This window comes from Etheostoma spectabile, chromosome 8 (genome assembly GCF_008692095.1).
Source record: "Etheostoma spectabile isolate EspeVRDwgs_2016 chromosome 8, UIUC_Espe_1.0, whole genome shotgun sequence".
NCBI lineage: Eukaryota > Metazoa > Chordata > Actinopteri > Perciformes > Percidae > Etheostoma > Etheostoma spectabile.
The window spans coordinates 29,490,504-29,562,592 of record NC_045740.1 but is presented as its reverse complement, the minus strand read 5'-3'; the positions used below and the strand labels follow the sequence as shown (position 1 = coordinate 29,562,592).

The 72,089-nt window shown below is 41.6% G+C and overlaps 1 protein-coding gene and 2 long non-coding RNA genes across 7 annotated transcripts in view; 1 reads left to right on the top strand and 2 right to left on the bottom strand.

Annotated features, from left to right (window-relative positions):
- LOC116694324 (uncharacterized) overlaps positions 1-11,778 on the bottom strand; it is a 21,291-nt gene extending 9,513 nt beyond the window's left edge. Inside the window, exons 1-2 of the long non-coding RNA XR_004333108.1 lie at positions 11,768-11,778; positions 11,717-11,721 (exon numbers count right to left, since the gene is read on the bottom strand). This is a non-coding gene — a long non-coding RNA (uncharacterized LOC116694324). The remainder of the gene's footprint in view (positions 1-11,716; positions 11,722-11,767) is intronic.
- Positions 11,779-48,384: 36,606 nt separating this feature from the next.
- Positions 48,385-63,956, bottom strand: LOC116694319 (CMP-N-acetylneuraminate-beta-galactosamide-alpha-2,3-sialyltransferase 1). Of its 5 annotated transcripts, XM_032524004.1 has the most exons (9): positions 63,267-63,442; positions 62,252-62,392; positions 60,090-60,356; positions 55,063-55,259; positions 54,693-54,872; positions 50,242-50,287; positions 50,039-50,158; positions 49,738-49,946; positions 48,385-49,650 (listed from the first exon to the last, which is right to left on the bottom strand). In XM_032524004.1, the coding sequence occupies exons 3-8, from the start codon at positions 60,315-60,317 to the stop codon at positions 49,779-49,781; spliced, it is 939 nt and encodes a 312-aa protein (XP_032379895.1). In that variant the 5' UTR covers positions 60,318-60,356; positions 62,252-62,392; positions 63,267-63,442; the 3' UTR covers positions 48,385-49,650; positions 49,738-49,778. The 5 variants fall into 5 exon arrangements, with proteins under 5 accessions (XP_032379895.1, XP_032379894.1, XP_032379892.1 ...); XM_032524001.1 differs by lacking the exons at positions 62,252-62,392; positions 63,267-63,442 and adding exons at positions 63,638-63,668; positions 63,811-63,956 and having other exon boundaries at positions 48,386-49,946; XM_032524000.1 differs by having other exon boundaries at positions 48,386-49,946; positions 63,267-63,441.
- LOC116694322 (uncharacterized) lies at positions 50,638-55,518 on the top strand. Its single transcript, XR_004333107.1, has 3 exons — positions 50,638-50,649; positions 51,336-51,340; positions 55,403-55,518. It is a non-coding gene; the product is annotated as an uncharacterized LOC116694322 (long non-coding RNA).
- Positions 63,957-72,089: the final 8,133 nt, after the last annotated feature.

Here is a 72,089-nt window from a genome sequence, read left to right as displayed (position 1 = left end):
CTGAGGCAAGCTTACAATTTTGCAATACTTGCAACGTTACTTGAACTTACTGTATTTTAACATCTACATTTGTCATCACAACTATGAGTCTGGATATTGAGGATGTCTGTGTTTCATCATTCCACCACCTGACCAACCTCCCTACCTGGATGTAAGTCAATGGAGGCCAAAAAGGTAAAAGCAAGTATGCGTCTTGATAAACTGCCAATAATAGCATAGGAATTAGCGTGTCATACATACGCTATTTCATGGATCAGTCTGCCAAAGCTGTACCTTCAAGGTAAATGTACTAAATTGGAAATCTGAGCCAACAAGTGACAGACCTGCACTAAAGCTCAGACTCCGGGGCCCGTGTAAGCCTTTTAACTGGCAAACGCCTTTGTCAAACTTTTAATTACCTGCCCGACTCTCTAGCCTGCCTGACTCAGGAACCTCGTCTGCAGCCCGGATACCTGTCTTCAACTGGCATGCATGGAACAGAACCCTCTATACAGCTTCCCTCCCTAACCAACGTCACTTCACTAACCAGGGTGTTTTATTTGCCTTACGTGTTACTGGAACCAAGGTAAAGTGTAGTGAGTAGTTTTTGCCCCCCCCATAAGGAAAATCCCTTTAGTAACGACAGTTTATATGACACATGCCTTCCGTGACCGTGCGCCTTCTAGTCTTAACCTCCAGTGTTGCAAGCATGTCTCTGTGTCACTGTGGTGAAAATCAAACTAGTTGAGTGAATGATATGAGTCAAGCATGTGACAATGTTATGTTAGACTGAATTCTGAAGACCTACCCAAGTTTCCTCTTTAAATGTGTTAAAAGACGGTTGTTTTTCTTATCTAACGTTTAACCAGCCGATTAATTAGCTAAAAAGACCCATATTGTTGTTTGTGGGTGTAGTGGCGGGTGGAGTTAGATGTTGTGGTGGCTGTATCTGGGATTCCTGAGCTGCCAACACTGCTGATCTGGAAGACCGCAAATATTACTTTGAGTTGCATTAATAAAAAGTCAAGTCTGTTATTGGAAGTCCTGAAATTTGGGACCCGAGTCTGACTCGAGTCAAGTCATGTGACTCCTCCCCCACCTCGGCTAATAAGTAGGGCTGTCAAATGATTAAAATTTTTAATCAAATTAATCAGAATTTTATCAGGATTAATCACTATTTGCAATTACACTGATCCTAACCACTTTTTTCTGAAATGCATACCAAAAGATAAATAACAAGACACAGATACATAATTTTCATGTTATGTTGTTTATAACCCAGCCAAATTAATGGTGGTTTAAATCAAGCTGAAACATACACACCATAATATTTGTCTTTGTAAGTCCCATCGCTCCTCTTTGGCATTCCTCTTAACCAGGATGAACAATTTACAGTATCAATTGAACAGAAAGCAATAAATGTAGTCAAATCATAACAGTGGCTACCACATTTTTGCACAATTTGAGTCATCTGTTGCGTTTTTATGTGGGGGAAAAAAACATTTCAATAAAACTTTTGAATCAAACCAAAGAACAATCTTTACCTTTTCCTCCATCTTTAATCCAGTGTGCTCAAAAATCCAGTTGCTAACTACTATAACAGTTTCAATGAACGGTCTTTTTGTTTGAACATCACCTTTCAAATCTACTGAGCTTCATCATCTTTCAGCCAGTTGCTGAGGCAAACTAACTTGTTCACATTTTCTGAAAGTAAAGCTGACCTTTTCTTGTTCACAATGTGACCTGCAACTGAGAAAAGTCGTTCACAGGGAACAGTGGTTCCAGGAGTGGCTAGATGTTTGTGAGCTAGTGAGGCCAGCTTCTCATGGGCTCCTGAATGAGATGCCCACCACCTCAACGGGCAGTCCTCTAATTTAATGGTGGGCTCTGCTCTGTACCTCTGTATGGCAGGTTGGACCTCTTCATCTTCTGATTCTGAATCTGAGTCCATTTGCAGAAGGCTGATTTTCTTCCTGGGTGGGTTGCTTCTTTCCCAGGCTGACTTGTTGTGCTTGAAGTTCCGCAGCATTTGCTGGGCTGTGCTTAAAATGACCGACAACTTTGCGAGCCTTGGCCGAAGCTTTTACAAAGCCGCTGTCAGCAAGACTCACTGTGACACTTCTCTGCACCATGTGAGCGACACAGTTATGTGTTCATAGCGTGTAAGTCGAATTGCGGCAAACCATGTTGCGTGCACTGTCAGTCCCAATGGTTGTCGTCTTGCCCTGATGTCCCACTCACGTGCAACAGGAAGGAACGGTTCTTTAAAAGCCTCCGCAAGATGCGCTCCTCAATTTTAATATGTCAGCGCAAAAGACTTCAGTTCCCGTGTCATGATGAAAGTACCGTTACTCCGAGGTAATTGTTGTTGTTCACTGATGTCCAATGGTCTCCTGTAGGGCGATATGATTTACTTGAGCCAAACCTTTTCCTTTTTTCTTTTTCGTTTTCGTAGAGCTCGTGGATTTTCGTCATAACTGTGCTCTTGACGGTGGCTTAGGATGAGTCTTGAGACGCCACTTGCAAAACATCAAGGAAACCGAGTTTCTACAATGCCAATGGGTCTACAAACCTTTGCAATCATTTTGCTATGTGGTTGGTCAAATTATCTGAGGTGATTTTGTTAATGGCCTGCGAACATCAGCGTGGTCTGGCGCAAACCACTTGCTGAACTGACGGCCCAGCCAACGCATGTTTGGCGTTGACATGGTACCTCAAGCTTGAACAGTTCCGGTGAAATTGAAACTCCTTGTTACAAATCTTGCAAATAACCTTGTACTTGTTAACGTACCATCATCATTCTTTATATTTGATCCAATAGGGCCCACTTTGCTCACCTTGCTCCATCTCGCCTCTAGCTCCCAACCACTTTCTGACCTGAAGAATTTGTCACACTGCGCATGCGTGAAATGCGTTAAAAAAATTGACGTAATTAAAACAAACAATAATTAACGTCGTTTAACGCGCTATTTTTGACAGCCCTACTAAGATGTGAAGTTCTTTGTCAAAGAATATATGAAGATTATAAAGGATGAGTTGGCTAGGGTTAGGGTTAAATTTGAATGTATTGCACATTATGACTATTGGGTTGACATGCCTTTTGACATTACACAAGCTTACTCATTTTACTTATAACTTGCTAACTAAATGATCATATTATTATGAACATGAAATAATCAGTGTCAACATGTTTTAAACATAAGCATAATTATGGAGCTATAACGGTGACAGTAACCTGAGGTATTGAAAATAAAATTTGGCATTGAATCTACAAGTATTGGCACTGAATAATGTTCAACTGAAGAAAAAAAAATCTCAAAATCAGATTATTTCATTTTATTTTGATATTTTTATGCATCATGATATGTTTTTCAATTCCAATCTTTACAAAGTTTCTTGATTTCTGTTTTTTTTTCCAATTAAAGTTTTTTTACGCTGTCAGGATTTTTACAATGTTACTGTTTTCAGTTTCAACTTTCTGTCACTGTTTTGGCGTGGGGGGGCGTGGCTTGAGGGGAGGGACAAAGAGGGCGCGATTTACTGATAATTTGCATACTCGTGAGAGTGAAAGTGCGCGCCACTTCATCTGGAAAAACGGCCTTGAGTCCGTCATCCTCGCAGATGCCTGGAATAACTGTATGGCCCTATATGTGCGATGGCTTCGACAAATTCATCTGCAGCTGCCAAATCTCAAGTAAGTCTCTATACTTCTGCAGTTAGTTTGTTGTTTTTTTTCCAATATAAGCATGCAGGTTTAATGTTAACTTTTAATGGACGTGGTGCTGTGTTGGCAGATGTTATTAGCGTGAACACAAGCTAGCGTTAACGATGGCTAATAGCGCATGTCAGCTAACATTGGCTAAATTGTGGATAATAGTAACGTTAGCTAATTTCTCCCGCCTAGAGTAATCTCAATATGTCCTCTATAATCTAGTATTTCTTCATATTCTGTCTTCTAGGAGTTTGAGGCCAGTGTAATTGCTGCTGCACAAGGCCTCATAACCGTGCTAACGCAAAATATTCAGCAGCATCGGCCCCCAGTACAGCTCAAACACGAACATTAGCTACATCAAGCCAAAGGAGGTCTTGCTGAACTGGATAGAAATGGCAGACTCGCGGCTCCAACAGATAACGGGAATCAAATTTGCCTTTCTAATATTGTGGAACTTTTTATGATTATCAGACATTAGCTTGCTAGCTAGTCGTAAAACGTTAGCACGGTTCCATACATGGCTGTTAGGGGTGTCGTTCCTAACCGACGCTTTTTAACTATTATTAATCAATGTAAATATTAATATTAAACTTAGAACAGATGAGTTTGCCCCCATGACTTTATTCCAAAGGTACCAGTATTTCTGTTGACAGATTTTCTGGTTGACTAACACTGGCACTCTGGCAAATACACATTCACTAACAGGCATAACGCTACACTGACATTTCTTAAACAAACAGCCTTAGAACACAACAGTTAACATTATAAACATGTATCTCAATCCAGTACATTTTTAACTGATAGTGTTAATCGGGTTAGTTGGACATCCCGTATTGCCATACATCAATGTATTTTTTTGTAAACAAAAATAATAATTCTGGATGAAGGCATTACTATTACTTACATGTCTCATCCAATTTCAGTGTGTATATTCTGTATAATTACAGGCGCCTTCGATCGGGAGGCAGTTCATGGAAAGAATGTTAAGAAGGCTTCAGGAAGTTCTGCAACGTCAGCCAGTGGATTTGGACTATTTACATTTTGTTTTAAGCCATGAAATGGGACTTGTGCACTCTTTTGCTAATGTAGTGGAACTGCCACAAGATGTTGTTCGTGCCTGGTCTGATGTTTTGAGAATTCTTCGCTTGCAAGAGGAGCAGCAAAGACCTTTAGCTTCTTCCTATGTAGAGGTTGTGGCGGGTAGTAGGGGACAGCCAAAATTTGTTGTATCGAAAGAACATCTGCAAAACCTCATTGATATGCAGCTGTCCATCCCTTGCATAGCTAAGTTACTGGGTGTCTGCAAAAGGACTGTGTTTCGGCGGATGCAAGAAGAGGGACCATCAGTTAAGGGATCATACAGCAACCTGACAAATGAGGAGCTGGACACCCTTGTGCGTTCAGTTAAATTGAGGATGCCTCATGTTGGCTACAGGATGATGAAGGGCGAACTGCAAGCTATGGGACACCGTGTAAGATGGGAGCAGGTTTCAGCGTCCATGCACAGGGTGGATTCTGCAGGGATCTTTGAGAGATTCACAGGCTTGGGCTGTGTCGCTAGAAGAATATATTCCGTCAAGGGTCCCCACTCACTGGTTCACGTGGACACAAATCACAAACTTATCAGGTACAGTACAGCTCTCTGTAGAATATGGGTGAGCCATATAAATAAATAAGTCTTTTTCTGGCTTGTTCTGTCTGAGCTTACAAATAATTTGTAACTATGACTATCTGAAGAACATTGTCACAAATACTAAGGCAGTGAAGTTTTTTTTTTGTGTGTGCACAATCCTAGTTCACAATTTTGAAATATATGAACTAATGATGAAATTATGTTTATATCACATACCCCATAGTTGAGCATCTATTTATATTGTCACTAATTGTGTAAAATTTAAACTTCATGATCACAATTATTTTACATCAATTTTCCTGTATATTGTTGCATTTGTATGAAAGGTGCTTGTTACATCTTCTGACTATGATGCCTATACATTCAAAAGCCATTGTTTGAGTAACACTTCTCCTGTCACTGAATTATTGTAGGTTTTATTTATTTTAAAGCTGCTGTTCATGTCCAGCAGAAGTTATCACTTCACCACTCTTTTTCTGTGCTATTCTAGTCACATGGTCATCTTGAATAATATTAACATCAGTTATCTTTGAATAGTCTGGCAAGTACCTGGTATGAAAATAAAAAAACTCTTCTCTTTTTTTTCAGATATGGCATTGTCATCTTCGCCAGGATCGATGGTTATTCACGAAAGGTAAACACTGGATGGAAAAAACTCATTGTAACTGGACCTACCATATTCCATAATGTATATTTACTGAAGTATTTTGTTTCTATGCTGTAGATCATGTACCTGGGTGCTTCTAATAACAACAAGGCATCAACTGCACTTGGCTTCTTCATGAGCTCTGTTGAAAAGTTTGGCTTTCCATTAAGGTAATAGGATGGCAAGAGACTCCAGTATTGTCCTTTTTCATCCAGATGCATTTGCTAAAAACATTAAGCTTTGTCTGTGTTTCTTATGTTATAATTTAGAGTTAGAGGAGACCAAGGGGTAGAAAACGTTGGCATCGCTCACTGCATGTTCACTGTTCGTGGCTGTGGCAGAGCAAGCTACATATCTGGAAAAAGTGTGCATAATCAAAGGTAAATAACACAACAAGGGTTACTTTTGTTTGTTGGTATAAGGTTCGGTACCCCAAATTACAAGTCACAATCACAGTACAGTATTTTCCCAATTTTCCTGTTTATTTAGATATCTTACCACTTATACTCATACTATGTATGTGAATGTGATCAGCTTTTCAGAATTGTTTTTAAAAAAAAATGTCAACAGCAGCATCTTGTCTAGAAACTATTCAGATACAATGGGATAATCAGCACTTGCTGTAAACTGTTGGTGGCAGAAGTTTTAGAGGTTGCAATTTCAAAACCATCAAAATGTCCATCCATCTTCATCCGCTTATCCGGTATCGGGTCGCGGGGGCAGCAGCTCCAGTAGGGGACCCCAAACTTCCCTTTCCCGAGCCACATCAACTAGCTCCGACGGGGATCCGAGGCGTTCCCAGGCAGGTTGGAGATATAATCTCTCCACCTAGTTGGGTTTCCCGAGGTCTCCTCCCAGTTGGACGTGCTGGAATACCTCCCTAGGGAGGCGCCCAGGAGGCATCCTTACCAGATCCAACCACCTCAACTGGCTCTTTCAACGCGAAGGAGCAGCGGCTTACTCCGAGCTCCTCTCGGATGACTGAGCTTCTCCCCTATCCTAAGGGAGACGCCCGCCACCCTCCTGAGGAAACCTTTCGGCGCTTGTACCCTTGATCTCGTTCTTTCGGTCATGACCCAGCCCTTCATGACCATAGGTGAGGGTAGGAACGAAAATTGCCCGGTAGATCGAGAGCTTTGCCTTCTGGCTCAGCCTTTTCGTCACAACGGTGCGATAAACGGAAGTAATACCGCACCAGCTGCTCCGATCTTCGACCCAATCTCACGCTCCATAGTCCCCTCGGTATTAAACTCCTTCACTGAGGTAAGGTCAAATGTCTGATTTGTGTATTATGCCTAATAAAAAATATATATATACAGATTCTTTAAAATGGTGCACTGAATTTTTGTATTTTTGTAGGGTGGAGCGCGTGTGGCGTGATGTGTGGATGGCGATAAACTGTGTAATTACAAACTACTCACAGTTGAAGAGGATTGCCTGCTGATCCCTCCAACAGTCTGCATTTATTTTGTGCCCACTACGTATTTGTGCCACTTCCAGAGGGACCTTGACACTTTCAAGAGGGTGGGACAACCATGCCATGCGAACGGAACAAAACCTGACTCCAATCAACTTTGGACAAGGACTCTCCAGAACCCTGTGCCTGCTCCACAGAACTTAGAAGTACAGCCAAAAAAATGTTAACTTCAACCTTTTTTTTTTTTGGCTTCATTTTATTGAAGAAAGCAACCTAATCATTTGAGTTTAATTGATTTGTGAAGCATCTGCAGTCTCATGAAATAACTTGTCAATTACAGCATATACAAGATCTTTTCTTGGACTGGAACCATGACGGAGTGACAGAAGAGTCTGCCAGTGGAGTAATTCTACCACCAATCCAGTGCCCTTTGGGGTCACAGGCAATGGCAGATCTGGGAACCGTCATTAACCCTATGATTACCTCCCAGGACAATGGCAGAGATCTTTACAAGGCTGCACTTGACTATGTGATTCGTCATGCATAAGCATGGCAGAATAACAAAAACTAAGGTACAGAAAAGTGTGACTGATCCTGACTCTCTCCAGCATGATGCAGCAACTTTTCTTCATCACATTGGATGTCATGCATCATCTCTTAATACTAATTAATGTGGTGTTTCCATTACTTTCTGAAAAACAGTAAGAATGCAGTTTTACTATTGTAAAGGTAGAGTTTTTCACTTTATTTTTTATAGCTGTGTACGTAACCTCATCTGACCTGGACATGTTATCTTTGCTCTTTCACCTGTTTCTCTCTCTCTCTCTAATTGTGTCATTTGTATTTGGTGTTTGTATACAAAAAAGGTTTTCTCTATATAATTACCATACATGTTCATGTGCACTACTGCTGTGTAGACTGTGTTAGTTTTGCACGAATAACAAATAAATGTAGCAAAGTAAGAACTTGACTTTTGACCATGGTGTTAGTGGCCTATGCACATTAACTTATGTAGTTAATATTCATAAAGAAAGAGACCCCAAATCAAATTGGAGGTCTATTTGACAACTGTCAATATCAACCACATTTGTTATCAAGTCAATATTGAGGACAATTTAAATTAAATATATTTGTAAAGAACTCCAAATTCCACAGAAAATGTATTTCACTTGAATAACATGAAAGTAGTACTACATCTGTGGATGACAGAAAATTTGAAAGCTCTTCAGTAACTTTGATCTGAGGAACAGAAACAGCATCACATTTGCAGTTTTATCCTTAAAGTTCTTTACTTCTTTTTTAGTCTTTTCTGTTAACAATGGTCCTAAAATACACATTTTTCAATTTTTCCAGGACAAAAAAAAACATGCTACTGCGGAATCAGCACTAATTTCCCATGCAAATGTGTTTACATTCAATATTCATACAAAATGGTGAATTGTTCACTGAACTTTTTTTTTCTTCAAACATCATGCCATTAAAGGCATCTCTTAAAATGCCTTACAAACAATACTGCCTGACTTTGGCTGGTAAAACATGGGTAGTCATGAAAACATGGCCTCTAAACTCGGCCGAAACCTCTACTCATTCTGATTGCTACTGTCATATCTCTGAACTCGCTGTATGTATTCATATGTGCAACAGGAAGAGTTATTGTATTTGTGCAGGCACTCACAAGTGGGTAGCAAATGTGGTGACCAGGCATTTGTTCTTTACAGTGGTGTTCAAATCTTACATTTATTCTAAAATCTACCCTTTCTGAGGGAAGAAGAGGTTTGTGCCTTTGTCCAGTTAACCACTGCATCACTGTTAGGACCGACAAGCTTGAGTTTTGCTGTTCCAGACATTCTTCATTCAGACCTTGTTGTGCTTCTCGGGTCAAAGGCTCACAAACACCCTGGTCATCATCCTGACCTGCATGATTGGGAAAAACAACAAAACCATTTTTACACCGAATTAACAAATACAAAACGCGGCCCAATTCAGCCTGCAGTTACTGCATTTTTTTATGTACACTTAATGAAAGTAGAAGAAAACTTTAAACAGTTATTTTTAAAGTTAACTGTCTGCATGACAAATTGTGCTGAAAACTGGCTGTAAGAAAAAATAAATCAAACCTGTGATTTCGAGGTCTTGCAGAAAGTCCTGGAAAAGTTTATGATGGCATTTTCTCTTAGATGCCGTGGACTTCCCCTCTCACTCAGCTCAGGCACTAGAATGCTCATTATGTAATCAGCATCTGCCTAAAGATATTTTAAAAATAAAAACTGAAGTCAACACTTTACATATATACTTTATATCTTCCAAAATTATGTACAACCAAAATAACAGCTAGTCATGAAAAGATGATGGTACAACAATCAAAAAGCGATTCAGCTATACAACATGTCCAATCCTGTCAATAAAAGCCGTGAGCCAAATTGAATGAGGAAATGTCCAGCATATTTACTCTGTTATCATCCTCTGGGACAAGGTTTGAGCAGAGATATGGGTACCTCCAATCAACTCCCACAAGGTTGTAGACCTGCATGCCTTTTCTGTATTTGGAAGGCTGGTAGGAGTCAGACGCATTGTAGCATGTAGAACAATGGCTCTATAGTGACAGGAAACATTTGTCTTGATTAGTGGAGGAGCAAAACAACCAACAAAAACTTCCACTAACGGTGTAGATGTTAGTTTTAATACATTTGTAGGTTTTTTTTGCCTTTAATCATTATCAACCACTCTTTCATACCAAAGTATTTTGACATCAGCTTCTGTATATACACCATAGGGGGTCAAGAAACTCAGATCTAAACTATGCCTTAGTCAAGGCTCGGCAGTAGAATTGACCTAATGTTGGTTTTATTTTGTATAATTAAATAAAATTCTCTGCTATATGTATTCTTTACATACATAATTTACACACCTTATAATACTGTCCTTCTGTCCAACTTTACAAGGCCTGTGTACACCAGCTCACACTTTCTTCTGTCAACTCTGTCAGATCAGTTGCCGCCTCCACCTAAAATTAACAACCCTAATTCTTTACAGGATAGCATGGAATATTGTACGTCAAGGAAAGCATTCTGTCTTTTTTCTTTCACTGTTTTCTAAAGCTACTTACAACAGGTATACTCACCCTTTCTATGAGTGAAGAATACCTGATCGTCCACATCATCTTTGGTCAACTGCAAGTGTCAAAGTCTCCTGTTGCATGAAACTGGGAAACACCACTTTAAGAAGCATGGTGACGGGCCACCCTGAGCGAGACTGTACTGAGAACACTTCTCCTGCAGTTTGCAATGTCATCAACAAAAATGCAACCATTGTACATGATCTTTTCACACTTACATGTATAAACTCTAGAAACGAGGACTAGTAAAAAACAATGCAAACCGTAGCAAACCATTTCTATGTCACTTATGGAGTAAGAGGACTTTTTCCCTTCTTGCCATTGCCTCGAACAGTCGCCTCTCAATGCCTTCATCATTTCGTATATAACAATGAACCAACAGAATTACGGAACTAACTAAATGTAGAATGAACATGTACTTCTGAAGAGTCAGTACATTACCTGTCAAAATTCTTTGCTTAATGCACCAGTGTCATTCCTGCTTCTCCAATGAAGTTACATTGAGCTTGTTGAAAGGGGAGCCCTTCGTTTGTCTTTGCCACTGAATGAAAGCCTCTTTGGACAAGGTCATCTCGGGTGATGCAGATCTTAAATCTTTGCTTGCATCAATTCGATTTGCAAGCAACTGGAGGATATCATCTTCACTATAAGAAAAGCAAAACAAGTTTGTAATGTTGAAGAAAAACCGATGAATGGTAAAGCAGAAGACCAAAATCACCTAGAATATCAGCCATAGGCACGCTTCCCTCGCATAGCACACCATTAGTGTGACAGAAGTCGGAATTATAGTCAGGAGTATCCTGTGGACTGAGAATAGCACTATTAAAACACTACATTTTCCAGAAAATTATATTGATAATTATGCTTTAAACCAAACACATCGCATATGTCTACTTTAGCATTTAGAATTTCTATCTGTCCAGAGCTACTCTGGACAGGAAAATTACAACCCAAAAAATGTTATGAAAGATCAAAACATTTGTGAAATAAAATGAACATGTTAATATGTGCACATTTAACATGAACAGAACACAACCCTTTCACCACACAAGCTGGCATGCAGAGCATGTATCTGATGGAAGCAACCACAATCATAAGGTCATTCCTTTCTATCCTGTGAACAGTTGTAAAATTTCAATTTAAAAACAAATATCTTGATCTAAGTGTAGAATATATACAGATTCAGTTAATCATTATCACTCTGGTCTCTGGACTTTTTCTTAGGGTGCTCAAGTGATGAATTTGTGACAGAAAGAAACCTGGACCTCACTTTGCCAGTCCTAAGCTAGCCAGTTGTATCCATAAACAGATGTAGGGACAATATCAATATAAAGATAATATTGTGATAAACATAGATTGGGGGTGGCAGTAGCTCGTCCATAGGGAGTTGGGTTGGGAACCGGAGGGGTACCCACTGGTTCAAATCCCCGTATGGACCCCAAAAGTTGGAGTGTGGATTGGTGGCTGGAGAGATGCCACTTCACCTCCTGGGCCTGCCAGGTGCCCTTGAGCAAGGCACCGTACCCCCCCGACCGCTCAGGGCGCTGGTTCAGCTGGCAGCCCACTCACTCTGACATCTCTCCATGTATAGTGCATGTATAGGTCCTGAGCATGTGTGTGTATTTCAGGCCTGTGTGTGAGTACTAACAAAAAAAGTGTGTACACAGAGTGCAGTACAGTAATTTCCCCATTGGGGACTAATAAACAAATTATCTTATCTTATCTTATCTTAAAAAGGACCAATATTGGGACATTGTATAATTACTAAGGTCAAATGGTCTCTTCCCCAGCATTGCTTTGAACTCTAACATGTTGAAGGTTTTTTGAGATTGAAATAGGGTGTTCAATCCAAACTCTCTACAAAAAGAAAATCAAAGCAATTAAAAAAGATGTAGTGAACTAACACAGTGCAGATTTAATTCGGATTTTGCAAGAACAAATTTGGCCAATTAAGGAATAGCAGAGTAGTAGTTTTTAGTCTTCAGTATGGAGATGAAATTCTGTGTACAAGTGTAAAACAACTCTTGCATATGCATTTACCTCATCATCTGTTGCAGACTGAGACCCTATTCAACCCTCATGTGCATGCTAGAATATGCAGAGGCATGCTTTCTTTGCACACTTGACATGCAGTATTCGGCATTTTTTTGAAATTCAGGTGCATCATATGCAATGGCGTGAGATCAGGTCCTGCTGTAGTGGAACAACATACAAAACGGTCTTCCCAGCACCCGAAACAGTGCGAATTAGTCTTCCTGTATAACCATCTACATCAGGAGGAACTGCAGCCGTTTCCTTCTACCATGGCCACTGCATACAGCCAGTGAGAGAAGAGTTTCAATGTTGGTGAACTTTTGGAACGCTGCACTTTACAAGAAACAAGTACTGTATGTGTAATACACCTGAAGCCTTGTAGACGACACCCTTCCACCCCTCCATCTTGGGATATTCTTCAATGAGAAGTTTGTTTATCTAAGAAAACAACCACATAAAAGGGAAAGCTAAAACCGTATTATACAATTCCAAAAATACAGTAATATAGTTAAGTGTTTTTAAAATAACTTGACATTGATAACAGTATACATTGTACTGTAAAGTCTATATAAAATGCATTGAAAATAAATAAAAAGTGGTTACACTACCATGCGTGGCTCATATCGTCTGTCAAGGTGAGGGACCTCTTCCCCAACCCTGCTTGGCTTAAACTCCAACTCTTCCGCAGCAGAAGGAGTGCTGGTACAGCCTTTTGTAACCAATATGCAATACATGCTGAATGGCTTAACGTTAACGTTACAGACTTGTAGGCTTCCCTGGAGTGGTTTGTAACGGAGAGAAGCGGTTTTTGCCTTTCCATTTGGAAAAGAACCAGGAAAGACACTGCATGTGAGAGATATTAACATTATGAAATACAACTCACCATTGAATAAGTCCAAATCACTATATTGTCAATATAGTTCAAAACCTAGTCATCTCTTCTGAAGTTTTTGTTTGGTTTGCGGATTCTGCTGTCTTGTGACTGCACTGAATTCTGCTGTACTGGGGGCCGATGCTGCTGAATATTTTGGTTAGCACGGTTAGAGGCCTTGTGCAGCAGCAATTACACTGGCCTCAACTCCTAGAAGACAGAATATGAAGAATACTAGATATAGAGGACATATTGAGATAAGAAATTAGCTAACGTTACTATTATCCACAATTTAGCCAATGTTAGCTGACATGCGCTATTAGCCATCGTTAACGCTAGCTTGTGTTCACGCTAATAACATCTGCCAACACAGCACCTTACTTGACTTACTTGAGATTTGGCAGCTGCAGATGAATTTGTCGAAGCCATCGCACATATAGGGCCATACAGTTATTCCAGGCATCTGCGAGGATGACGGACTCAAGGCCGTTTTTCCAGATGAAGTGGCGCGCCCTAGGTGCGAACTTTCACTCTCACGAGTATGCAAATTATCAGTAAATCGCGCCCTCTTTGTCCCTCCCCTCAAGCCACGCCCCCCCACGCCAAAACAGTGACAGAAAGTTGAAACTGAAAACAGTAACATTGTAAAAATCCTGACAGCGTAAAAAAACTTTAATTGGAAAAAAAAACAGAAATCAAGAAACTTTGTAAAGATTGGAATTGAAAAACATATCATGATGCATAAAAATATCAAAATAAAATGAAATAATCTGATTTTGAGATTTTCTTTTCTTCAGTTGAACATTATTCAGTGCCAATACTTGTAGATTCAATGCCAAATTTTATTTTCAATACCTCAGGTTACTGTCACCGGTATAGCTCCATACATAATAAGCATCTTGGTCACTTTATAACAGATGATTTGAACGAAGACAGAGACATATACACGCAACGCAGTGAGCTGTTAGCCCGGTCCCACCACACTCTCGTACATTTCATGAGAGTCTGGCCTCTCTCCAAGTGTTGACTTCTTTGAAGGCGGGTACTCAACCCCTCTGGATCTGCCATAACCAATCGCTAACGTCAGCTTAGCATCGCTAGCGTTCACCTTGGCCAACACCTTCACCATTAACTGAGCAAGCTGGAAAATCTAACTTTTCCCAATCCCTGTGCGGAGGAGGGTCACGACATCCTGACCACCAACAAAACTCAGCAAAGATTCTTCTTGCTCAAATCAACAGCCATCACCATGGTGACAACACCTGCTGGTTCTGATGATCCCACCCAGTCCACGTGGTCTGGAGTCCAGCCCTGACCGCTGCAGGACTTGTGCTGGGGTGGGAATTCTGGTAATTTGAGGAGATCACATTATGGACCTCTCATAGATTTCCATGACATCATCATAAGGTAAATCCTCCAGCAAAAGAAAGCAGTGTTCTTCTAATATTGTCTTGGGCCACAATGATTTGAGTCAGTGGGGCAGACATCAAATTTATTTCATCAATGTCAGAAACTAAAAGACAAAATTCAAGCAGTCCTCTGATGGACTTCTGCCAAAGACAGTGACATGTGAAATATATCCCTCTGCACTATTTAGAATGAATGCTGGTCAAATGAAAGGCTTTGAAGCAGATGTTGGGACCAGAACAACTCATGGTGTCATGTATCCAGAGAGTTCTTCTTCCTGCTTCTGGCGAGAGCAGACGTGTTTTTCCTCCTCTCCCCTCTTATCTTAGCTTGGCTCCTTCCCAGTCTGTCTACCCTGTCTTGTGGAATCTTTTTCTCTTTTCTCTTTGTCCCCTGTCTGCTGTTTTTCTGAGACATTCGAAATGGAATTGATTAACTGGTCATTTAGCGCTACTGACAAGATTTTTTCTTCTAAACATGCTTCTCCGGGTGAGCCGAATTGTCCCAGCGGGACGTTCCCTGCAGGCTACGCTCGCGATTCCTATTCACGGGATTGGCAGGTGGTCTGCCTGGACGTTCTCACTGTGGAGGACGTTGAAGATATTTGGATAATTGTAATTCTGTTGGTGGGGCTCCTGATCATCGGCCTTGGGGTCTCACTGACCTATTGGAAAATTGGTAAGACAGCCGCCAGCAAATTCACCCACAAGCTGTCTGGGGAACTTAAAGAGTGCCTACATGGAGTGATTGAGGGGATGAAGGTTTTACATCTAAGGGCTAACCAGTCCAGTGAACTGTCTCGCAACATCTCAGACCGGACCACGGAAGCGCAGAAGGGGATTAATAACATCAGGGCCCAGTTGGTGGAGTTGCTTCGTGTGACCACCAGTCTGGCAGAAAAGGTGGATGGACTGCAAAAATCACTACATCTCATACACACACCATACACTCCCTCCCCCATCCCGCCCCACATCCATATGTCTGCCTCGTTTCTGTGTTTCTCGCACCCTCTAAATGCCACCTCAAAAAATTCCTTCATGTGTCCACATGAACTGTGTGTTGTCTTGCATTATGATATGTTGTTATGTCTTGTACTCTATCTTGCTATAATGCTGATTCTAATTCTGTTTCTGATACATCTGAAGTGAAGTGTGCGCATGCGCTGAAAAGTGCGAGCTGCCTGTTGCAGTGCTCCGTCTCTGTCTTCTTACAACTGGTGCTACTGTGACACAGAGTTTCCCTTCGGGGATCAATAAAGTATTTCTGATTCTGATTCTGGTTTAGGTGACCCGACCCCCCCCCCAATCTTGTGCTGGCTCCATTTAACTCGGTTGATTTTGATTGGCTCACAGGGGCCCTCACTACAGGATTTATAGCAATGTGAGGAACATTTTTATGGACTACTGTATGTGATCACTTATCCCTTGCAGTGTTTACTTTGTTAATAAAAAAACTATGGCTATATATATGTCTGTTAACATTTAACCATTGATAAAACGTGTGACGATATCAACATGCAATATCGCTGACAAAGAAAAAGACTAGGCTAAAATGTAGTTAAAAATAAATAAAGGTGTTACTGTTTTAGCAACTTCAACCTCTGTCTCTGTATCTCTCTCTGAGTCACACACCCTCAGGTAAGGCTGGCAAATTAAATATTATATAATATATGCACCCATAATTCTGTTGACAACCCAAGTACCACACCGAGAAAATTGAGTCGATCAGTTGTGCAGAAGTCAGGAAGGCGCAGTTTCTGCAACAGAGAGAGGAGAAGAAGAAATATGGAGAGAAGCCCAAACATGTACACACATCAATGTTACAAACAGCGATCAGTAGATTGGGGCGTGCAAACAGCACAATACTGCAGTATTACTCCACAGGACACGGTGACCAAGACATGTGCTCCTTTCATGAAGATAATTATAGCTCCTGTGAAATAAGACTTCCCTATATGACACTGTTACACCTATTCCAGGAAATCCCATGAGTACATTTTGGCTCGGTGTGATTGTGAGGGAGGCGCCGCGAGGCCGAACAAGACGTAGGTTTCTGTCACAAATAAAAGGCCTCAGGCAAACTAAATCAATGTTGTTGGTTTAGTCAAACCGTAACCATTTCCCATACTCAAGACCGCTCCAGTAGAAGAGAGGTACCACACCCCAGCACCTGTCAGCTGTAATACACCCTGAGGGTGGAGAAGAGAAGACACATGAATGGGGAGAGAATCCCAGCAACATGTCCAAACATTAGTGTTGAACGTCAGATGAGTAGATGGTGGAGTACATTCAGCATCAGGAAAAAGCGTTTCCCCCGCCCCATTATGACACCTCTGTGTAAAAATAGATTTGGGTACATTCTTTCTTAATATGCAAAATTAATTTGTGCTTTTTAACACCCCCACCCTCACCGAGGGGAAACCCTCATCCAACACTTGGCCATTGTCAGGTGTTAATGGACGAGGATGAGGCGCGACCCATGCGCCGTGCAGGAATGTGAGATAAAAACGTTATCTCACATCCCATCCACCGTTCAGGTCGCTACGTCAGGCTGCGGCCGACAGCGATGTTACACATCGCAGATCAAATTGTTGATAAAACTCCTTATATGGTTTTGGGGACAATGACATGGCTGATAACTGGCTTGTCTTGTTGTTCAACATACTGCTAAATTATTTCTACTGATTGCCAACTGTACACCATGTTATTTATTGGGATCTTGGTAGCATAGCGTTAGCTTTCTGGCTTGTAGCTGAGGGGACTTTAAATATCTCCCGTTGCTAAGGGAGGCAAGTCGTATCTAAGGTCCTTCCTATTTCCTGGAGGGGTGAACGTTTGCATTGCATGAGAAACTTACAGGATGGGAATTGTAATTAAAATATTAACTTATGTTTTGAAAATATGTTATTTGGCAAGTGACCATGGTTTAATCGGGTTAATGCCCTTTGATGTGTCGCACACACACGCAACACACCCCACCCTACAAAGTAATGTGAGTTGAACATTACGTAGGGGTTAATAGCCGACGTGGTGTCAGGAACTGATGGACTTCGTTGGTCGGTTCACGCCTCTCTGTCGTCAATTAATACCTGACAATGGCCCCCATGTCGGGAATTAACCCTTCATTAATGTATAACTCACATTACTTTGTGGGGTGGGGTGAGTGTGTTGGGTGTGTGTGCAACACATCCTTATACCTAAATGACGGATACATTCATTGCGGATGACTGCTAACGTCACATGTGAGTCTCTCGATGGAGATTTCATTAAAGACTTCTGAGTAAGACCTCAGTCTCCCGGGCTTCTTCATGGATCCAGAGTCAAGACTCAAAAAGAAAGCAATAATGATATTCGGTGTGCTAGAATAGAAGAAATCTTTATTGTCCATCAAGGTGGAATTTTTTCCTTTGGCTCACCGGGCCTACAAGACAGATCATCATTGTAAATAAAGTATACAAACATGAAAAGAAAATAGCAGGATACAATTTGGCTTTCTTCCTCATTCTGTCAGTGTATTATATTACAATAGATAATACTTTATTCATTCCACAGTGGGGAAATTCCCTTATTACAGCAGCAGCAGTTTCTACAGTAAACAGGCAAACAGACATGAGCAAAAAGTATATTTGGGTCAGATATTTTGGGGTTTTCACACACTTTTTCTAGCCATTGACAATATACTGTTAAGCTCCTTTTTTGTTTGGCCAAACCAAGTAGAAAGGTGGAAACACTTTCAATGTTTGTGGTGTCTAGTAGCTCAGTAATCTGAGGAGACTGAGTCGATGTGAGCATTTTTAAATAAAGTCTGTGTTACCTGAAAAACTCAGATGGTTGTCCAGAACCGTACCTAGGTACTTAAAAGTTCCCACACTTTCTAAACCACTGAAAACAATTAGATTGGAGTATTAAGAATCAAGGGGAGGAGGGGTTTCCTCAAGGCAAAAAAATAAAAACAAGAAAGAGATTAAACACAAAGTTGCAAAAAAGGTGACAGTCTTGTAGCTTGCAGTCAGAGTCTTGTAGATTAAATGAATACGTTCTTCTGCAGGTTTGATGGGGGGGATGAGGGTGAGTGCTATGACATCTCTAAGAATCTCCCCGCAGGTTCACCAATATTTATTACAGAAGATGCTGCTCACCAAACTAAAGCCGAAGAAGGCCACCGGACCAGATGGCCTGAAAGCCCTCTCACTTAAAGAGTGTGCCCCACAAGTAAAAGGTGTTTTTTTTAAGCTTTTTAACTCCCTCCTAGATGCAGGTCTAGCCACGACGCCTGGTGCATGTAAGGCTGAAGATTTCCAACCCATAGCTATCATCTCCAAATTGTGTTCCACAATGGAGAGAGTTCTGGAAGATCTTCGGACCTCTCCCGTGACCCGCGTGTTAGACCCGCTTAGGGTCTGAGGTGACAGAGGGTCTGATGATGCTGTGCTGGTCCTTCTAGACTCCATTTCAAAACAGCTTGCACTTTCTGAAGGGCTAGAGTGCTATTCGTAGACTTTAGTGTAGCTTTTAATTTAATTGAAGCTCCACATTCTCCTGCAAAGACTAGCCAATATTAACATAGATAAGGGTCTGATTCTCGGGATCAGGGACTTTCTCTCCTGTCCCCCTCAGAGGGGATGTGTAAACGGCATTTCTCAGGAGTGCACACCATCAGTACAGGCTTCCCACACGGCAGCGTTCTTTACCCCTTTGCTTTTCTCAATCATCATTATTAAATTGATAAAACATGCTGACGACATGGCCTTAGTAGGCCTCTCACAAAAAACTGCCCCCCATGGCGAGGCCTCCTATCTAGCACACATAAAGGCCCTTGAAGCATGGTGCAATGATAGCAAGCTAGATATCAATGTGGCAAAAATATACAAGTTACACTTTTGCAGATAAGAAACACCACCAGAGCCAGTTTTACTTAACGGCCTAGCTGATGAAACTGTGGGAACTTTTAAGTATCTTGGTATGGTTCTTGACAACCCTCTGAGTTTTCCAGATAACAGACTTTATTTAAGAAATGCTTACACGTCGACTCAGTCTCCTCAGAAAACTGAGCTGTCTGGGCGTCAGTGCTGCAGACTACTGCTTGTTTTGGCCATTTAAACTGCAAAATCAGGAAGAAGCTTAACAGGATATGGCCAATGGCTAGAAAAATTGTGTGAAAACCCAAATATACCTTTTGCTCCTGTCTGTTGTTTGCCTGTTTTTGCTTTTTTACTGTAGAAACTGCTGCTGCTGTAATAAGGGAATTGCCCCACTGTGGAATGAATGAAGTATTATGTAATGTACTTTAATACACTGACAGAATAAGGAAGAAAACTGGGAACATCACTGCAGATAGTAGTAGTTACAGTCTGGGAGGCGCTTCAGAGTGCCTCTGGGAAAAAGTTAAAAATCGTTAAATCTTTTATTACAAATGCCATCAAATCAAATGACAATCAAACTAAGCTGCTGTTTTCATCCTGCTATTTTCATTTCATGTGTGTATACTTTATTTAAAATGATGATCCGTCTTGTAGGCCTGGTGAGCCAAAGAAAAGTTTCCACCCTGATGGACAATAAAGATTTATTCTATACTAGCACACTTAATATCATTATTGCTTTCTTTTCTGTGTTGTTTTCTTTGTCTTTGCAACTTGATTTCATTGTAAATGAGGGATGGCCCTCAACAATCTCTCAAGTATAAATAATTGTTGAATGAATGGATAAATGAAAATGTTCTTGTGATGGGACTAGCTCGACTCTGGATCCATGAAGAAGCCCGGGAGACTGTGATGTCTTACTCAGAAGCATTTAATGAAATCTCCATCGAGAGACTCACACATGTGACGTTAGCAGTCATCCGCAATGAATGTATCCGTCATTTAGGTATAAGGATGTGTTGCACGCACACCCAACACACTCACCCCACAAAGTAATGTGAGTTAAACATAAATCAGAATCAGTTTTATTTGACAGGTATGAGGACACATACCAGGAATGTTTCTTTGAAACATTGTTGCTCACAATGTGCCTACACATACAAAACAACCAAAACAATATTTACACACTAATATATACACACTAATAATACATACTCTAAACAGAAAACAATATAGAGTCATAAGTGCAATGAAGAGTGCAATAAAAATTATTTAAATGTGGAGCATAGTGAAAGGGATACTGGGATAAATAGTATTATGTTATTATATTACATTATGAACAGTTATGAAATAGGAAATGAGAATGATAAATAAATAAATAAAAAGTGAGATATGAGAATGGGAATGATGAATAAATACTAAGTGGAATACTAAGTGGAACCGGTGCTGTAGAGACAGTGTTACTGGGTTATGGACCAGAATTGAACTTGACACTGTGGGTCAGAAGTCAGCTTTTCATCAGAGGGATGGTTTGTGGGAAGAAACTGTTCCTGAGTCTGTTGGTTTTGGGGTAGAGTGCTCTGTAGCGCCCCCCAGAGGGGAGAAGCGGGAACAGGTTGTGTCCGGGGTGAGATGGGTCTGCAGTGATGGCTCCTGACTCTGGAAGAGTAGAAGTCATGGACGGAGGGCAGGTTGGCACCGATGATCTTTCCTGCAGTCCTAACTGTTCGTTGAAGTCTGCTCCTGTCCTTTTTGGTGGCAGACCCAAACCAGACAGGGATGGACGTGCAGAGGACAGACTGTGTAGAAGTGGACCAGCAGCTCCTTAGGCAGGTTGAGCTTCCTGAGCTGGAGCAGGAAGTACAGCCTCTGCTGGGCCTTCTTGATGATGGTGTCAGTGTCCTGGGATATAGTGGATCCCAGAAACCTGAAGGATTCCACAGCAGACCCAGGGCTGTTGAGAATGGTTATGGGGGGGAGAGTGGGGGGGGGGGGGCTCCTGCTGAAGTCCACGATCATCTCCACAGTTTTGAGCGTGTTAAGCTCAACGTTGTTCTTACTGCACCAGAGAGCCAGCTGACCCACCTCCCGTCTGTAGGCCGACTCATCACCGTCCAGGATGAGGCCGATGACGGTTGTGTCCTCAGCGGACTTCAGGAGTTCAACAGATGGGTCTCCTCATTGCACTCATTGATGTACAAAAACTTTTTATATCAGAACTATGACAAAACAACGCTGAAAAAAAGTGACAAATGTTGGGGGAAAAAATCAACTGAAATATAATTAAAAAACGTCCAAAAAGTGACAAATGTTGGGGGGGGGGAGGAATACAAAAACACAGGGAAAAAAAATCAACTAAAATATTTTTTCAAATGCTGAAAAAGTGTAAAAAAAATAAAAGAAATAGAAAAATTGACAAAAAACATAAAAAACATTGGAAAAAGTGACACAAAATTTGAATAAAATTGACAAAAACGTCAAGAAAAGTGCAGAAAAAGAACAACAAAACGTTGAAATTTCAACCCAGAAATACAGAGTTGCATGGTCGACGGGAAAACAACACAAGGGTTAAATTTGTGCGATACTGTCGTTAACGACCCCCCCCCCCCCCCCCCCAATTGCTGATACTCTGATATGAGTATCAGTTAAATACCAATATTAGCAAAGCCGTATTCAGCTTCTCTGCTGCAGCCCGTCTGGAAAGATGAGTCCCGTTGTAATACATTAGTATAAAAATGTGCCGACCATGAGTAAAAAAACAAGATAAACGTGTCTGTGTACACGAATCAACAGATTAAATCACGGGAACATTAATGAGCTGACATGAGACTGGGATGCAACCTGAAACATTACAGCTCTACAGATCACTGAAACAACAACCTGATCTTTGGCCGCCGGCTGTGTGTGTTTGTTAAAAATATGACATGCTGATATTGGCACAGTTAGTGTTGTTGGTGCTGTTTCGTAATCGTCTCATCTTCTTATGGTAGTAAAGGGCTCTGGTGTAAATCTACTACGAAGTCAACCGTGCGTGCAGGTGTGAGACAGTAGAAAGGACGAGTTCTTTGAAGCGTCTCCAGAGTTTAGCGTGGCAAAGCCTTCGTGAAATAGAACTTTCTCCAGAGATTGACGTTCCCATTCTTCATAGAATCATTTCACTGACAAAAACACACAATCATGTGATGTTGGGTGTGAGTTCCTGCTATTGTCAACCGATCATAAGCAGCAAAAATCAAAGCAAACAGAGACATGGTGAGTAGGATTTTGAATGCATTCAACAGTAAATGTATCTCACACCAAGTTAAGATGTCAAAGAGGGAGAAAAAAATCTCCCATTCTTTAGTTTTATACTAGTGTTCTTTTCCTAAAGTCTGGATTTCGGTCTCTTTCAGTGTGCTGTGTCTTGTCTTCCAACGTCCTGAATGCTTCCTGTTCTGCAGACACTGAAACACAGCGAGCAGGCCCCTGGTCTTCTTTGTTGGGGTTTAATATTGTTCCTGTGTGTGTGTGTGTGTGTGAGAGAGTGTCCTATATGGCGAGTGGATAGTGCCACAGATACCCCACGAAGGAGACGGTCATGTGACTACGTTTGGATCGACTACACCAAACGTTACACGGCGACGCCAGACCAAATATTTCATAATAAATATCAATTCCATGTATCGAGTGAATTCAACTCAATCAATATCCAGTAAGCCTATGTTATAGCCTATAGGTTGAAATGTATTTCAATTCATTCAGTACATGTTCCATTATACACGTTGCTCTAAAGTACTGACAGTATTAAAATAATATGATAAATTAAATTCAAGTACCTCATCATCATATGTGACCTGCATTGGAACTCTAACATTGAACATTGGCTCCATCTACTGGATCATTTACACTAATTGCCTTACTGTTTATTAATCTTCATTGATCTGTTTACATGTAACTTTATGTGCGTATGTGTATATGTATGCATGTATACTCTTTATTATACAGTAGAGTGGTTAAATTGGCTTCTGTAGGGAGGGGGGGCCTTATTTATGGTGAATGGTCATCATTCAAAATGGCTTCATGTGTTTTTACACCAAATTGTGTTCTTTTTCTATTAATATGTAGAGTTGATTAGTTATTCAAACATAGAGAAATACTTTACATTTCACTTATTTTATTATTTTTTACCTTTTGGGTAATGTTGACAGGCAGGTGACGGATTTTACACTCGGAAAATGGATTAAATTGAACATGATTGAAACTATTAGTTGGCAAATATGTAAACATCTTTTCAAACAAGTTATGTAGTTATAATATATATATATATATATATATATATATATATATATTATAATTATGTTTATTTAAGAGAATCATGGACAATCTCTGATGCGGGCGGTCTGGGGATGTTCAATGCTAAAGTTTTTAGCATTAAACACTTCATTTCCTGCATTTTGGTGAATATGTATGCACCTATTTCAATTTTTTTCTGAAACAATATGCCTGAAATATAAAAAACAATTTAAATAGTAATGGAATACATTGCAATAAGGCTCTCAGGCATTCTGTATTGCTTTGTATTTATTCTCATTTCTATATAATATGTGAGTCAGCCCACATGGAGCTCAGGCATCATTTATTCTTCCTCCTATTTTGCATCTTTTGTTGGGGATGTAACCTCCTGAAGTGTGCATGACAATTATTCACCTCAATGATTCATTATTCTTTCATTAATAAACCCCTGGACTGTAATATTTTAGAGGTTTGAGCAAGATTTCTGCTCATGTCCAAAAATGTGTGCACATTCACAATATAACTCCTATCATCTGTCTTTTTGTGTTACGTTCATTTTCCGATGATACTTACCTGCTATAACTTAACTGATGTTTTTAATGCAGGAGTTTTACTGGTAAGAGTTTTTTTATGTGAAAATAGTAAATAGTATTTACCATAAGTCTGGTAATGTGAGATGCGTTATTGATATTTACATATTGATGGCGGTAGCAATTTTAATGAACAAAAGAGACTCTTCCAGGTGATGAGATGTGTTCACCAGAGCTCCTGTGTTAAAAGCAGAAGAGAAATATAAAAATAAAAATGCATGTGTATCTGGGCTTTTGAGGTGTTTACTCTAGGTTAAGATGTGTAAGAACAGCATCATCAACAACCACATGTTGTGTTCTTCTATGCTAACTACAGAGGATCCAGTGAACCCTCATAACCCCCAATCCCTTCATCCCATCCAGTGATGTCAGGGCCCCAGGTCTAAAATCTCCAATGCCCCCAGGGGGGCTTGTACTTAGCCACTTTGTTTCCACAGCCTGTAGGAACATTTTTCTCCAAGGAACACGTAAATATGAGATAGAAACAGAATTCTTTCCATATTTCTTTTTTCAAATGGTGACCATAGATATGAGGGTTGGGTCTCTGGAGTATGTGCCGAACAACCTGCTCATGGAGTCAAAGCTGTGGAATGGTGGAGATGTGAAATCACATTTGGTCAACCTGATCTTTTGAATTATTAATATCAAATCTCAGAAAAGTTTTAAAATGACCAACTAGCTCCTTGTCTGATTTAAAGCCTATTTCTGTAACTGATAATTACCTTATAATGACCTTTTCCTGCATACCTGTCATGACTTACTTTTAAACTTCATTTATTCCTACAACGTAAAACACTTATATCTCCACTAGGGAGATGGATTAAGGGTGAACATTCAGATCATTAAACCAGAACAGGTCAATGGGGGAACCCGGAGATGGAATCCGTTATTTGTGCCGACGGCTGGGTCAAGATTCAGCACCGCACAGCGCGAAGCCGTGCTCTCATCATCCCGCAGATGGTCCGTGCGGCAAGGCGCTTTTTATGCAAGTGTTTTTACATGCCGTGGGAGATGCAGAGACATTAAATAAAGGCACTATTTGCCAAACTGTGAGAAGTGTGTGTTTGGCACTGAAGTCTTTGACACACATCTTTATCACCTTCCCTGGCCACAGACGAATGCGTTACATCAAAGAGGATTTCCACAAGATTGCAGGTAACATGAATTATAGATTACAAAAAGTGTTACCTTACCATCACCAAATACTCAAGACTATTTAGTGTTACAGCTTTCCCTAATGTCATTGGTGCGCTGGACTGCACACAGATCCGCATTAAAAACGCCCCTCAGGGGTCCATGAGGGTGATTATGTCAACAGAAAATCCTTCCACAGTATCAATGTTCAGGTAAAAATGATTTAGTTAACTAGCCGAATGTATCATGTGCATGAAATGTGTACTGAATAGGCAACATCACATTGTTTCAATTGATCTGTGACGCTTCCTGCACCTTTACCAACGTGGAGGCCTAGTGGCCTGGGTCTGTCCATGACTCCTGAATTCTTAGGTCCAGTACCATTTCCCAGCAACAATCCCAAGGTAGGCCACGCACATTTCACTGCACAATTGCGTCAAAGGTTTACTAATAATTACACTTTGTATTCTCAGGTGAATTCTCTGGCGTTCTCCTGGGAGACAAGGGTTAGGCCTATGAGACGTACCCCCCCCCCCCCCCCCCCCTTGCTGACCCTCAGACAGCAGCACAGCATGGATACAATCTCGCCCATACATGAACAAGAGCCCGAATTGAAATGGCATTTGGCCATTCTTGAGGCACGCTGTCAATGTCTCTGTCACCCCAGACAGGGCCTGTGACATCCCTGTCCTCTGCACTGTCCTTCATAATATTACCTGTCTGAGGAAGGAAAGGGGTCCTGCACTGGCACCGGAGATTGAGTGGGACAATGCCGCCATATTCCCAGACGACATCAATGGCAGCCTGGTCAGAGACCAATACATTCATTATTTCAGATGACGGATTTCATTGTCTTTCTCTAATAAAAAGGATACTTTGTGTTACTCCTTAATTAGGCCTAATCCTTTTATTATAATAGCTTATTTTGGTTTCATAACCTTTCACATGTTGTCTCACCTCACTGAACCAATAACCTTGCCTACATAGTGTAGCGTACGTTCATCACACGGGCAACTCCACAATGCTGTGGAGGCTTTTATTTTAGTGCTGTCACTTCTCTGCTTGGAGCTGGGGAGAGGGAAAAAAAAAACAATCAATACTTTTTTTTACAGATATGTTTAAAGTGTGGATTGAAGTCACTTAGTCCTTTTAGTTCTTTTTTTATATCCAGATCCAGTTTCCTCAGTTTTTTATTTCTATACCAAGGTCCAGATCCTTGAGACTCCTTTTACTGACTCTGCATTGGTCAGCTCAATCTGCTTTTTCAGATGTGTGTACAGATATCTCACCGGTTGTGAATTCTGCAAACCATCCATTGATTAGCACAGCAGGGATTGTGCATAATTTAGATTTCCTTTAGTCCATACCTCCGTTGCCAGGCTGGCTGTCGGGCTGTACTGCGTCTGGATCCTATTAAAAATATATATTTGGAGGCCATATAACTGACTTTTGTATTAATTGTTGTGTGGTTTGTGTTGCATTTTCTCATGTGATGTCTTCCTGCGGCATACAAATTGGCCTTCAAGAACAAATAATACACTGAACTGACTTATCATCCATTATGGGCTAAACAGCCATTTCCATAACATTTACATGATGCCTCAGGCCTTCTGGAATCCAGTGACACAGTCTCCTCATCGTCAGCTGCAGAAGCCCCTTCCCCCGGCCGTATTGGATAGAATTTTTGTTAACATGATGTGTCGAGCCATGCGCTTTTAGTAAATAATACTCACTGGATCTTTGTCTGGCGGTAGGAGGGTAAATGTGTCCCCGGACACCGCAAGGCAAAACAAGGTCAGACAGTCCATACATGCCCGTCTAAATGGATGATTGTGTTTGATGTGCAGTACTGGAAAATGTCAGCTGTCCCACTGAGAATCCCTTCCATCACAGGCCTTCCTTGGTTTAAAACAAGGGCCAGTTCCTCTGCTGGGGTGAAGTCTGAAGCACCCCCCCCCCCCTCCCTCCCTCCCTCCCCCGTGCCAGATAAATGAGCTTTTTTTCCAATAGCTAAAATCAGTTTAGATAAAATATGTGAGGAGGTATCTTGTAAGTAATTTCCAAATACCATTTGCAAACTGTTAAGTAACTTACCATTCTGCAAAATGTTTTTATATATTTTATCTTGACTTGTTGCCAGGATCTTTTTTTGTGCAGTCATGTTTGTTCTGTATGAGTATTAATTGTAGAAAGATACTGAAAATTAGATACGGTTTATAGAGATTTCTGAAAACATATTCTTGCATTAAAGACATTAATTCCCTCTGTTCACTTTTAAGGCAAAGTAGGCTAAATAATTTTTTATTTTAAGCAGGCTTTACATAGTAGGCTACTCAAAGACAATTGGGGGGGGGGGGGGGGGGGCAAGGAGATGATAACTGCAGAGGAGAAAATGAACATTACACACAGAACACTCAAGCGTTAAGAAGCTTGTCTTTGAAGAGCCGGGGTTGAAATACTGTTCTTGATTGAAAATGGAAGGCAGGTGTGAGCGGTGGGAGCAGGTGATTGTGGGATGAGATTCAGGTGTGTGCGGTAAGCTGGCAACAGCAAGAGGGAGAGTAACAAAAACCATTAGGGACAAACAGGGCAGGGGCCTAGTGCACAAAGTAAAGACATCCAAGATAAGTGAAAAAGCGCAGCTTGACTTAGTGTGATCCGCTCATTGCGGCTTAATTGGTTACACATTTGTCGAACCAGGATGAACAAGTGAAGCTATGTCCAGCCAGGTGGAGATAACCAGGATGAACAGGTGGAGCTATGTCCAGCCAGTTGTAGATAACCAGGATGAGAAGGTGGAGCTATGTCCAGCCAGGTGGAGATAACCAGGATGAACAGGTGGAGCTATGTCCAGCCAGGTGGAGATAACCAGGATGAACAGGTGGAGCTACATCCAGCCAGGTGGAGATAGCCAGGATGAACAGGTGAAGCTATGTCCAGCCAGGTGGAGATAACCAGGATGAACAGGTGGAGCTATGTCCAGCCAGGTGGAGATAACCAGGATGAACAGGTGGAGCTATGTCCAGCCAGGTGGAGATAACATATGTCCAGGTGGAGATAACCAGGATGAACAGGTGGAGCTATGTCCAGCCAGGTGGAGATAGCCAGGATGAACAGGTGAAGCTATGTCCAGCCAGGTGGAGATAACCAGGATGAACAGGTGGAGCTATGTCCAGCCAGGTGGAGATAACCAGGATGAGAAGGTGAAGCTACGTCCAACCAGGATGAACATAGATGATACAGAATGCCTGAGAGCCTTATTGCAATGTGTCCCATTATGTTTTATGTTGTTTTTTATATTTCAGGCATATTGTTTCAGAAAAAAATTTGAAGTAGGTGCTTACAAATTCACCAAAATGCGGGAAATGAAGGGTTTAATGCTAAAAACAATTCTGGGGGTGGTTAGCATTAAACATCCCCGAGTGTAAAATCCGTCACCTGCCTGTCAACATTACCCTAAAAGGTAAAAATAATAATAAAGTAAGTGAAATGTAAAGTATTTCTCTATGTTTGAATAACTAATCAACTCTACACATTAATAGAAAAAGAAGCCAATTTGGTGTAAAAACACATGAAGCCATTTGAATGATGACCATTCACCATAAATAAGGCCCCCCTCCCTACAGAAGCCATTTAACCACTCTACTATATCATAAGAGATGCATACATATACACATACGCAGAAAGTTACATGTAAACAGATCAATGAAGATTAATTAAAAACAGTAACAATAGACACAGTAAGGTACATGTAAACATGATCAATAAAGTTAACAATCCAACCATAGATGGAATCACCCCTGATCACAGGTACTAGAGCCAATTTCACAGTGACAACATAGAGAACTGAATATTATCAATGATTAGTTATATACTGTCAGTACTTAGAGCACAGTGGAATACATGAACTGAATGAATGAAATACGTTCAACCTAGGCTATACCATAGCGCTTAAAAACTATAATATGAGTAAGGGAATTAAAGCACTCGATAATGATTGATATTTATTATGAAATGTTGGTCGGCGAACGCCGTGTAACTTTGGTGTAGTCGATCCAAACGTCACATGACGACATTACTGTATTGAGCTCAGGCTCCGCTCACACACACACACACACACACACAATAAACAGTAACACAAACACAACATCAGTACAAATGACCACAATGCAGACAATGCACACACACATATGACACACTTGAATTTAATTTATCATATTATTTTAATACTGTCATACTTTAGAGCAACGTGTATAATGGAACATGTACTGAATGAATTGAAATACATTTCAACCTATAGGCTATAACATAGGCTTACTGGATATTGATTGAGTTGAATTCACTCGATACATGGAATTGATATTTATTATGAAATGTTTGGTCTGGCGTCGCCGTGTAACGTTTTGTGTAGTCGATCACACACCACACACACCGCTCACACACACCACACACACACACACACACCACAACACACACACACACACACACACACACACACACACACAGGACACAAATTAAACCCCAACAAAGAAGACCAGGGCCTGCTCGCTGTGTTTCAGTGTCTGCAGAACAGGAAGCATTCAGGACGTTGAAGACAAGACACACACACTGAAAGAGACCGAAATCCAGACTTTAGGAAAAGAACACTAGTATAAAACTAAAGAATGGAGATTTTTTTCTCCCTCTTTGACATCTTAACTTGGTGTGAGATACATTTACTGTTGAATGCATTCAAAATCCTACTCACCAATCTCTGTTTGCTTTGATTTTTGCTGCTTATGATCGGTTGACAATGGCAGGAACTCACACCCAACATCACATGATTGTGTGTTTTTGTCAGTGAAATGATTCTATGAAGAATGGGAACGTCAATCTCTGGAGAAAGTTCTATTTCACGAAGGCTTTGCCACGCTAAACTCTGGAGACGCTTCAAAGAACTCGTCCTTTCTACTGTCTCACACCTGCACGCACGGTTGACTTCGTAGTAGATTTACACCAGAGCCCTTTACTACCATAAGAAGATGAGACGATTACGAAACAGCACCAACAACACTAACTGTGCCAATATCAGCATGTCATATTTTTAACAAACACACACAGCCGGCGGCCAAAGATCAGGTTGTTGTTTCAGTGATCTGTAGAGCTGTAATGTTTCAGGTTGCATCCCAGTCTCATGGCAGCTCATTAATGTTCCCGTGATTTAATCTGTTGATTCGTGTACACAGACACGTTTATCTTGTTTTTTTACTCATGGTCGGCACATTTTTTATACTAATGTATTACAACGGGACTCATCTTTCCAGACGGGCTGCAGCAGAGAAGCTGAATACGGCTTTGCTAATATTGGTATTTTTAGCCCCGTAACGTTGGGCATTCATATCAGAGAATCAGACAATCTTTAACGACAGTATCGCACATATTTAACCCTTGGGTTATCTTCCCATCGACCATGCAACTCTGTGTTTTTCTGGGTTGAAATTCTTCTACACTTTGTCACGTCACTTTTTTGACGTTCAATTATGTTTTAGTCAATTTCGAAACAATTTGTTCACTTTTCATGTTTTTGTCAGCATTAAAAAAAAAGATGTCACTTTTTGACGTTTTTTTAATTATACGTATGTGGGTTGATTTTTGACGTTTTTGTCAATTTTATTCAAGTTTTCTGTCACTTTTTCCAATGTTTTTGATGAGTTTTGTTTTTTGTCATTTGTTTCAGATTTTTTTAGTCACTTTTTCAGCATTACATTTTTTTTAATTTTTTCCCCAACATTTAATAATAATAATAATCTTTATTTGTAGAGCACTTTTCAGAAACAAGTTACAAAGTGCTTTAACAAGTTTAAAGACAAGAGACAATAATAAAATACAAAAATACAAAAGCATAAAAACATTGAAAGACTGAAATACAGTTAAATATAAAATTTGTAAAAAACAACGAAAATAAAAAGGGATAAAAGTAGGTTTTAAGAAGCGACTTAAAGGAGTTCACTGACTCAGCTGACCTGAGGTCCTCGGGCAGGCTGGTCCAGAGCCTCGGGGCCCTGACAACAAATGCTCTGTCCCCTTTAGTTTTCATTCGAGGCTCTGGAACAGACAGCAGACCTCTGCCCGAGGATCTCAAGGTGCGTGCTGGTGTATATGGCATTTGCCACTTTTGACGTTTTTATTATTTATTTTTAATTATATTTTAGTTTTTAATTTTTTTCCCAACATTTTCTTTTGTCATAGTTCTGATACAAAAAGTTTTTGTAAACGGGTCAACTTGACACTGAACCCCGAGTTGCCCCTGGTGCTGCGCATCGCAGTGTGAATGTGTGCGAGTGTGTATCTGATGAGCAGGTGGCACCTTGTGCGGCAGCCTCGGCCACAGTGTATGAATGTGTGTGAATGGTGAATGTTTCCTGTAGATGTAAAAGAACTTTGAGTAGTTAAGACTGGAAAAGCGCTATATACAGTGGTGTGAAAAAGTGTTTGCCCCCTTCCTCATTTCCTGTTCCTTTGCATGTTTGTCACACTTAAGTGTTTCGGAACATCAAACCAATTTAAACAATAGTCAAGGACAACACAAGTAAACACAAAATGCAATTTGTAAATGAAGGTGTTTATTATTAAAGGTGAAAAAAAATCCAAACCATCATGGCCCTATGTGAAAAAGTGATTGCCCCCTAAACCTAATAACTGGTTGGGCCACCCTTAGCAGCAACAACTGCAACCAAGCGTTTGCGATAATGTGCAATGAGGCTTTTACAGCGTCCTGGAGGAATTTTGGCCCACTCATCTTTGCAGAATTGTCCTAATTCAGTTACATTAGAGGGTTTTCGAGCATGAACGGCCTTTTTAAGGTCATACCACAACATCTCAATAGGATTCAGGTCAGGACTTTGGCTAGGCCACTCCAAAGTCTTCATTCTGTTTTTCTTCAGCCATTCGGTGGTGGACTTGCTGGTGTGTTTAGGGTCATTGTCCTGCTGCAGAACCCAAGTTCGTTTCAGCTTGAGTACACGAACAGATGGTCGGACATTCTTCTTCAGGATCTCTTGGTAGACAGCAGAATTCATAGTTCCTTTTATCACGGCAAGTCTTCCAGGTCCTGAAGCAGCAAAACAGCCCCGGACCATCACACTACCACCACCATATTTTACTGTTGGTATAATGTTCTTTTTATGAAATGCAGTGTTCCTTCTACGCCAGATATACTTGGACACACACCTCCCAAAGAGTTCCACTTTTGTCTCATCGGTCCACAGAATGTTGTCCCAAAAGTCTTGGGGATCATCAAGATGTGTTGTGGAGAAATTGAGACGAGCTTTGATGTTCTTTTTGCTCAGCAGTGGTTTTCTCCTTGGAACTCTGCCATGCAGGCCATTTTTGCCCAGTCTTTTCCTGATGGTGGAGGCATGAACGCTGACCTTAACTGAGGCAAGTGAGGCCTGCAGTTCTTTGGACGTTGTTGTGGGGTCTTTTGTGACCTCTTGGATGAGTCGTCGCTGCGCTCTTGGGGTAATTTTGGGCGGCCGGCCACTCCTGGGAAGGTTCACCACTGTTCCATGTCTTCGCCATTTGTGGATAATGGCTCTCACTGTGGTTTGCTGGATTCCCAAAGCTTTGGAAATGGCTTTATAACCCTTTCCAGACTGATAGATCTCAATTACTTTCTTTCTCATTGTTCCTGAATTTCTTTGGGTCTCGGCATGATGTGTAGCTTTTAAGGATCTTCTGGTGGACCTTACTGTGTCAAGCAGCTCCTATTTAAGTGATGCCTTGATTGTGAACAGGTGTGGCAATAATCAGCCTGGGTGTGGCTAGAGAATTGAACTCAGGTGTGGACAACCACAGTTATAGTATGTTTTAACAAGGGGGGCAATCAATTTTTCACACAGGGCCATTATGGTTTGGATTTTTTTTTCACCTTTAATAATAAACACCTTAATTTACAAATTGCATTTTGTGTTTACTTGTGTTGTCCTTGACTATTGTTTAAATTGGTTTGATGTTCCGAAACACTTAAGTGTGACAAACATGCAAAGGAACAGGAAATGAGGAAGGGGGCAAACACTTTTTCACACCACTGTAAGTACAGCACATTTACATTTACATTTAATCTAAAAAGTTCACACATCAGAATCCAGGGCGGCCTCTAGCCCCCAAAAACAAAAACCCTCTGGAGGCCGTGCAGGTCAACAAGGAGACCTGAGCTTGGCGTGAACCGTCCAACGAAGTCCATACAGTACCAGACAGTGGACACCTTGTCAGTCATTAACCCTTACTTAATGTATAACTCACATTACTTTTGTTGGGTGGGGTGAGTGTGTTGGGTGTGTGTGCGCAAAACATCCTTATACCTAAATGACAGATACATTCATTGCGGATGACTGCTGAAGTCACATGTGTGAGTCTCTCGATGAGGGCTGCCCCTCAACGATGATCTCTCAAATATAAATAATTGTTGAATGAATGGATGAATTAAAATGATGCTATGTTTTTGTGATTAAAAAACTCGGGAGCAGCTCGACTCTGGATCCAGGAAGAAGCCCGGGAGACTGTGATGTCTTACTCAGAAGCCTTTAATGAAATCTCCATCGAGAGACTCACATGTGTCGTTAGCAGTCATCCGCAATGAATGTATCCGTCATTTAGGTATAAGGATGTGTTGCACGCACACCCAACACACTCACCCCACCCCACAAAGTAATGTGAGTTATACATTAATGAAGGGTTAATGCCCGACATGGGGGCCATTGTCAGGTATTAATTGACGACAGAGAGGCGTGAACCGACCAACGAAGTCCATCAGTTCCTGACACCACGTCTGCCATTAACCCCTACGTAATGTTTAACTAACATTACTTTGTAGGGTGGGGTGTGTTGGGTGTGTATGAAACACATCAAAGGGCATTAACCCGATTATACCATGGTCACTTGCCAAATAACATATTTTCAAAACATAAGTTTATATTTGAATTACAATTTTTTGTCACAGCTTCCCTGGTCACGGCTGATGGTTTGACTAATACCGGGAACAATCATTCCCATCCTATAAGTTTCTTATGCAATGCAAACGTTCACCCCTCCAGGAAATAGGAAGGACCTTAGATACGACTTGCCTCCCTTAGCAACGGGAGATATTTAAAGTCCCCTCAGCTACAAGCCAGAAAGCTAACGCTATGCTACCAAGATCCCAATAAATAACATGGTGTACAGTTGGCAATCAGTAGAAATAATTTAGCAGTATGTTGAACAACAAGACAAGCCAGTTATCAGCCATGTCATTGTCCCCAATACCAAATAAGGAGTTTTATCAACAATTTGATCTGCGATGTGTAACATCACTGTCGGCCGCAGCCTGACGTAGCGACCTGAACGGTGGATGGGATGTGAGATAACGTTATTATCTCACATTCCTGCACGGCGCATGGGTCGCGCCTCATCCTCGTCCATTAACACCTGACAATGGCCAAGTGTTGGATGAGGACACTTTTTCCTTTTGCTGAATGTACTCCACCATCTACTCATCTGACGTTCAACACTAATGTTTGGACATGTTGCTGGGATTCTCTCCCCATTCATGTGTCTTCTCTTCTCCACCCTCAGGGTGTATTACAGCTGACAGGTGCTGGGGTGTGGTACCTCTCTTCTACTGGAGCGGTCTTGAGTATGGGAAATGGTTACGGTTTGACTAAACCAACAACATTGATTTAGTTTGCCTGAGGCCTTTTATTTGTGACAGAAACCGACGTCTTGTTCGGCCTCGCGGCGCCTCCCTCACAATCACACCGAGCCAAAATGTACTCATGGGATTTCCTGGAATAGGTGTAACAGTGTCATATGGGGAAGTCTTATTTCACAGGAGCTATAATTATCTTCATGAAAGGAGCACATGTCTTGGTCACCGTGTCCTGTGGAGTAATACTGCAGTATTGTGCTGTTTGCACGCCCCAATCTACTGATCGCTGTTTGTGACATTGATGTGTGTACATGTTTGGGCTTCTCTCCATATTTCTTCTTCTTCTTCTTCTTCTTCTCCTCTCTCTGTTGCAGAAACTTGTTCTGCGCCGTCCTGACTTCTGCATAACGGATCAACTCAATTTTCTTGGTGGGGTACTTGGGTTGTCAACAGAATTATGGGTGCATATATTATATCATATTTAATTTGCCAGCATTACCTGAGGGTGTGTGACTCTAACACAGAGAGAGAGAGAGAGAGATTGAATTTGCCAAAAAGGTAACACCCTTATTTATTTTTAACTACATTTTAGTCTAGTCTTTTCTTTGTCAGCGATATTGCATGTTGATATCGTCACACGTTTATCAATGGTTAAATGTTAACAGACATATATATATATATAGCCATAGTTTTTTGTTTACAAAGTAAACACTGCAAGGGACATATGATCACATACAGTAGTCCATAAAAATATTCCTCACATTGCTATAAATCCTGTAGTGAGGGCCCCTGTGAGCCAATCAAAATCAACCGAGTTAAATGGAGCCAGCACAAGATGGGGGGTTGGGGGGGTCACTTAAATCCACAGAACTCTCTGGATACATGACACCATGAGTGGTTCTGGTCCCAACATCTGCTTCAAAGCCTTTCATTTGACCAGCGTTCATTCTAAATAGTGCAGAGGGATATATTTCACATGTCACTGTCTTTGGCAGAAATCCATCAGGGGACTGCTTAAATTTTGTCTTTCAGTTTCTGACATTGATGAAATAAATTTGATGTCTGCCCCACTGACTCAAATCATTGTGACCCAAGACAATATTAGAAGAACACTGCTTTCTTTTGCTGGAGGCTTTACCTTATGATGATGTCATCGATATCTATGAGAGGTCCATAATGTGATCTCCTCAAATTAACAGAATTCCCACCCCAGCACAAGTCCTGCAGCGGTCAGGGCTGGACTCTAGACCATGTGGACTTGGTGGGATCATCAGAACCAGCCTGGCCACTGTCTGAAGGTACTTTTCACCCGGGAAGCAGATTGCTTGTCAGGCAGATCAACACATTGGCAGGCGTTGATTTGAGCAAGAAGAATCTTTGCTGAGTTTTGTTGGTGGTCAGGATGTCGTGACCCTCCTCCGCACAGGGATTGGGAAAAGTTTGATTTTCCAGCTTGCTCAGTTAATAGTGAAGGTGTTGGCCAAGGTGAACGCTAGCGATGCTAAGCTGACGTTAGCGATTGGTTATGGCAGATCCAGAGTGGTGGAGTACCCGCCTTCAAAGAAGTCAACACTTGGAGAGAGGCCAGACTCTCATGAAATGTACGAGAGTGTGGTGGGACCGGGCTAACAGCTCACTGCGTTGCGTGTATATGTCTCTGTCTTCGTTCAAATCATCTGTTATAAAGTGACCAAGACATATGATTTCCTTGATTATATGAAAAGATTATCACTCAATTGCAAAACTGGGAAAATTAACTTCTTCTCCTCTTTGCTTCTTACAACCATGACATTGCTTTTTTTAATATTACATTTAATATCATAGTCCTGTCTTTTCCCGTCACTGTGTCAAGTTATTGTTTTGGTTTAGATTTTCTGTTTGGTTTTTCCATATCCTGTGTTATTTCAAAGGGGCTTTGTTCTCCTTTGTGTAGTCTTGTTTTGTTTTACTTCCTGTTGTATATTTTCCCACCTTAGTGAGTCCTGGATTCTGAGTTCCTGTTTTCCCTGGAGTTTGACCCGGTTTTTGTAGGTTCTCTTTTGCCTGCTGTTTTTTGGACACTGTTGCCTGTGTGTTTATTAGCTTGCAAATAAAAACAATTGCATTTTACGTACCTGAGTTGTGTATCTGTGGGTCCATTTTCCTGTGTGCGTGACAAATCCTTGACATACTGTGAGCAAACCCTTAATAACTGCTGGAGCCTAACACTGTAGGGACTTAGAAGGACCAGGTCATCAGCATACATTAAATGATTTACAGTGTCTTCCACTCATTCTCCTTCCTTGAGTGGATCATCCCTATAAACATTAAAGCTGTAGTGTGTACTTTCTGCCGCCCCCCCCGCGATGAATTCTAAGTTAAACTGTTTGTGCGTCCACATGATACAAGCCTCATAGCCAAGGAGGACACAGAGGATAAAAAACATGGACTCTTAAGAGAATAATATTCATATCCTTTTTTAGTGCCATAAGGGGACATCACAATTTACACTCTGTTGTTATTACACACACACACACATGTGGAGAGATGTCAGAGTGAGTCATAGGTAATATAGTCATTATCTTCACTTGAGTTTCTGCATAGGGAAGTCACCGGACGCCACGATCTCCTGAATATAGCCATAATGACAAATACAGAGAGTTATGTGGAGTTCATAGTCTTTATTAACTCTGTAGCCACTCATTTGGCAATGTCTTGAACGTTCATCAATATTCTAAAAGTTACGCACTAAAGCTTTAAACAACACAGGAAAAAGAATTACCCCCTGGCCAAGTCCATTGTTTACATGATAAGGGTTGACAGTGCATTGCCCCATTTCACCTGCATAGTTTGATTGGAATACCAAAAAAAAAAACAGATATTCTAATTGTATACCTTGGGACACCATAATCTCATAAATCAATTTTTATGACGAATGCCTTGGATGCATCAATAAAACACATAATGACAGTGGAATTTTGGCTTCTATATCGTAAGAAAATATTTGTTTGCATCACGTGGGAAAGAATGCTTTCATGGGCTATCAATGCTATTTAGCTTACCAGCCGTATCCTTTATGGCCGGTACTAATACTACAGACTCAATAAAATCAGGTAGGACACCACAAACTAAAAGACCAGAGCCCCTAACTGGCATGGTCTGCAGGTATCTAGGTATTAGCCCTGACCATGTCCTCTGAGAGGTCAACATTAGCAACTTATAACCATACATCTTGATATTATTTTTAAAAGGTGAAATGTATTAATATTTTTTATTTGACCTACATAATCAGAGTGTAAATCTGTTTCTATTCCAGTTATCTCTGAGAGGTCTTTTGTGTAAAAAGGTTACAAAAATCTCCCCAGCATCTCTCAAAAAACAAAATGGCTTCTTCTTGAGGTTGGGATCTTTTCTGTATGTGTGTATGATGACATCTCTTTGAACCACATGGATAACCCAGGGCTCCTCACTTTTCCAGCATATGGCTATACATTTATTAGCCGCAATCAGTGTTGGGGAAGTTTCTCTTTAAAAAGTAGTGTTTTCTTGTTTCTTCTAAAAGGATTTCCTCCGTGAGACTGGACTGGACTCTCTCAGCTTGGGGGCCTTTGAGTCTCCATACTGTCTGGATTTCCCTCTGCTTGCCTCGAGCTTCCTTTCCATCTCAAAGCTGTGTCTGTAAAAATCACCTTTTTCCGGCTGCTAAAATGGATGACGCTTTCAAACAGTGGGACAGTGCATGTAAAGATTTTAATTCCAAAAAGTTAACAACTTGGACAGTAAATTCAACATTACTACTGTAAGTGCATTGTTTTCCGAACATTTTCAGGTTCGTCATTTCAGTTGAACATGTCCCCTCATTTCCTCAATTGCCTGAGCACTCTGATCTGAGGATACACTACAGACCCCTCTAATCTTAGGAGGCCAAATCTCTAAAATATACAATTCAATTACATCACTGTACAGTCTTTCCATGAAGCCTATCAAAGAAAAAAAAGGAAGAAGAATTAAGGACAAATATATTGAATGCTGTACGGTTGAATGGGACCTTTACTTCTGCATGTTTCAATTTGATTCAATTTAACGTTCTTCACCATATGCACTATAGTAAAGTTAGGCTGGCCAAAATCTACTCTGACGTGGAGGACATCTGTGACTGAGCAGATCTACTTCCCATTTTGCTCACGTTCCAGGTTGAGAGAGTTCTGGACATCAATATTTAAGGTCTTAAATGAAGCCCTTGATTTAAATGTACAAACAAGCCCTGCAATGGCTGTGTAATGTAATCCCCAATAATCAGGAAAGTGCTGTTGCAACATTAATAACACGACAGAGAATACGTATGGAATGGAAATCACCACCGAAAGCCTCCACGTGGCTTTCTGATATTATGTTTCTAAAAATAGAAAAATATCAAATGCTCTCAGAGAATTTTAGAAATATTGGGACCTTTTACTGGCTTACTTTGAAAGACTTACTACACTTCCCTCTTAATAACTGCTAGGAATGGTAAAGCACAATTACACTATATGCAATCATGAGTAATAAAAGAAAATGTTCTGCCATCCTTATGCTTATTATGTTTAAAACATGTTGACACTGATTATATCATGTTCATAATAATATGATCATTTATTTAGCAAGTTATGAGTAAAATGAGTAAACTTGTGTATTGTCAAACCCTATGGTCATAATGTACGGTACATTCAAGTTTAACCCTAACCCTAACCACCTCATCCTTTATAATCTTCATTTATTCTTTGACAAAGAACTTCACATCTTATCAGCCGAGGGGGGGGGGGGGGGGGGGGGGAGGAGTCACATGACTTGATTCGAGTCAGACTCGGGTCTCAAATTTCAGGACTTCCAATGACAGACTTGACTTTTTATTAATGCAACTCAAAGTAATATTTTCGGTCTTTAAGAACAGCAGTGTCGGCAGCTCAGGAATCCCAGATACAGCCACCACAACATCTAACTCCACCCGCCACTACACCCACAGACAACAATGTGTGTCTTTTTAGCTAATTAATCGGCTGGTTAAACGTTAGATAAGAAAAACAACTGTCTTTGATTTAAATGAGGGAAATGGGGTAGGTCTTCAGAATTGAGTCTGACTTGACTTGTCACATGCTCGACTCATATCATTCACTCAACCTGCTTGATTTTCACCACAGTGACACAGAGACATGCTTGCGATGAAGTTTAAGTCTAGAAGGTGCACGGTCACGGAAGGCATGTGTCATGTGCACAGGCCAACAGTTTAGCTGTCATTACTAAAGGGAGTTCCTTATGGGGGGGCAAAAAGTACTCACTATAGCTTTAACATGGTTTCAGTAACACGTAAGGACAAATAAAGCACCCTGGTTAGGTGAAGTGACGTTGGTTAGGGAGGGAAGCTGTATAGAGGGTGTTCTTTTCCATGCATGCCAGTTGAAGACAGGTATCCGGGCTGTAGGACGAGGTTCCTGAGTCAGGCAGGGCTAGAGAGTCAGGACAGGTAATTAAAAGTTTGACAAAGGCGTTTGACAGTTAAAAGGCTTTACACCGGGCCCCGGAGTCTGAGCTTTAGTGCAGGTCTGTCACTTGTTTGGCTCAGATTTCCAATTTAGTGCGTTTAACCTTGAAGGTACAGCTTTGGCAGACTGATCTCATGAAATAGCGTATGTATGACACGCTAATTTGTTGCCATTATTGGCATGTTATCAAGACGCATACTTGCTTTTAACCTTTTTGGCCTCCATTGACTTACAATCCAGGTAGGGAGGTTGGTCAGGGTGGTGGAATGATGAAACACAGGACATCGCTCAATATCCATGACTCATGAGTTGTCGATGACAAATGTATGTTAAAGTACAGTAAAGTCAAGTAGACAGTTGGAAGTATTGCAAACATGTCAAGCTTGCCTCAGCTCGCCTAGTGAGTGACTCAGAATAACCCAAATCCTCAAAAGAAATTAAGTTTGCAGCCCTAATCTGAATTATCTACACTTCTGTTTGCTTCATCTAACTGTCCTCTACAGTATCCTATCCAGGGGGTATGAAGTACAGCCTTTGACCTCCACTCTCATACCAGATACATAACCGGCACCACTATGCTACCGCCTGACTTTTGCACATTACATTGACTGTCAACTGTATGCATAATTGCACTTTCTTAACTCAAATTCTGCTGCTCTTATTTTCCTCATTGTACATATCTTCTTATTTTTACTTTTTATACTGTTTACTTGAATGTTATGTTTGTCTGTGGACCAAATTGGTTAAAATGTCTTGTTGTCACCGTGGGATAGAGGGAAACGCAATTTCGATTTCTTTGTATGTTTTGACATGTGAAGAAATTGACAATAAAGCTGACTTTGACTTTGACTTTGAGATATGCTACAATCTCTATATAGCTCAGAGAGCATGCTTATCGATTTGAAGTTTTCACATTACAGTAAATGACAATAGCAAGTTGGAGAAAGTTACATTGGGTGGTTCAAACAAATATATAATGCTGTATCACTTAATGAGCTAAAAACTTGGGAATTAAATGTGTCAAATCAGCCGGAACTAGCTGCTAGCTGGCTGCTACCTGAAGAAAACGGCAGCCGCTAACATTAGACCCAGCGTTTGGGTCTGAGCTCCATGGTCTGGTATCAGCAAACTATTGCTGGGTCTCGCTGCAGCCATTTCTAGCAAGCAGCCCATTGTGACCCAGTCCACGGCGGCAGGGATTGCACTGGATCTGGTCTGGCCTGACTCGCTTTCCTCCATGCTAAGCAGTCTCAGGGACCGCGGCAATGCACTACTAGCTAGTTCTCCATGAGACAAGTTGGATCTGCATAGCTCATGTTTTATTTCCTCTGGCAGATAGTGATCTAGTGATATGTGGCCCATAACCACTGTACTACTTCAGTCTTTAGGACATCAGCTCTCAGGTTTCCATTACCACTAAAACATTTGTTGCTACAACAACATAAACCTTTGAACCTGCGCACATTGCTGGAGAACACATCCAACAGGACTTCATGCCTGCAGGGCAGGTAAACACACACATTGTAATTTGGGCTGTCAATTGATTAAAATAGGTAATCACTATTTGTCCATAGTTATTTCATACTCTGCAATCAACCGCACATTTTTCATCTGTTAAAAATTTAACATAAAAGGGATTAAACATCTTAGAAAATGTGTTGAAGTCTAACATTACTTTATTATTCCTGCATGGGGGAATATAATGTTTTCACTTTGTTGTTGTTGAATACACATTAAACACAAGAGTGAAATACACACACATGCACTAATGGAGACAAGTCAGAGTGAGGGAGCTGCAGTTGTGGGTCCGATGCCTTGCTCAAGAGCACTTTGGCAGTGCACTGGCTCCTCTTCAGCTACTGGTTTATCACCCCCCCCCCCCCCCCACATCACAAGTAATAGCCATTCAACACCACTTAAGGCTGCTGGGCCGGTAGATTTACTAAAGCCTGCAGACAAGGCCAAGAGGAGGATGCATACGTCTAGTTGTCTTTCAGACCGCTTGAATTACCAAAGATTCAGTCAGGAACACTCCTGTCTGAGATGAAACCATTAATTGCAAGACATGGAAGTACGGTTATGCTTGGCGCTGATGGATCCGGTCTTGATAAAATAAAAATCATGTTTGCAGCTGTCGCCGTGGTCCTGGTACCCTCCTGGCTCTCCCCTGCTACGTCCTGCAGTGCCCTGCTATGCCATGAACTACTAATACTACAATTTCTAGTCACTGTTCCATTGTTTTTTATTGCCACTATTCATTACACCCCCAACCGGCACAGTCAGACACCCACCTACCAAGAGCCTGGGTCCGTACCAGGTTTCTTCCTAAAAGGAGTTTTTCCCTCGCCACTGTCACACTAAAGGCTTGCTCTTGGGTGAATTACTAGAATTGCTGGATCTTTGTAAAATATAATGGGTCAAGACCTACTCTATCGGTAAAGTGTCTAGCAATTTTATCAAGCCAATATTTGCGTTTTTACATATGGTGGGTATTAGCACAAAAAAAAAAAAAAAAATCCATATTGGTTGATCCCTACTTGAGATAACTTAAGAATTGATATTATAAATAAAATTAAATTGATGATGGGATGATAATCCCTGGACCAGCCAAGCAGCATACTAAACTGAGACAGAGCACCATGCGAAAAACCCTATTTGGCATAAAAGAGTGAGCCAAAAGAAAGACATTAAATACTTATTTAAACTTTAAGTCATGTTAAGACGCCAAACTAGGAAGGTGGAGGCTGGGGGGGGGGGGGGGGGGGGGGGGTGGAGGCAAAGTGTTGCCAGAAGCAGCTTTAAGTGAAGTAGCATCTGTGTACCAGGGATCAGTGTGGAAAGAGTTCAAAATGACACTGCCTCCCCAGCTTTAACCAAACAAGACTTCTACCATATTTGATATGTATGAATAATTCATATATAAAGCCAATATATAAGCCTACAAACAAAGACCGACATAAGCTGCACTCTTGTCCTATTTCTTTCTGCAACAGAATTGTTTTTTTATTTAATTTATTATTTTCAAACATAATACAGATTTGTCCAAAGGGCCATTGCAGCAACAGGTAAAGTAATCCTTATAAAAGTAAAGAAAGAACACAAAAAAATACCCCCAAACCCACAACCGCTCTACAAGCTGCCCGTTCCTTCTCTCCACCCCTTCTCTTCAAGCCATTTTAACCCAGCTGCACCCAATTGGAACCTACCACCTGTACCGGTGGGCCGGGGGTGAGCCAAACTGAAGAAAAACCAAGACAATTGAATGTGGAAAATACCATAGCATGTAGATAACTGTGATTGCTGACATTCCTAGTTATATATATATATATATATATATATATATATATATATATATATATATATATATATATATATATATATATATATCCACAAGCACCAACACAATATAAAAATCAATTGGTGGAGAAACAGTTCTACTTATTGCTCGACACTTTAGGATTGCCCAGCCCTTCCCTACAGAAAGGACCTAATGAGGCAAACCTGCATGCACTCTCATCAATTAAGCTAGGGAGCAGCTGATCGTTTGGCAATGGCTTGACTGTAACGGACGTTCATTAATATCAAAAAGTTACTCACTAAAGCTTTAAAAAAGAAAAAAAAGAAGGAGAATCAACATAACAAAAGATAAGTCAGTCCAACAGGAGGGTCTACGGCTTTTTCTGTTTTAATATCTTTGGCTTTTTGTAAGTGGGTATAGAGAAATCCTTGACCTTTCCTAGTGGGTATACACCCTATACCTGCATATCAAGTCGACTACACCACTGGATAAATTTAAATCCTCTTTTACAACACAAAAGATTGCATTATCTCTGAAAATGATGCAAAAATCGTCCAGGGCCCTTGATTGGTCTGGCCCCGTTAGCAGCTGAGTACCCTGCTTGCCGTTAGTTATGCGTCTGAATCACTCAATTCTCATTGGCTACCTGCCAGTGTGAAATCTTATACTATGGTTACCTGGTCCTCAGGTCTCTGCAGGGTAAATCCAGACAGCTAGCTAGACTATCTGTCCAATCTGAGGACTATGGTTACCTGGTCCTCAGATCTATGCAGGGTAAATCCAGACAGCTAGCTAGACTATCTGTCCAATCTGAGGACTATGGTTACCCGGTCCTCAGGTCTCTGCAGGGTAAATCCAGACAGCTAGCTAGACTATCTGTCCAATCTGAGGACTATGGTTACCTGGTCCTCAGATCTCTGCTGGGTAAATCCAGACACCTAGCTAGACTATCTGTCCAATCTGAGGACTATGGTTACCTGGTCCTCAGATCTCTGCAGGGTAAATCCAGACAGCTAGCTAGACTATCTGTCCAATCTGAGTTTTCTGTTGACGACTAAAACTACTTCTGAACGTACACATGTTCCACCAAACAAGTTCCTTCCCGAGGCTTTTTTGCAGAGGTCCCGTTGTTCCGTTTGGTGCTTAGCGCTGCCAAAGACAAGTGGGAATGTTTAAAGAAATACACAACAGTAGGTTTTTCTCCCGCCTATCCGAATGCTGTGTGGACTCACCAGACCCTCCTCTGGAACGCCACAGTGGATCATTGATATTGTAGAGATGGTTCTCAGGATCAATTTAATTTTCCATTTTGTGTATTTCATGTTCTGTATAGCCAAATGTTTTCAAGTTCAGCTCTTCATATTTCCCATGCTCATATTGACAGATACCTGCATATTCCAGTTATTCTTTCCTCCAAGGTCATCATAATTGACATCTCTAAATGGTAAAGAGATATCCATATCCGATCCTCTAATAACAGTCGTCCCTTCATTAAATCCCATAGAGATTGTCCTGGCCATACAAATGATTTCAGTGTACCATGGTGTCTGCAAACAATTCAAGGTCATCCAATTATTTCTTTGTGTTATCATATTTCTAATTAACCATTTGAAGCAAACATATCTGTTCTGCTGTGTTTCTCTAAGTCTTCCAGCTCCCTTACCATGATGGCTTTTGCTTCTTCAGGTGCTCTGGCTTTCCACCTTACAGTTCCTTGACCACGTAGCCTGTATCTTGTTCTGATTTGAGATTTGTGCCTGCCCTGCAATATCGGTATTTTTCTTAGTTAGATGGTTATTCAGGAACCCATTTGTTCCCTGCAGCTTCCTGGCCTGGCTCAGTAGTTCCATTTTGGCTTTTCTGTTTAAAAAGCGTATCATAATGTTTGGTTTTGCAACGGAGTGCAAATAAATAGCAAAATAATGCAGCATTATTTCACCAGACACCTTGGCAAAAAAATGTGTTCCTTCCATGAGGACAAAACTTACAGTTGTGTTCAGAATAATAGTGTGTTTAAAAAAGTGAATAATGCTCCAAATCCTTAGAATAGCTTTTAATTCCATAATATCAATGCATTGGGAACACTGCACATTCAATTCCAAATCAAAACATGACCAAAATGAATCAAGTTTGTGTTCTACCTTTACTTAAAGTTAAGATAAAGGAATATTGGGCTGTTAAAAAACAGCAATATTTGCATTTTTCTTTAAAAACCCAAACATTTACTGTATGAACTGAAAAATGTCTCAAAGTTTTTCTTCACTTTGAATCACTGCACTAATATTTAGTTGCATAGTCATTATTTCTGAGAACTGCGTCACATCTGAGTTGCATGGAGTCGACCAGCCTGTGGCACCTGTGAACAGGTATTCTTGCCCTGGACCATTGGACTGCATTCCACAATTCCTCTGCATTAATGGGTTTTGTATTTATTACAAAATGCAAATAGCCCTGGCAAGCCTTCAACAAGCTAATGTTGCGATCAAATGTACTGTTAAGGTGCGCCGTACAAAGTTCCGTAGCTGTGGTCACAGCCTGGGGTAACATTGGGTGATTCATTAACAGATAAAACACAGGTTTTTTTTTAGCATGGAACAACAAACCAGTCCTATGCATGTATACATACCTTGAATTATCATATCTATGTAATGCAGTGCATTTCTTTTTGTCATTCATCCAGGTTACACCCAGGTCCTGTTTTTCATGTGCTGTACAAGGTTATGTAGCTGCGGTTCCAGCCTGAGGCAACGTTGCATGCTTTATTGACAGCTAAAATACATTGCTTTATATAGAGGTTTTTTTTTTAGATTGGAACAACAAACCAGTTCTACACAGGTAAAAATACCTTAAATTATCAGATTAATGCAATGTATTTCTTTTCATTTAACTAGCTCTTTTTTTCCTACTATCGCTACAAACTCTTGAAGCTACATTGTGTAAGAACTTCTTTTTTCTCATATTTTGTAATCAACTCTGTCTCGCCACGCAGTTCGAGTACTTGTTGCAGCTACGGTGGCCGTCGAGCCGCCCGTCGCCCTCCGAGCTCGAGGAGCGTTTTCACGCTTCCGTGCGAGGGAGACGCTCCCGCCTCTCGATGAGCGGCACGTTTGTCCGCGGCCCGTCTGCCGGCTCTCGGCCGTCGGATCGCATTAGTCTCGAGTATGCGTGGAACTGCTTCAGGGGCATTGTGGCGTACGATGTCTTCTATTCGGCGCGTGACAAACAGGCCGAACGCAGATATGTTTTCAAGGACCAGTCAATTTTTCCGTCCTTCGACACAAACATTTCCTCTTGTTGCTCCACCACTACTGCCGCCGCCGCTGCTACTTCTCCCCCCTCTTAGTTATTTTCTTGCCGTTTCTGTACGCACTTTCCGAGCCTCCTCGTCTTTGTCCTTATTCGACGTACTCGTGGTGACGGTCGGGGTCTCGGTCGTGGCGACCGTTGTCGTGTGACATGCGTCCGCCAGATTCGCGGTCTTGGTCCTCCTAGGAGTCACGTGTGTCGTCGTTGTCTTTTTCATTCTCCTGAATCTCCTTCTTTGTGTTCTTGTCCTGGGACATTGCGTGCGGCGCTAGCAAGAATCCGCTGCAGCTTCAGGTCTAGAGTCAAACTACGGGCCATGCCGGCTTTGCACCTGGCTGCTAAGTTGAGGACCAAAAATCCAACGATACCACAAAGAAGACGAAGAACACAGACGCAGCCCAAAAAAAGTAAAAAAAGAAAAAGATATGCCTAAGATGTATGTGTACAACAAAATTGTTTAGTATGCCGAGGTCAAACCAGGACATTCAATTTCTCCTTCCCTATTTCATTATATTGTTTGGTTGTATTTTTGTTTTTTTGGTCATGCCCCCCCCCCCCCCCCCCTCCCACCAGGGTTAAACAAAATGGCGACTCCACCTCCTTTCTTATTCACTCTATTCTCGCTCATAAAACTGAAGTTAGGGGGAGCCGACTCAATGAGAACAGCAGCGCTGTTATTATGGTCTAACTAGGTTTCAGTTAAAATCAAAATTGTGATTTATAATAAAATCATTGACAAAATCTGATTTTGATGTTGGCTGTAATTCAATCAGGAGAGACATGTTTGCAGATATGAAAATAAGATTTATTATACAGTTCATACAAAATGGACAAAGTCTTTGGCGATTAGACTCCATCGTATATATGTATATATAGGGCTAGAGAACCATCAGACCCGCAATGGATTAGACTCTAACGACAGCTGATAGCAAAGGGAGAAACTGATTATTTAAAGCAGAGTTGTGACTCTGTGATTGGCCCTTGCCATTTGTGTAGCATTCTGATTGGTTTAGCGTGAAGGTGAACGCCTCCAACAGCTGATTGGAGTTAGGTAGAGCATTGATGAAGAGTGAGGTCTTCCTGAAAGGATTTACACTGAGATACATATCAATCAGGAGAGACTAGTTGCAGAGATGCGACAGTAATACACACGTGATGAAATATACATTTATTAGGATAACAGCTGAATTGATTTAGGAGAGCATCCATTAATAGTTAGGTCTTCCTAAAATAATTTACACTGAGCTACATTCCTTGCTGTCAAAGTACAACACTCACTTACTGTAACATTTATAAAGAATACTGTAAAAACAGATGGTCATGTGATTGAAAGAACCTGAACAGCTGAGTGTGTTTCCTAGATGGGAATCAGCTGTGATTGATCTATTTGCATAACTTCAATCAGCTGTTCCTCTCTTTTACAATAACAATGGAATACTGTAAAATGCAGGGGATATATTAGTGTTTCAGTTTACAATATGAACAGCTGTTCACTTTGACTTTAGCCTGTAAGTTAGCTTCAGTTAGCTTTTTACATGATACATGTGTTCTGGCTCACAGTGTGAAAGCATTAGCAAATTTTTCAGTGAAAATCCATTGTTTTGGTCTCGGTTGAGCTTGTGTGTAAAAGATGTTCAAGCATTTTAAATTTGTGTTAACCGAATGCATTTTGTGTCAAAGCAACAAGAAATGTGATAACTGTATAGCCCACAGAGACAGATGTGCTTACTGTTAAGGAAAGAAAAATTGTCATAGCAATCATAAAAAACTGCAAATTCTTTGAACTGTGGGTAATTTCCTTTGGTGAAGTCTGCTCACAGAAAGGGCTCAGAAAGTGTCTCGCCCTTTGAAATTTGACATTGGGACAACCCTTACGAATTTCACGAGAGCGCATACCAAGGTTTGTGAGAGTGTGATTCCTGACTTTGGGTTTGTGCCAGTTAATTTGTTTGACGCTCAAAACGTGGACATAACATCAACACAAACTCCATGGCGGAAACGTCACAACATGTCAGAAAACACAATCCTCTCCGGCAGTCTCTCGCTGAGTTGTTCCACTGCGACGTGTCCCTTGAGACGGCTTCACTTGATCCCCGACGGCCAATAGAAACCAATGTGCATTATGATGTGACAATAATGCAATGCCTGTATTAATGGGATTTTGGCTTCATAGAGTCAGTACCACATGCAAATAATCCTTCAGAAGAAGCATCTGTCTTGCAAGACCAAGAGATTTACATAGACATGCAAAAACATAAAAGGTTGGTGTCTGTCAGCTGAGAAATCCCTTCATGTTCTTCTACTCTCACCTACCACAACCTTCCTTTAAATGCTGAGACAAAACTCAGAATCCTGTATAAAACTTGAGTTTCTGTTGCTGATCTAGCTCTTGGATCAGTTTGTACTCTGTATTTCCAGGATGTCCTCCAGTTTTGAACTTTTTGTTTCTGATTTTTTCCCAGTAATGACTCCAGTTTCCATCGCTGTCTGCTCCATAGCCAAACACACTGACCTAGGAAAACAAAGGGAAACAAAGTCAGAACCCGAGGACGTGGTAACAGCCGGCTTAAAATCTGGAAAACTCTAACTTAAAGATCATCTTACCTCATCACACATATGCAGGGCAAGAATCAAAGCCAGAAAGCCCGTGGAGGGGTAAGTACCCTTGTTTTCCAGCCACGTGTGATGAACATACCTTATAAAAGCAGGATTTAGGACCATCACCTGTTGTGAATCGGAATTAAAACTTGATTTTATTGAACTGTGACCCTTGCAGCCAATAAAGTTTACTGTTACTGAATACTTACCAAATCTGTATTAGATTTGATTTTTGATTTTACCGGTGCATATGATCTGTTGAAAATGGTGTAAAATGTAACATTTGACATGAAGAACTGTAAAACAATCATTATTGTTTATGCTAAGGTCTTACAGTATCTCAGGAGGAAGTTCTATAGATTAGATAATAGACATAGACATCTATAGACATAGATTTCGTTAATGAAAACTTTGAGGAAATATGTATATCAACAACCTTTATTTCCATGACTAAGATGAGACGATAATAAGACGGCAGCAACATTCATCAAAAACTGTGACATATATATTTGAGACACACACACACTGTTTTTTTGTTTGCTACATATTGCTGCTTAGGCAACCTAATATGATATAGCACTAAGTGAGGATTAAGTTGTTGTTAGACCATGGTTGTAGTGCTAGGTTTCCTTTGGTGAATGGTGTCCAAGGTATTTAAAGACGCATGATGGAAGAAACAAAGTCCAACATAGACAAAAGAATAATCTTAAGTAGTAGTAGGAGTAACGTGATTGGCTGGACAGAGATTGCAGCTTAAGGTGTAGCTCCTGGCCCTACTTTGTCAAATAATGGTTTTATATGGTTCCAACTTCAATGAGTTACCACTTTGTGCTTGTTAGAGTTAGGAGAGAGGATGGTGGCCTTTCTGTTCCCAACTTTAAACATTATTTCTGGTCCTTTGTCTTAAGACCCCTCCTTACCTGGCTTAAACCAGATACGTCTGTTTGCTGGCCTACCGTAGAAAGTGCTATGACAAAGCCTTGGTCACTCCATGATGTCCTTTTTGCCAATGTTTCTAACAAATGGGCCAGCTACGCTTCCGCCCCATTATCTCTGATCTTATCAAAACTTGAAGATTGGCAAAAACTTACGGCCATATAGCTTGTAACTGGCACACGTTTCCCCATTATTCAATAATACGGCACTCCTGATTGGTGGGAGGCCCATTACAGCTCCACAATGGGAACAAAGGGGGCTTCATTGTCTTAAAGACATTTTTGGCGAGGTTGGCCTGTTACCCTTTTCTTACTTAAAAATGCATTCAATCTACTACGCTCCTTTTTTTTTTTCCTTTTACCTTCAGTTAAGGTCGTCACTCAAGGCATACGGTGTTCCCTGGCAGAGGCGTTTGCCCATCCATCCAATTCAGAGGTTATTTACTGTGCAGCTGGTTCTGGAACAATTTTGCATCCAAAATGTCCGCCTTGAATAATGACACTGTGCCTGTTACTGTCAATGTTTTAGGTCTGAATGACCTGTCAGCATTCCAGCTCTCTAAAGCTCAAAAACTTAGTGTGTTTGCTGGACTTACAGCTGCTAAGAGGATGATTGCAAGCTGTTGGAAGCCACCTCATGAGTTATCTGTTCGTACATGGATCCTTTTTTATTTGGATGTTGTATACATTAAACTATCTACAGCTCGCATTAATGGGGCCCCAGGACAGACTTTGGACACTTGTCTCAGCGTTGCTGAGTCCTTGAAATCTATGCGGTGAATTTATGTATTTACCTCTGTTTGACTTTGTGATTGGTCCCCTGTCTTGTGTCTGTCTGTGTGTATCTGTTTATGTATGTGTTTGTGTATGTCTGTTTCTGCTTGTAATATTTGTAAGCTGTGGACATCTCTCTTATTCCCCCTCCCCCTCTCGACTTTCCTCTCTGTATGTTTTGTCCTGGGACATGTTTTTATGTTCCAGTGTTTTGTCTATGGTTTGCTTTTGATTTTTCTTATTGTGTAGAATGAAACTAAAAAAAAAATTTTTAAGATTAATCCTGGAGTCTCATGTGTCAAATCAGCTGCTGTCTGATCCGAAATAAACGTGTTTAACAGTTATTCCGTTGTCTTCTGCATGTGTTCTGCTTTATTTTTATTAACATGCATTAGCCTACTTGTCTCTATTGTTGTCGCGAGTTTGATTTAAACTCTACTACAGCTGTTTAGAAGTTAGAAATGGTTGCACTGGCACCCAGATGCGGAGTGGGACTTTTCCCGGTGGGACGGTACTATGTCGAGGCTGCCTGGCGTGCGGCCGGTGCCCGGTGCCCGGTGGCCGCCTCGTCCCGGTGGCTGCTGCCCGGTGGCCGCCGCTGCCCGGTAGCCGGTGGCCGGTGGCCAGTGGCTATTGCCTGCCAGCAGACTTGCGAGTTGTGTCAGTGTCCACTCTCTCTGTAAAAGTAGAGATGAGCAGCGCAGCGTCCGTGGTCTCAGCTTCAGGTTTCTACAGGACGCGCTCCGGAGATTAAGTGTGACGATATTAATGTAGCGATATTCCAGATGATATTAATGTAGCGATGTTCCCAGATGATAATAATGGCAGACTGGTCAGAGACCAATACATTCATGATTTCATTTTCTTGTTGCTTGTCCTTCTCTAGTAAAGGGTAGTTTGTGTTACTCCTTAATAAGTGGGCCTAATGTTTTTTGATATACCTTACATTGGTTTCATAACCTTCCTAATAAGTCTCACATCACCGGTATAATAACGTGGTCTATATACAGCACGTATGTAGTGGAGTTATCATTCATCACACTGGGAACACCACAATGCTTCTTAATCTTTTTATTTTGGTGCGGTCACTTGTCAGAAGAATAAAAAAACATGAATATTGTTTTACATATGCTCACAGCGTGTATTGAAGTCATTTACTTTTTTTTCTAGTTGTTGTCCCTTTCTGATTGTTCTATATGAACATTAATTGTATAAATAATTAGATATAGCTTATAGAGATTTGTGCATGGTTGTAAAACATGTTCTCACGTTGTGAATAAGGGTTTGAAATTAAGCCTAAAGTCCTTGGTCCATTTCCCGAGGAACATTAGTTCCCTCTGCTCACTTTTGAGGCAAAGTAGATATTTTTACACCCCCACACATTCAGTCGGGTCCGCTATGTTGGGCTTTTTTTCTCCCTTAGAGCCGTATTTCCCTTTTTCCATATTCTTCCCCTCCTCGTTACTGTCCATTAGAAGATGCTGCTCATTGGGGGAAACATTTGGCGCATGCGTCTTCTCATCTCTGCATCAGTAAATCTGTGATCGATAACGTGGTCTATTTGAGAAAGCCGTGAACGTGCACTTATCCTGGCTATCTACACCTGGCTGGACATAGCTCCACCTGTTCATCCTGGCTCGGCAAACGTGCAACCGATTAAGCCGCGATGAGCAGGTCACACTAAGTCAAGCTGCGCTTTTTCACTTATCCTGGATGTCTTTATCCTACTTTCGTGCAACAGGCCCCTGGCCGTGAGTTATGTCTGTTTACTATTTTTTCAGACTTTTCTGTTCTGCCCTGTGTTTTTTTCTGCGGTTCGGTTTCTCCCTTTCCCCTGCCAAAGTCAGCTGACTACGCACACCTGACAATCATCAACAATCTACCCCGGCTCTCCATCCACTCTTCGCTTGATCGTTGCTTCTTTCACACTGGTGAACTTTGCTAAAACAAGCCTTGTTGAAACCTTTCGTCTTCCTGTGTTTTTCATGTACTTACCTCCTTTTGTTTCCTTCCTTAGCAGTGTCATCTCCACCCCTGTTCCTCCCTCCGGTCACCTGGCTCTCCTCCCGGTCCTCCTCCCACGGCGCCCTTCTACCTCCAGCCTCCTCCTCGGCTCTTGCTCCATGTGTTCTGTCCCTGTCTCTTTCTCGGCTTCCGGTCTCCGTCCGTGCCCGTGTCTTCCCCTTGCTTCCCAGTCACCTGTCAGCCATCTATCCCGCGTTTTCCCCGCTATCTTGTTCCTGGCTTCCCGGTCCCCGGCGTCCACCCTGCCAATCCCCTTTCCCTTGCTCCTTCCAATAAATCCTTTTCCCTGAGCCGTGCGTTTTGAGTCCTCCTTTACTAACAGAGCCTCTTGTATAATTTAGTACACCGTTCAATGAGACATAGAACCAACACCATCTATGGTCCAGACCTCTAAGGTTACTGTAATGTTAAAATTTAACATTTAAAGAGGTTATTTTGCAATATTGAGAGTGTTACCTTATTCTAATTACGCCATTTAAATTGATTTAAGAGAGATATTTTAAAGAATGTTGTCTTCTTTTTTTTTTCAATGTTGCATGTTGACCTTGTCACGTGTTTAATGACAATTGTACCATTTTGTCATCGTCTCATCTTAATCATTGGAAAAACCAAACATAAGGTTAATTTGAGTGTTGCTCACTAACTTTCATATTCGTAAGTCTAACTTCGCCAACCACAAACTATTCTTTTTAAAATTAATTCAAAATTTTACGTTTTATCCATTTAGTATGTGTGAGAACCCACTATAAAATGTTCATTAACAGATTTTGTTAAATTGTGATTCCCCCTGGCATAATGTATGTTCATGTTCTCTTATGTTTTGATTGTTGTTTGAATTTTGGGGGAAAGAAACATTTCATCATAGTTTCGTTATAAACAACATAAACTCTGCCAGGAAAAAATGATCACATGGACCATAGACTCACCTTCCTTTAAATCCTGTGGTGAGGGCCTTTGTGAGCCACTCAAGATCCAGTATCTTAAATGGAGCCAGAACAAGATGGGTGGTGTTATCTAAATCCACAGAACTCTCTGGATACATGACCCGATGAGTTGTTCTGGTCCCAACATCTGCTTCAAAGCCTTTAATTACACCAGCATTCATTCTAAATAGTGCAGAGGGATATATTTCACATGTCACTGTCTTTGGCAGAAGTCCATCAGGGGACTGCTTAAATTTTGTCTTTTAGTTTCTGACATTGATGAAATAAATATGATGTCTGCCCCACTGACTCAAATCATTGTGACCCAAGACAATATTAGAAGAACACTGCTTTCTTTTGCTGGAGGATTTACCTTATGATGATGTCATGGAAATCTATGAGAGGTCCATAATGTGATCTCCTCAAATTAACAGAATTTCCGACCACAGCACAAGTCCTGCAGCGGTCAGGGCTGGGTTCTAGAACATCTGGACTGAGTGGGATTACCAGAAACAGCCTGGCCACTGTTGCTCTGAAGGTCCTGAAGTTCCCCTTTTCATGCTGTAAGCGCTGTCAGGCACACCAAAGAAATGGATTATTATGAACACAGTGGTAGGCGTTAAAACAACAACCCTATGTCTCGTAATCAATATCAATAAAAAATGTGTTCGATGAAAGGCTTGATCATTTTTTTCTCCACTTAAAGAAACCAGAGGTTGCGAAGCAAGTTTGGTTGCTTGAGCAAAGGCACTCACTCTCCGATAACCTAGCAACGTAGGGAGTGACACACTAACAGCCAATCATATAATAGTATCTATTTGGTTGCGCCATATCGTCTCATGTTGGATTCTTCAACAGAACCGGAGTGTTGCTGCGAGCGAGGAAAAGGCAGCTCGCCAGTATGGCAGTTTTTAGGATTTATAAGTCTGATCGTAGTCAGACCAATGTCGTCTACAAATCATACAAGACCATCCTCCCCACTAAGACTGGTAATACCACAAATTTGTTAAACACCCTTTGGAGTGCAACGTCCAACAACATCGGCAGCTCCGCACAAGCAGGAGACCACCGTGGAGGGGTGTTCCACATCAGTGTCTTATGACAAAGCATTTAAACGGTTCGAAAAAACAACGGAGGCAGCGGCATATCATATAGCCAAAGGCATGCTTCCGCTTAGCACTGTCAAAAAGCCAGGTTATAACATTTCATACATGTGCTTGACCCACGTGCAAAGAATATGTGCAGCAAGAAATACAGCTGAGTGCTTTGCAAAATGTCTGACATGTGGTCCAGCCGTGCTCTTGAGGTTTTGAAAACCAGACGCCTTGAGACTGCATATGTGGAGGAAAAAGTTTATTTTGCATTATGTTCCTTGACAACAGATAAGTGGGCCACTTATATAACCTGTTTTTGGTCTCATGTTTTGAGAGATACACTGTTGTATTAACTATTATTATTGTTTTGTGTTTCATTTGTATTTCATCAATTGTATAACCTGTTTTGGTCTCATATTTTGAGAATAGCTCTCCCTCGAGCTCATGTTTTGAGACCATCGAGCTAATGTTTTGAGAGCGGCGCTCCGGTTTCGGAAACATGGACGCCGGACTCACCAAAGGATGGGCTGAGAGTGAGGACTGGCCCTCCCCGCTCGCACACCATCCTTTGTTTGTTAAGAGAATAAAAAGACGGAGAGTCCCTCGGTCCGATGGAGTCCGCTTGGGGTTACGTACGAACGCCCAGCCACGCTGATGCGGCTCTGTCCGGACTGACGGCTCCCCAGGCCTGTGTCAAGGTAAGAGCTTTAAAGTAGTGTTTACTTTGCATCACGTATTGAGTAAATGTGCATGCTTGTTGCTTTGCTGTATTCTGTGGCGGAATAAAAAGACACATTTATTTTAGCAGAAACAGTGTTGGTGTTTTTGTTTGCAAAGTAGTGTTCACTTTGCATCAAGTGTTTGCAAAGTAGTGTTTACTTTGCATCAGGTATTGATAGTGTGAGTGTGTGCTCGCAGCTTTACTGTGTTCTGTGGCGGAATAAACGGGCACTTTATCCTAGCAGAAACACTCTTTGAGGTTATCTGCTTGCAGCCGACCCCCCCCAATCCTCAAAGATTTCACAAAACAGCATATTACCCCAAAGACCACACAGGAGAAGTGATGGAGGAACAACTGGACACGGCTGCAGTGTTTTGGCCATCGTTTGCACCCAGCTAGCGGTGAGTAGCAATGTCCTTTTAATGCTTGTCATCCATGTGTATTCCTATGTTGAGGAAGCAGCTTCACACACTGATGCGTGTGTGTGTGTCCTAATAATTATGTACCCTGGCGTTTTTTTTCTGCAGGTGCTGCAGGAAATAGGATAGAAGAGTGGAAAGGGCTGTAGGTGTGTGTGAAAAAGCAGTCTCCACCTTTTCTTACTCATGGGAGGAAAAGAGCGCGCTCTCTAAAGCACAGCGACGTCTCCATCGTCCTACCGACCAGCTGGTCACAGACTCACTAACCAGGTGGGGCTTACGACAGAAGATGCTGGTAAGGGTCCTAGAGCATCAAAAGGCCATCACTTCTGTCTAATGACAAAAACAAGCGGCACCTGATCCCAACGTGGCGGGATATTGACGTCCTTGAGTCAATGCCTGCAGCCCTAACTCCTCTCCTGGAGTTCACAGACTCCCTTCCTGGGGAGTCATATGTGACTGTCTCGTACGTGATGCCTGCGCTCCACTTTTTCCGCTTCAATTTGCTGAAAGTTAATAAGGGGGACACTCAGCTCACAAAAGAGCCGAAGACAAAAAAATAATGGCCTATCTCGACGAGAAATATGCTGGCCCTGACACAGACGAGCTCCTTGACATTGCTGCCTTCATGGACCCTGGGTTTAAAACCCAGTGCATGAGACCAGTGAAGGTAGGGGCCATTCAAATGTGAGCAGTGTCCGAGATCATGGTTGAAGACCAAGGCCAGTCACAGGCAGAGCTACATGAACACAACTTCCCATACTGCCTCAGCAGGCGAAAAAGTGCTTTCCCTCAGAAAGAATTTTCAGTTCTGGGGGTAATATTGTTATATGCACCAGGACAGCTTTAGACCCAGAGACGGTCACCCAGCTGGTGTTCCAAGCCCAAAACCTGAAATGAAAACCTACTTCAAGAGTTCAAGTATGTGTAGAGTAAGAGTTACTTTTTTCTAGCAAATTCTATGCTGGTTGTAAATTTCAGTCAACGTTACTGTACCGTATCAGGCTTGTTTTTTTATGTTACAGATGTAAAGTTTACCTCAGTTTTATTTTAATTTCTCTTGTTTTTACAAAACCCTGTACATATTTTAACACACTGTATTCACCAGAAGGCGAATCAGCTGGTAAACTTCCTAGCACTGAACTTGCAGAAGTTCTTCTCAGGTTTCTCTGTTTAAATGTAATTTCATTACACTTTATGAAGCATTTCTTACATATTCATTAATTTTGCAACTTCATGTTAAGAGAAAACTGTTAAGTGTTTAGTGTGATTTTAGACTTTTGTTTACATTCTAATTATTTGAGTGTTTTCCCTGCTTGTTTTGACATTTGTGTTTCTATAATTGAGGGGATTATAATCAGAGGAAAGTTACTTTGAAATTAAAAATGTTTAAATTTAATATATTTTTCTCCTGGTCTTTGGTTTAAATAGGTCATAAAAATATCAATAATTATAGACTGAACATGATGCAGGCCCGGCGCCTGGGTCAAATGACTAACATTCCACGTAATTTTTTTTCAATTGGAAACAAAATTTGCCCTAATTGGGCGAGAAGAGAACGAAACGTTGAGGGGAGCGAAACCAAGTTTACGAAACTTTAACTTTATTCAAATGAGGACCAGTGGAGAACCAATCAGGTCTGCTTGTTTGTGTTTGGAGGCGGGAGTTACAAAAGTCCAACCAAGATGTCGGAGGTTATCAGCGCTGTATCATAAAAACTTGTATTTGATTAACATGGTTCTACAAGACCATTGGTACTTTTTAACACGAATTATGATTTATGTGACACACAAACTTAGTCAGTGCACATACACTGGATAGGCCGCTGTATGCTAGCGGACAGGCTAATTGCTAGCATGTTTGGACATTGGGTTTCATCGTAGCCTAGCCAGGCAGCTAGCTAGGCTACTCGTACATTTGATTGATTAAATGTTTCGATGGCAAACATTGATGCTTGTGAAAACACGGATTGTTGTTTATCTGTCACACAAACTTAAATATTGTATATATAAGTTATACATAAATTAGTCAGCTCTTTTGTTGCCGTCTTGCATGTTGGCCCTGTTGTTTTCGCAAGCACACCCCCTAGGCAAAATTTCACCGATGATTCGCTGTGTGGAACCTTGTCATAAGGGGGTAGGTAAACGTTGCAAGAGCGTGATTTATTTTTTCATAAAGTAGGATGAATTTAACTATTTCACCCGGGCTTTACCCGCGTTGCCGCAACAGGGTCAGCCTTTACAAATATGGCTTTTCTTGAAGCAGTAACAAGTCCATTTTTTTTTTTACATAACAAGTATAGCTTGACAAAGTAAAAGTATAGCTAGTGCTAAAGTAATGTTAGGCTAACGTTACCTTTGTTATGTCTAACTAGGATGTGTGGGCTATCGCTTGACTGTAACTGAGACCCTGATGTGACAGGTGCCTTTGGGCAGACAATAACGGATCATCGATCTCCTTTCAATCCGATTCTCCATCACTCATTTCCAATTCTAGCTTGGTCAAGCTTCTGATAATCAGAAGAGCTCAGAGTACCTTACTACCCCATCAGAGGACTGCGCTCCCAGAATGCAGGGCTACTTGTGGTTCCTAGAGTCTCTAAAAGTAGAATGGGAGCCAGAGCCTTCAGCTATCAGGCTCCTCTCCTGTGGAACCAGGTTCCAGTTTGGGTTCAGGAGGCAGACACCGTCTCCACCTTCAAGAGTAGGCTTAAGACTTTCCTCTTTGTTTGAGCTTATAGTTAGGGCTGGCTCATGAGAGTCCTTAACCATCCCTTAGTGACGTTGCTATAGGCCTAGACTGCTGGGGGACTTCCCATGATGCACTGAGCACCTCTCTCTTCCTCCTTCTCTCCATCTGTATGCAACCTCATTGCATTAATGCATGTTAGTGACTCAACTTCTTCCCTTTCCCGGTGTCTTGTGCTCTCTTGCCCCTCTCCCCTCTTCTCCTATTGCTTCCTGCAGGTGTTTCTGCGATGTAGACGCCAAGTAGAACTTAAAGCCTAATAGTAATTGTGTTGTTGTGTTTGTACGTTTTATGGATGAGTGATGTGGAAACAAGGGGGCAGAAAATACAACTGAGGGCGCAAAGCCCTCCTTTTCCCCCTCGTGGGACCAGGTGTATGTAGGTTGAGAGACGGTTTTCTTGCGAGTTTACAACGTACCTTCCACCAGTTGAAATCGTCCTCTGAGAGATTGTAGTTTGCCGACAAAAATGGTTCAACAGATTTGTTGAAACGCTTCATAAAACACGGATCATCTTTGGATAAACATCGCTCACAAGCACAGGGCCTTTGGTCCTGGGGCGGGGAGCATGACCTAAATCCTCTCCAAGACACACAGATAGTAGTCGCACACAGCAGGGAAACGATGGCCCTTTCTTTTGATTTCATCTTGGCTTGTCACGCTTCAAATTAGGAACCAGCTCCAATCTGTAGACAAAGTGTGGCAAAATACACAAGAGTCTACAATCATGAATGACATAAAAGAAAAACTTGTCATATTATTCATTTAGAGATGCACCCGTCAAAATATTAAAAAAAAAACAAAAAAATAAAGCAGTGAAATACTAGCCCGGTCCTACCAGACTCCGGTCCATTATCCCAGTCCTGCTAGACTCTGGTCCATTAGCCCGGTCCTACCAGACTCTGGTACATTAGCACTGTCCTATAAGACTCTGATCCATTAGCCTTTTCCTACCAGACTCTGGTCCATTAGCCTGGTCCAACCAGACTCTGGTTTATTTGCCATATCCTACCAGACTTTGGTTCATTAGCCTGGTCCTACCAGACTCTGGTACATTAGCCCTGTCCTACCAGACTCTGGTCCATTAGCCTGGTTCTCCCAGACTCTGGTCCATTAGCCTTGTCCTACCAGACTCTGGTCAATTAGCTTGGTCCTATCAGACTCTGGTCCATTAGCCTGGTCCTACCAGACTCTGGTACATCAGCCCTGTCCTACCAGACTCTGGTCCAATAGCCTGGTCCTATCAGACTCTGGTCCATTAGCCTGGTCCTATCAGACTCTGGTCCATTAGCCTGGTCCTACCAGACTCTGGTACATCAGCCCTGTCCTACCAGACTCTGGTCCAATAGCCCGGTCCTGCCAGACTCTCGTCCATTAGCCCGGTCCTACCAGACTCTTGTCCAGTAGCCTGGTCCTGCAAGACTCTGATTCATTAGCCCGGTCCTGCCAGACTGTGGTCCATTAGCCTGGTCCTACCAGACTGTGGTCCATTAGCCTGGTCCTACCAGTCTCTGGTCCATTAGCCAGATTAGCAAATGGCGTGGTCTATTTGCATATTTTATAAGAATTTGGCTCCACATTTAACATTTAGATTTAAATTTTAGATTCAATATTTGGTCGTAGATTTAATATTTAGTCTTAGAGTTAATATTTAGCCTTTTGTAACTTTCAGTTTGTGTTGATTCTAGCGGCCCTTTTTGGACAAAAGTGGTAATGTTTTTACCACGCGCTGTCATAACGATCTTTTTTTTACGGTTGTCACGGTCTGTGCCCTCTGGATTTCCTTGTGTCTCCTCCCCTGTGTGTGTGTGTGTGTGTGTGTGTGTGTGTGTGTGTTAGGGTTAACACACACCTGACTTCCATTTACCATCAAGCTCAGTATAAGAAACCTGGCTCTCAACTCACTCATTGCCGGATTGTTTTCCCCCCCCTCCATGTGGTAAGTTTTCAGGCTCAGAACTTCAGTGAAGAATATGATTATGACCCATTGTTGGGACTCTGCTGAAAATGTCCTCACCGTGTCTCTTCCGTCTCCAGCGCCTGCCTAAGCTGAGCCTGGCTTCCTGCTGAGGTACTCTCTGCTTTCGCCAGGATTGCCGCCTTGTTTTAGTCTCTTTACTTGCAAGTGCTGAGGAAAAACTAAAATCTATTGGGCCTTTGGGATCCAAACTAGGAGCACTGAGTTTGCGTATCAGGGAGGTTTATATATTTGCAATGAATGTTCTGCTCAGACAGAAAATAATTCATTTACAATAACAGAATACATTACAGATGCGTTGTTGCATTTAAAGTGTTGCACACATACAGTAACTTAGCCTACTTTGGATGTATCGTGAGCTAAACCAGGTAAGTATTGGGAGTTATAATAACTTAGATTATTATAGTGCATTTCATGACTTTACACAAGTACCATGGGACCAGGGAAAAGAAAATAGTAGGCAAAGACAAACGCAGACTAAAAGGAATGAAATGTCTGCGCTAGATGGAAGGGGACGTCATTTAATGTGGGCTACTGACGTGCAACCATATCCCGCAATCTGAAGATTATTTTATGAATGAAACAGACATATTGCATACATACCAAATTCTGGGACGTTTATGAATCATTTACAATCCCGTAACTTTCTCTATGTGTTGAAAGCCCGACTTGTGGATCTTCCACAAGTCCTTCTTTCCTGTGATGGTCCTGACCCGTATCAGTCACAACTACACCAGGTAGCTTCTAAAATAAAATAAAAATACCATTAGGCCTATTTAAAGAAATCTCCCGCTACCTTGTATCTGCATATTCAATAACACAGGCTTTTCCGGTGTTACAGTGAAATCCGTGACCCGTCAGAATGTGTGCTGTGTAGCGCCGTCTACCTGCTGTACATCATTTTGGGACTTTGCGGAAATAAAAACTATACAAACATAGTGTTCTTTTCACTGTTAGTCTCATTTGCTGTTACAGCTCATTTAAGAACATCAGTCGGAAAATGACACAGAACCATTTTAAAAGTGACATATAGTCACTTTACATATTTACATATAGTCACTTTAACTTTTTATGTTACTTTCACAACATATATACCTGCATAAAACATGCATATAACTGTATATAGCATGTTTTACACAAATTTCTGCCTTTTAATATGAGAAAAATGAGCTAAATAATCAAAATATATCTGCCATAAAAAATTAAGAAATTGTATTTCATTATTGCAACTGTTACTTCATGTTGTCTTTGGGTCAAATTGACCCATTTTCAGGTATTAGTTTTTTTTTGTCATAAAAAAAAATGGGCTGTCGAAATAAGTGCTGAAAATTAAAAATACAAAAAAACTTTGGAAAAAAACACCAAAAACCAAACCCCACAACATTGAAAAAGTGACAAAAATGTGGGGAAAAGCAATAATAATGTTGAAAAAAAAAGGGTTATTAATAATTTCTTAATGGTACATCTTATCATATTTACTTGATTCTAGTAGGCCTAGTCATTTTTTATTTATGTATGAGCCACATATACCTAAAATCTATAAAAAAAATGATAACAATAAAAGAAAGAGAAGAATAAAAAGTAAAAGTTATAATGTGGTAATGTTATTTTGTCCTACCTGATGAGAGTAAACCCGCTTCTTGCATTGAGAAAACGTGTGACGTCAGGAGTGTCGGAGGATGATGATTAACTAAATGAATAACGTGTGTGTGGTTTGATCAATGCCAGGACAAAGTCTTCCGGTAGGGGAATTGGCACACTGCTGTGGGGGGGGGGGGGGGGATGTGGTGTCCAAGATCCATCCCAACATTAATATTAAGAAAGAAACCATTTCTGCACAAATCGTTCCAATTTCCAGCCTTCTTCTGTCATTATACAGTATATCAGTCCTTTAGAAAGAAATGCAATATGTAAATTCTGACTGTTTTAAAGTTTCGAATTCAGAAAAGGATTAGTTTTAGGCAGAAGCTTGTGAAATAAATCGGGTACCTGCGGCAGCTCCAGGTCCTCCTGCTCTGGACTGTGACAAATGCAATCCCAGAAAGGAAGAAGAGCATAGTGTCACCTCCTCCAGTGAAGTTAAACACGTATCCGTATTTTAAGAAGTGCAGTGGACTGACCGTTGTCGGTCCGATCCAGATCATGGCGCAACAGGTACTTACCTCTCAGTGCGCAGCAGCAGTGGAGCAGCTAATCTGGACTGGATTTCCAAAGTTTGCGAATGGTCTGTGGAGCCAGGGCGCACGAGTAACTGACTCCCTCTGCTCATTATTATGCTCGTGAAATCAATTAATATGGACAAAATCGGACGTGGATTATGACAAAAATAGCCTAAGAATGGCTGTAATCAAAGTAGAGAGAGAGAGAGAGAGAGAGAGAGAGAGAGAGAGAGAGAGAGAGAGAGAGAGAGAGAGACCACCGTCCGCTGTGGCTGTGCGTGTCCCAGCAACATCCCGTGCTTCTCATTGGGCAGAGCGCAGCAGCAGGCAGAGGCGCAGCTCCAATAGTCCCTGTGAGACACTCATTCACACGTGCAATACGAGGGTTCTGGCCACTTTAATGTAATGCATGTGTTCTGTAAAGATTTGACTTTAAAGTTCTAGATAAAGAAGCACCACAGGCGAAAAACATTTCCCCTGTCTGCTAAACTGAAATTAAATGTCTGTTACAGATTTATAAACTACCAAAAGTCAACGTAATAGAACTCTTTTACAAATGAAAGAAAAGGAAAAATATAATATAGGCCAATGTAGTGTACGTGTGTGTGTATACAGTATATTATATTAGGGGGGGCAGTAGCTCAGTCCGTAGGGAGTTTGGGTTGGGAACCGGAGGGTCACTGGTTCAAGTCCCCGTATGGACCAAAAAGTACGGAGTGTGGATTGGTGGCTGGAGGTGCTCTTGAGCGAGACACCGTACCCCCCCCCCCCCCCCCCCCCCCCCGCCCGCCCAGGGCGCTGGCTCAGCTGGCAGCCCCCCCACTCTGACATCTCTCCATTAGTGCATATATAGGACCTGAGCGTGTAGTTCAGGCCTGTGTGTGATTACTAACAAAGCGTGTATGCAGAGTGTAAATTGTAATCTCCCCACTGGGGATTAATAAACTTATTAAAATTATATAATATTTATATAAAGAGAGAGCGATTTAGTACAGGCCAAAAGTTTGGACACACCTTCTCATCCCATGTGTTTTCTTTATTTTATTTTATTTTATTGACTATTTACATTGTAGATTATCACTGACGGCATGTGGAATTATGTACTTAACAAAAAAGAGTGAAATAACTCTTAAATGGGTCTTATATTTTAGATTCCCCAAAGTGCCCCCCCCCCTTTGCTTTTTTGATAGCGCTGCAAACCCTCGGTGTTCTCTCAATGAGCTTCATGATGACCTGAAATGGTTTCCCTTCACAGGTGGGCCTAGTCAGGGTTCATTAGTGGACTTTCTTGCCTTATTAATGGAGTTGGGACCATCAGTTGTGTTGTGCAGAAGTCAGGTTGATACACAGCCGACAGCCTGTTGGACGACTGGTAGAATTCATATCATGGCAAGAACCAATCAGCTAAGGGAAGAGAAACGAGGCCATCATTACTTTAAGAAATAAAGGTCAGTCGGTCTGGAAATTTACAAAAACTTTGAATGTGTCCCCAAGTGCAGTTGCAAAAACCATCAAGCGCTACAATGAAACTGGCTCACATGAGGACCCCCCCCCCCAGGAAAGGAAGACCAAGAGTCCTCTCTGCTGCTGAGGATAAGTTCATCTGAGTCACCAGCCTCAGAATTCACAAGTTAACAGCAGCTCAGATTAGAGACCAGATGAATACCACCCAGAGTTCTAGCAGCAGACACATCTCTAGAACGACTGTTAAGAGGAGACTGGTGAATCAGGCCTTCGTGGTCAAACAGCAGCTAGGAAACCACGGCTAAGGAGAGGCAACAAGCAGAAGAGATCTGTTTGGGCCAAGAAACACAAGGAATGGAAATTAGACCAGTGAAATCTGAGCTTTGGTCTGATGAGTCCAAGTTTGAGATCTTTGGTTACATGCCTGGTTCCCACTGTAAAGCATGGAGGAGGAGGTGTGATGGTGTGGGGGTGCTTTGCTGTTGACATTGTTGGGGATTTATTCCAAATTGAAGGCATACTGCACCAGCATGGCTACCACAGCATCCTGCAGCGGCATGTCATCCCATCCGGTTTGCGTTTAGTTGGACTATCATTTATTTTTCAACAGGACAACGACCCCAAACACACCTCCAGGCTGTGTAAGGGCTGTTTGACCCAGAAGGAGAGTAATGGAGTGCTGTGCCTCCACAGTCACCGGACTTGAACCCAATCGAGATGGTTTGGGGAGAGCTGGACCGCAGAGTGAAGGCAAAAGGGCCGACAGGTGCTGAGCATTCTGGGAACTCCTTCAAGACTGTGGAGAAACCATTTCAGGTGATGACCTCTTGAAGCTCATCAAGAGAATGCCAAGAGTGTGCAAAGCAGTAATCCGAGCGAAAGGGGGGTACTTTAAAGAAACTAGAACATAATACATGTTTTCAGTTATTCCACCCTTTTTTGTTAAGTTCATAATTCCACGTGTGTTCATTCATAGAATAGAATAGATTGCCTTTATTGTCATTATACACAAGTACACGGTACTTGTGCAACGAGATTAAACCAATCCCTTTACAGCGTTGACACAAAAAATATAAGAATATAAGATAACAGTATAAAATATCAAAAATCAAAAATATAAAGTCAAAGATATAAAGTGTGCGTAGTGCAGAGAAAAAAAGAGAAAAAAAAAGAGGGGCGGGGGGTGCTGGCGCACAGTCCTGAGTCCGGAGAGCAAATAAAACTGTATACATAAATCAGCTTGAATACACGTTGTGTAAACATAGATAAGTGTCAACACTCAATAAATAATATTGCACAGTGATGAAATGAAATGATTAAGTACTAATATTAAATAAATAAATATTGCACAGTAATGGAAAAGTTAATGTATTAATTATTGCACTGTATGAAATTAAATTGCACAGATTCCAGTGTCCTATGAGGTATTATATAACAGTAACAGTATAACAATAATATTGCACAGTCGGACGGAATGAAGAAGACAGCCCGGGGGCCGGGGGTGGGGGTGGAGTGGAGTCAGTGCATACGTGAGTTCAGGGGTGAGTTCAGGGTCGTTATGGCCTTCGGGAAGAAACTGTTCTGGAGTCTGTTGGTCCGTGCTCTGATGCACCTGTAGCGCCTTCCTGAGGGCAACAGGTCAAACAGATCAGAGCCGGGATGGGAGCTGTCCTTGATGATGTTCTCTGCTCTGCTGAGGCAGCGGGAGGTGTAGATGTCCGTCAGGGAGGGGAGAGGGCAGCCGGTGATCTTCGGTGCTGACCTTACAACCCTCTGCAGCCTCTCCCTGTCTGCCACGGTGCAGCTGCCGTACCAGACTGTGATGCAGTAGGTCAGCAGGCTCTCGATGGATGAGCGGTAGAAGGTCAGCAGCAAGTTGGAGTCCAGGTCGTACTTCCTGAGGACCCTCAGGAAGTGTAGTCGCTGCTGGGCCTTCTTGATGACCGCTGTGATGTTGGCTGACCAGGAGATGTCAGCGAAGATGAGGACACCAACAAACCGGAAGGTGTGGACCCTCTCCACACACTCGCCGTTGACGTACAGGGGGGCTAGGTCGGTGCTCTTCTTCCTGAAGTCGACGATGATCTCCTTGGTTTTCTTGGTGTTCAGAGCCAGGTTGTTCTCCAAACACCAAGCTGCCAAGTTCAGGACTTCCTCTCTGTAGGCTGCCTCGTCTCCCTTTGAGATGAGTCCGACCACCGTGGTGTCGTCAGCAAACTTGACGATGAGGTTGTTGTTGTGGGTCGGACTGCAGTCGTGGGTGTAGAGGCAGTACAGGAGGGGGCTCAGCACGCAGCCCTGTGGGGAGCCAGTACTCAACATACGAGTGGAGGAGAGGTGGGGGCCCAGTCTCACCGTCTGCGGCCGATTGGTGAGAAAGTCCTTTATCCAGGCACAAGTGAGAGGGGGGAGGCCTAGAGTGACTAGTTTGGATATGAGAATGTCCGGGATGATTGTGTTAAAGGCGGAGCTGTAATCCACAAAGAGCATCCGGACGTAGCTCTGCTGCTGCTCCAGGTGGCTCAGTGCAGAGTGGAGAGCTACGGCAATGGCATCCTCTGTGGATCTGTTCGTGCGGTAGGCAAACTGATAGGGGTCCAGATCTGGGGGGAGGTAGTCCTTGATGTGTTGGAGAACAAGTCTCTCGAAGCACCTCATGATTACCGGGGTGAGGGCCACAGGACGGTAATCATTTAGGCTGGTGATGGGAGACTTCTTCGGCACTGGGATGATAGTGGCTGATTTTAGGCAGAGGGGGATGACTGCCTGGGCCAGGGAGAGGTTGAAGATCCTAGCAAAGATGAGATCATAGTCTTGATGCCTTCAGTGATAATCTACACTGTAAATAGTCATGAAAATAAAGGAAACGCATTGAAGGAGAAGGTGGTTCCAAACTTAAATATATATCTCAAAGATGATTTTGTCGGTCTTTTTAGGTATTAACAATAAGAGTATTTTTGTCACATGATTCCGCTAGCCAGTCAACACTACCCTGATAAGGTGTGGGGTCCTCACATTCAGTTTACAATATCAGAATCATCAGAATATTTCACAAGAACCTGGTTGGGCTTTCTGAGGGTACAGTCTGCAGTATACATACACTGCAGTATGCATATGTATGTATGGGTGAGCTGATACAGCCCTAAAGTGTGCCATTTTTTTTTCTAATAGGAGAGGGAAGTGTATCAATAACCTTGACTAGTGGAGCCCTGTTTGTAAGAAAGGACTTGTACCAGTAAAGGTATGGAGCTAGAACAGTGACAGTAACCAGCGGACATTAAAGTTAACAGTGAACAAGCATGCTTCTATGTGAAAAAATGGCAGAAACAAACAGACTTACTTGCGATTTGGAGGTTCCGGGTGAAATTGGGGAAGCCATTGCAGAATTGTGGCTACACCCACATCAGTGAAGATGCCTGTGTGGTCTCTTACCAGTATGCAAGTTACATGTAAATTATCCTTAACCCGTGCTCTCTTTGTCCCTCCCTTAAGCCTCTCCTCTGTATGCTTAAACCGGGACAGAAATAAACTGAAAACCAGTGACTTTGTGAAAGGATTTATACAATACAGAAAAAAAGAACAACACAGCATTGGTGGTGACATGCAGTCATCAGTCCACAAGCTTAGATGATTTAATAAATAAAATAAGTGCCCAATATCAAATTTCTATGTGTCTATGTGTGATCTATTCAGTATCTGAATGCTCCTCGGCTCAAATGATGTAATGGCACGTTTTGGTTTTTGTTAGGAGCATTCCAAATCTACATCCAGAGGGGAGAACTCGGTCACTGGAATAGGACAGACATCCAATGAAAAAAAATTTGAATGAAATTGAAAAAAATGGTTGAATAAAAAAATATGACCTTATTCTAATCTAAACTAGAGACCATCATTTTGCAATTTTTAACATGTTATGATGTTAAACGGTTGCAGTTTAGGTAGGTTTAGGCACACAAACTACTTGGTTATGTTTAGACATCAACACTTAATTTGAGAAAAAAGATTGGGAGTGGGGTTTAAATCAGAGGGTACTTCCCTTCTGGTTACGTATGTGACATGGCTTTCTTTGTTTAACGTAAATTTCTTTATTTTTATTTCCAAACAGGACTCAAACTCGGCCTCCTGGGTAACTCCAAGCCCCTGTCACCCAAATGCAGATAAGGAGTGAAAACAAACAAGAGTTTCTTGATGAAGTCCGTGAACCAGATGACCAAACAAGGTGTAGCGGGGGAAATGCGGTGGCGGCAGGGGAGTGAAGATGAATTCGGAGGTGTAGAGTGATGATGGTCCGTAGGAGAATTTCTATGATGCAGAGACAGAGAGACAGACATTACCAAACACGAATGCAGACACGAAGCAAAAGACAACTAGCAAAAGTCAGATGAGGCGCCAAACACGTACGAGGAAGACTAACGATCCGACAGGGACTGGATGTCAGGTCCCGGTGTAAGAGCTGGTGGAGATGATGATGAGACACAGGTGGGTGCTGGTGATTAGGCTGAGCCGAAACAGGTGATAGTGTGGATGAATGACGGAGACCACGCCTCCCCATGTTGCATGGCAACAAGAACCGTGACGTAACAGGCAGAGAAAACAGCAAACAGCATCAGAGCGGGGGGTGCCTTACACCCCCAGGAAGTGCAGTGGGCTTTGAAGCGAAATTGAACATCCAAATGGTGACATTTGAACTCCCGGCATGTCACGTGACGCCCCCCTGGCCCAAAAAGACTTTTCCCAATAGGCTTACATGGACATTTATACATTTATTTTCAGCATCACAGCCACTGCAAAATGACTCGTTTCACTACCAGAGTGTGATCCCTTTGATCCGATAACTATTGGAAAGTCTAGAAGAGCCGCACAATTTAATCATTTAATCCCCATTCAAGTTAGCGGAGCGCTAAACAGGAAGTAGCCGGCTCGGCGTGCCCCTGCTTCATGGGCCACACAATGTGGACGTAGGTAACTTTGGCTCTACGGTGGCTTCAGGCTCCAAATCTTGAAGGAATGAAGTGGTCTCTGCATCAAACTGTACCCAGGTCTTACTGTACATAGAAAATAATTCCTGTGTTTGTTTGACCCATCGATCACCCCAACTTCCATCTCTGCCTGGAAATTTGTCACTCTTATACTTTGTCACCATATTTCTCCCATATTTGCTCCCCGTATCAGTACATCTTGCCATTCTTTCGGTTGTTTTCCGGGGGAGGACAGTCTCTCACATGAATAAAAATCATACATTTCTGTGTCAAACTATATAAGGTAGTTAGAAAGGTGGGAAAAAGTACTAAAATATTGTACTCAAGTAAAAGTACCAATACTATGATGAAATATTACATAAGTGCAAGTAAAAATACCTGAAAAATCAAGTAAAAGTAACAAGTAGTTCATTTAAAATGTACTTTAAGTAAAAGTTACTTGGTTACATAAAAAAACAACTGTAAAACGGGGCGGCGGGGGGTAGTGAAAATAGGACAAGGAAGTCAAAACTATGTTGTCATCATCAAGACATATATAATAAAAGATCCATACTTGGCAACTGCATCGATACAGTATTGCCACTGAAATTATCGCAATACAATGCTGTATCGATATTTTTTTCCCCCACCCCTAATGTATGTGTATGTATGTATGTGTAAATGTGTGTATATGTCTAAAAAAATGAAATGAAATAAATGGATACAAACACAGGGTTGATATGCTAAGAGAGCAACAACAAAATTTGAGAAACCACAGATGAGGTTAAAAACAGGCAGTGTGTCCTCATATGGAGGGGCGGCTCGTTCCACAGATTGGGGGCGACAGCAGAAAAATCTTAGTCCCCCATGGTCTTTAATCTAGTGTTTGGGACCACTGAAAGAGACTGATCAGCAGACCTCAGTGACCAGAGGTGGGTAGTAACCAGTTACATTTACTCCGTTACATTTACTTGAGTAAGTTTTTGAAAAAATTGTACTTCTAGGAGTAGTTTTAAATCACTATACTTTTACTTGTACTTGAGTAGATTAGTGAAGAAGAAACTGTACTCTTACATTACTTTTCTTTTTACCTCTTTGGTATTCTACGCGTCATTGTTTTTACCCCAGCGTACGTCTCATTTTAAAGTTTTATTTTGACAGAGAGAGAGAGTCTTCCGCTTAAGGCTCTACCACGTGACTGTGTTCCACCAATCACACGCCGTTGTGCAGTCACGTGACCATACTCGTTCTCAGCGGCAGGACCATAGACTGTATATATCTATGGGCGGGACGTGTTACCTTACAGTCGTAGCAAAACAAAGAATGTCGCCAAGGCAACACAGACGTGGAGGAACCCCCCCGGCCTCATAGTGAAAGCAGGGTTACCTTTTAGGAAAAGTGCGAAACAGCAGCTACGTCATGCGGCGTCTTCAGTGTCGACCAAAACAAACGGACATGTGAGCGTTCAACAACTCAACCTCTAACCTGAGGAGACGTAGCGGTGGTTTCTGCTGTGGGGAGGTGGATCTTTGTCTTTTAGGTCACATACAGTATGTTTTGCACATGAAGTAGCCTATCCATCCTAATTTGATGTAACAAGTCTCTTTACTTAAGCTATTTTGTAATTAATACATTAATTTTAATTTATTTTATTGATTGGATGAACAATAGTTTGCCTAAATATGATTATTTTGTATTTTTGTCGGTCTGGTTGATGCTTGTGTTAAGAAATAAATCAGACGTTACTCAACAGTTACTCCCTACTTGAGTAGTTTTTTCATCAAGCACTTTTTTACTCTTACTCAAGTAATTATTTGGACGACTACTTTTACTTGAGTCATATTATTCTGAAGTAACAGT

Coding starts and splice junctions, on each gene's coding strand:
- LOC116694319 (XM_032524001.1), bottom strand. CDS start 60,317: ATGAAATCAAAAGAAAGGGCCATCGTTTCCCTGCTGTGTGCGACTACT. Junction 55,260..60,089: donor ACGATTTCAACTGGTGGAAG/GTACGTTGTAAA, acceptor TGTGCCTGACAG/CGCTTACAGCATGAAAAGGG. Junction 49,947..50,038: donor CCCTGCATATGTGTGATGAG/GTAAGATGATCT, acceptor TTGTTTTCCTAG/GTCAGTGTGTTTGGCTATGG.